We start from the raw sequence: 72,089 nt of genomic DNA on the forward strand, positions 1-72,089 counted from the left end.
ATAGGCATGTAGATCCACTACGGGGAATCACCTTCACTACACCCATACTGAGATGCCAACCGCATTGCCCATGGTTTAATTGGTCCACATCCCTATAACTTGAGGCACCACTAAAAGGTATAGATGATACTAATACACTAATAGTCCCAAGATACATCTTGTTAAGTAAGTTCCATACCTCAAGTTTGCTACATTTGGTAGTTGTGTTAGATCTCTATTTCTCTTTTTTGTTAGTCTTCGTTGTTTTTACTAATTGTTTATTTAGTCATGATTTTCTCTTTTCCACTTGAAAATATGATAGTTCCATGAATTTCAAATGTATCTATATTTGTCACATAGACTAATTTTGCTTTCAATAGATATGAGAGACACACTAACTTCTACATGGAAATAACTCTTGCAAAATGATTGAGCTTTGAAACACGAACACCTCCAAAAAGGCCATGCCAAGACAATGATGATTTTCACCGCAATTTTAATAAATTTTACATCTATAAGTTGATGCTCGAGTTATTAATGGGAACAAATTGTAAATTTGTTGGCAATGCCTACATTAGTTTGAATCTAGCTCAACCCAAGTCTAGATATTTAAGAGTGATAATTGGAACCCCTTTATAATCTTCTAGATCACATAATAGTTCATTCAACATGAAGAATTTAGCATCACAATAACATTGTTTGCTAGTAGTTGATGCACAAGATTCCATGCTACAGATCTATTTTGCATACAAAGGTGAGTTTATACTTTACAAGAAGGCCTAGCATTAGCTAAACCATGGGAAGTGACACCCTAAACAGCTAGCAAACATAGCTACTACATGCACACATGCATGCTAATGGGAGATTCAAAATCCAAGTACCACTTATATTAGCTAGAAGACAAGTGTTCACCATCAACACAAAGGATCAATAAAGTTATAGTTAGTTATCTCAGTTCAAAAATTTAGATTCTCCACAAGCAATTAAAAGCAATTTATGATGTAGGAAAAAGGAAATGTCCAAGAGTAGCACACAAAATTTCTAGATAGGTGGCAAATAGCTATATTTTTGTTAAGAAAGTTGCATTCAAGATGCTACATCAAATCTCCCATTTGTTGTTACCCACATAGAGAATAGAGCATTATGAAAACCGAAGGTGAACACACTACTTGTCCATGCTACTTCACAATTTTGTTGAAGTAGACTTGCACTCATTATCTATGAAAATTCTACACCAACGATAATGACCTTTTGATGGTCATTGGTATCCACGTATGCATAAAAGTTATGGCATGGAAAAACTTATCTTATGGATATACCTTACCAATCATGTTAAGCATGAAATATAGAACTAATGCAATCATAAAAATAAATGTGTCATATTGTAATCCATGATCTAATGCCAAAACAATGATATTATCACATCCTAAATATCCATTGCCCACACTTTCTCGTTTTTTGTGGCCTTGTTGACATCACCATAAGCATTTAATACATCCCAAATGACATGCTAAATGGCAACCACATTTGGTGGGTCTTCATTTATGATTACAAAAAGGAAACATGAGTTTATCCAAGGTCTTTGATCGCATCTCAATAGAGACCTCAAGATCATGTACTCTGTACATCAATTTGGCTCACGATACAATATTAAATCCTTTGTGAAATCACACAAACAACAAGAGGTCCACCTCCCATGTGCTCTACATGAGGATGTGGTCATAGCAAAGCACCCTCTCCTAGACCCAATTTTTCCATATCTCTAGTACTTGTGCATCTATACACCTATTTGCTCAACTCACACTGGCGCAAAGGGCCCGATTGAATAAGTGGACAAGAGGACTAGTGACAACATATCCCTTGCATGCAAGGGATGCTCTATTAGCAATCCGACCCTGCGTATGTGGGCCATCATGTAGTTTCTTAATGGTATCCAAGATCAAACTGCTGCTGGAAAAATTGGAGGGGATGGATCTAGGTACTTGGTAGAATGACATAGCACAGGTGCACCATGACTCTAGGTCACCTTCCACATCACCTTGATGTCATCTCTCAAGATTAGCTTGTAGTCATGTTCCAAATTGGCCATGTAGACCAACATCATCCTCAGTGTCAAATGATGGTGCATGCATGGCCATGTGAATAGATCCTTAATGCATGACAACCAAGGTATGGAGTGTCCAAGCCAATTGTGTCAATTAAGAATCCATGCCTTTAGTAAAATGGACCTAGGGTGCCCTTGAGTGCACAATGAGGCCAAGTTAGAATAGGGCAATGCTACAAGAAGCATAATCTACAACTAGCAATGATAATGAGAAGGTTGTATATCTCATGGGAGGTACAAACCCCAAAAAGTAGTCCACCATGTTGTCTCCAAGCCTAGGTGTAACAACCTAATTGATATTCATCATCTAGACGCATGCTTATTCAGAACACACATGAAAGCACACAACCCTTACTATCTAGCTAGGTCATTGAGATTGGCCAATCTATATGCACCTCCTAAAGCCCATGGAGTCTTAACTCCATCAAGACTTATTAGGAGCTTTGCTCGAAATGCATCAATTTCTAGGTTTGCTCTCAATAGTTGTAGACCTCCATCTTAAACTTTTGCATTGGTATGGAGTAATGTATCTATGCTTTCCAAATTTTCCTCAAATAAAGCTTCCTATGCATGAATCCCATGTCAGTTTGTAGTGCTTTGGTTCCATCCCATCAAAGGATAGAGAATCTCAATGTGGGTAGATGAAGAAGAAGAGGATCTTTATTATCATGTGGAAGGACCATGCTATGTACCGCCTGCTACTTATCTTCCTTTAGATCTTTTCAAGAATCCAAGTGATCTTGTTAGTCTCTAAAACCCAATGCCTATGGGTGTCCCAAATATCTATAGTGCTACCTCTATTTACAATCCTTCTCTTCCAATCCAACTCTTGTAGTGTTTTTTCCTTCATGACATTGATGAGATAAGGTTTGTGGTAGTTGAATTTTAGGCCAATTTCCTCCTTAAAGGTTTTGAGTATCTCCATTAGTTGTACCAAATTTTATTTTCCTAGAAATGGGATCCCCGCACTCCAAGAAGGAAACTTGTCTTTGTCCTATGTGTGCTAACATCCCCAACTAGTAGAATATCTCCTATGTTGGAGTAATGAATGATATCCTTGTATAATGGTAGGTAGGGTGACTCCCTTACCTGAGTAGCATATATGAGCCCACAAGCACAAGCTATTGTGTTGCAATATAAATGTTGAATCAACTGTGTATCCAAAGCCACATAAACTTTACCACCTCATGTCTCCTAATAATCTACACAATGTGTTGTAGCTTCTCCATGTATAGAATAGCCACTCCTAACCATTTGGCCCCTCCTCATGATTGTCAATTGCTAATTGTAGCATGTCGACTCTCATTTTAACCTCTCATCATTTGTACGTGGCTTCGAGGCTCCAATGTGCCTTAATATAATATGATGTCCCTATCTCTTAACTTCTCCTCAAACAACCACCCATCTTTCCTTGTCACTTGAATGTAGTTTCACAAGATTAGTCTCAAACATGTCTGGCAAGTTAAAACCCAACATGAACACCTATTTGTGATGATTACACCACCTTTGTAAACAAACCACTTGCCTCCTCAATTTGTGACAAGCACTCTGGTAAAAGGGCTACTTAGGTTATTGTAAGATACTCTTAGTGTAGATCTCTTAAGGGCTCTCTTTTGGAAAGAGGTCATGTCTAGGTTTCCAATTTATCTAACTTGAGGATAAAAGGGCGATCATTAATTTCCACATTTTATGGCATTGTCTAGTGGGTTGACCATTTATAGCTAGGATCTTCCTCTTCCTACCCTCCTTGATAGTTCCATTTTACAAGTCCTACATTATCCTAGGATGATTTCCCCTTCTTTGTCACTTCAATCTATTTGCAAATATTCTCTACTACCTCTTGGGCTTTCTTTGCAACCGACGAACGTGTTTTGATTTCTTGTTCCTCATGGGATTTGATGTCCCCTCTCAAGTATCTTTGCCTCCTTGATCTCCCACTCCTCGACTTTGCTGCACTCATCAAACTCCCCTCTCATGTCAATTTTGCGTAGAAAATATGTTTGTACTTCCTATGGAGGGGTTCGGCAATTTCCACATGCAATCCATCCCTTGCCTCACACATCATTTTTTATGATATATAATCAAATCCTGGGGAACCTCAATCACAAAACCATTTGACTTAACATTCCACATCATGGCAGAAGTTGAAGGCATTACCTTTTCCGGCTCTACAAGAGATACTGACAGGAATTATCACATACCAAGACCTAGGTTTATACACAACACAATATTTTGTTAAAATGTGAAATGGATACCCCATATTATTTGAACATATTTACATATACTCGACATTATTTTAGCATATTTTTAAATGGTCCTTGTCACATCTTAATATAGTAGGTAGAAAAAAGAATGAATCAAGGGAAAGAAAAGGCCTACTTGCCTCAACACTTAAATCACTTTCATACAGAGAGTCATTACTTCGAACCCAAATAGCACATAAAACTTAATAGGTACCATACTATGCTATGCTGACACCTAGGAATTTCCATTATTTGAGATAGGTTTTTAGGGGGTAATATAAAAAATGAATAAATGCTACTACTGATTCAAAATCATCACAAACAGAACTTGTGCTGCAATGCTACAGTTCTACAACGGACAAAGAATCACTTTGTACAAAAGAGTCTTTTATGTTACAATGTATGGTGGCAAAAAACATTGGCACCGTACCAGTAGGCCCTTAACTGCTAATATGTTGAGAACATAAATTTTGGCTTGGGTGCCATTCATCTTAGTTCACATGCTCCCAAAATGCTGAAATTTCTCACGTGTCAATCACCCCTCCAGTACTGTATGGACTCGCAGCAGATGATTTGAAAGTCAAAAACAAGAAGGTTACAATTTTGATCCTCCTCCCTTGCACAAAAACACTCAGACGCCTTTCAAATTCTTGGTAAAAAGGGGTTCATCTCCAGCCCTGCCAGCATAATTCTCTTGTAAGAGAGCAAGTATAATTTGTCAACATAGATCTTTAAATATCAGAGACAAAAAATTGGTCAGAAGCAGATACCTTTTTGCACTCTCGCACTCCAAGAGCACGTAATTTTCGATTGTGCTGCACGCAATGAAAATGTAGTTATTTCAGAACCCAAAAATATAAGTTATGTTGTTACACCAAAATCTCAATCAAACCTGAGCAACAAGGGCAGCCAGATCTTTTTCACTAGATTCAGACTTGCTGCATTCCATTGAGACTGATGTCCTACCAGAGCGCTGGTTCATTCCAGTTCCCCTCCTAAGGCTGACTCCACTCAGGTCTAGGTCTCCAGTCTTTTAAACATGCATGGGATTCAATATGGTCAATCTATGAGAAAGTCATTATGACCTCCTTCACCAATAAAGCTACAGTCATTTGCAAATATACAGAAGTTCACATACCGGATTTTCTGAAATTCTGCTATGAGAACCTTTTGAGGCACTTCCAGGGGCATCCTGCTCAGAATACATATCCCCTGCTAGAAATTGACAGCTCAAGCCACTATATTTTGTAGAGGACTGCTTAGATACTGTGGGCCTGGCAAGAACAAATTCAACTGCATTTTCTTTCCCACGACTTGATTGTACTTGCTTTAAATTTTCTCGCTTTGCTTGTTGCACATGACATTTTCCTGAGATGAACAATCTGTTTCCCCCAAGAGAACCTTTTATATTTGTGTTTCTCTCTCTCAATTTGACAGGAATAGAGGCAATGCTCTTTCGAACTGAAGCAGAAGTAGTCCCACCTTTGAGAACTCTTTGAGCCACTTGATCACACTTTGTGAAAAGCATATTTGCAGACATACCATCTTGAATCGACTGCTTGCTGGATGACAGATTAGATTCACATAATCTTTCTGATTCCTCATTCCATTCATTTGCTTCACCACTTCCAGATACAGATGGCCCTACTGAGCTTAAACCTGACACAGCAGTAGCTACAGATTCTGCAGGAGAGAGATGGTCTGAAGAGCCCATTTCAGAGGATTTTGGGAGGCTAAGTTCATAAGAGAACCTCAATTTCGGCCTTGGAGGGTAGAATGAAACCCCAGAAGAATTCCTATTTTGGACTGCAGCAAACTCAGAATTGCTGCAACTAATTTCAGAAGAGCGAATGTGCGACTCTGAAATGCCTTCAGTAGCAGTTTCATTAGAAGTTGAGCTTTCACAGTAAATACTACAAGATGATATGCTAGATTCCACTGAGCCATCTCGTACACCGCTTGTGACACTTGACCTTCCACTGCAAGAACTTTTTCTATTGTTCGACCCAGTATATTGAGCCTCAGAAATGCTGCTTGCACCAGACAAGGTGCATTGGGAATCAGGAAACCTGCTGGAACCAAAAAACCCACCATATGGTGTCATAAGAGAGGACCAATATAAATGTATACACAGATTACTCATGTATTTCATGAACATAAAGCACATAAATCAAAGTGACCTGCTTGGAATCTTATTGTCGTGAGATATGTGAGCATTCGGCATTGGACTCTGCTTAATCAGGCAAAAATGCCCTGGCTTTTTGGAACAGATTGCGTTTTCTACTCCATTATTCTTCAATGTACTTTTCGAACATTCCAAGTCTTTGAAGGCAACAGTTCTCTTGTTTCCATTCACCTGATTAGGCTTCCGCTGAGAAGTATGGTCAAGTCTCAGCCAGCTCATGCTTGTGTTTAAACCTGCTAATGAAACTTGATGATGCCTGTTGACCACAGACACATAAATCATGTTATGCTATACCTATGTATTTATTCCCAAGCAAAAGATCAACATTTATTAAACAACCAGCCATATACAACATACTTGTGGCAGTGGTGAAACCAAGGATCATCCCTGCACAAAACCAAAAAGATGCAGCAACTTCAGGGTTCAGGCAACATGATCACCAAATCACCGATGACCTGCTTGAGTGTATGATGCAAAAAGAAGCTGAAGTCCAAATTACCTTTCCACACCCATCAAGCTTCCCTCCAATGATAAATCTGCCCATTGCGGTGCATCAACCGTTTCCTTCTCACAAAGGAACGTGCAAAAAATATCAAGTAAGCAAACCTCTCAAATTAGATACATTCAATTTGTAACAGCATGCAGGTATGATAAATACATGAGGAAAATGCATACCAGAAACGACCATGGATCATCAATGGGCTTCTTCTGATTGTGGCCAGAGGATTTTTTGTCATTTCTAGTTCCCATGTGCTTCTGCTTTAGAGCCATGTCCAAGTTTCCCAAGCACCTAGTTCATCAGCCTACATGTATGTGTAGACCTGATGCTTCTATTGCTGCCAAAATGGCTAGCCACCTACATGTGTAATTGTAGCACCTTGAGGCTTGGTTATGGACTCTGACAAGTTAATAAGCAGTATATTTACAAGCTGAAAAGCTTACTAAGTGGCTCAGGCCTGGCTAGTGGCTAGTCACTGAAATGAAATTGTGCCTAATGAGAGTGAGTGAACTAAAAAAGTAAATTATTACTCTTGAGGAGTTGGGATATGTGGTTTGGCAAAGGTTAAGAAGTAACCAAAACAAGATTAAGCATAACTCATCATATCTAATGAGAGTGGGGATGACAATGGGCAGCATCTTCCAGCTTGTGTTAGGAATGAATATACATAGCTCCTTTTATAGGAGAGCCCTCCTTTACAGGTGTGCGCATGTGTTGCCACTACACATCACATGTCAAAGCGAGTGATGCCAAGTGTCCTTAAAGGTGTCACAATTGAAATCATCCATATTACAATGTCCATAAAGGTTGTTCCCACTTATAAAGGAAGTTAAACTAGCAGTTGCTCATACAAGAAACACTTCATTTCATGTTTGCATAAATGCATCTTTTAGCAGTAATTCTCAAGAATAAGACTTCCTTCCATTGATATTCCAAAGGATACTCCCTCCATTAAAAGGAGGCATGACCCATGCATTAAGCATTAGCCATATCTACTATACACCATCTCCTAGTTAGCACTATCACTAAGTCAATGGGGGACATCATGGAGCTAAGACATTTATTATCCGTTTGAACTTTGTGGTTAGTAAGGTCCTTTTAGTCCATTATGGCCAATCATGTTGTGGCTAGACACTTTTAGCCACCGGTTTTCAATTTATAAGACCCTAATATCATTCTCGTCTTTTGGCCCAAACCACATTGCAAGTCTATGCCTCTCTCTCAACAGTTCTCCCCTCATCTATGCATCTCGCACTCACTCTAGGCTGCCATCTTGTATCTTGTTAATTAGCAACCACCATAGATCTATCGAGAAGCTAGCGACAATATTTTTAAGACCTACAGGTACACGCTACAATTGGGAAAGAGCCCAAATAGCAGGCAATTGCTAAGGGCTGACAATAGCAGAAATTGACTCTCAAGTTGTAGGCAACAGCATTCAAGGCTTTCTAGGACAAGGCAATAGCTGTTATGCCCAAGTTTTTGCCATGCAACTCTAAAATTTCTCTCTCTATGTCTCTCTCACCCTCCAATCATTTCTCAAGTCTCCATAGCAAACTCTCGTCATTTGATCCATAAAAGGTGAAGATTTTCATTAATCTTTGCTGTAAACCCTAATTTACAGTAAAAATTAGGGTTTGACAGCTGCCTTGAGAAGCGTGCTCAAAATTGAGAGCCTAGCACTTGAATTTCAACAACTAAAATTGAAGAATTTCATGGAGATTCAAGAGGCCAATCAGTCAATATCGAATTTCAAGCTAAATATGTCTCTCAAGGGGCAAGTCGATTTGAAGGCTTCCCGGTCATTTATGACAATAAGAGGCACTTGAATTACCAAAGGAGATTAAATAATCTGAATTGTACTCCATCCATATGCAATTAAAGATAAAGAAATACCAAGAGGGACACTAGTTTTAGGGCCAACAAGTTGTCCATTGCGTAAGATTTAAGAGGTAAAGTATGCATTTTAATTTATGTGATTTATTTACTTGCTGTAATTATTAACAAATCAAGTTATTAACACCCACCACCCTCTCCGAGGAGAAAGGTTGGTTTCATGGTTCAATTGCCGAGATAGAGATACCATCAAATCCCTCGACTTGGTGGGCGCAATGCACCTGATTGGAGATCAAAAGTATTGCTCTAGTGCTGAAATTATGTTCCGCTAAGCAATTACAACCAATATGTCTTCTTATAATGAGATGGAATCAAGCAATGATGATGCATCTCCTTTTGAAATGCACATAATGAAGGGGAAAATGCAATGCCTAAAATACACGAGGTGAGGTAGCACTTCCACTCCTCTAGTGATTGACAACTCTTATATATATTGGATCTTGGATGTGTTTAGCATGCATCCAAGGTACTATGCTGACATGACAATATGTCTACCATGAGGTCACTATTCCACGTATTGGTAACTATAGTTTGATATGCAAATTGGTATGCTTTTTACTATAGCTTTGAAACTATATATTTGCATCATTATATAATCGTTAGAGATTGTGAAACCGGCCTGTTCATTGAAAAGGGCGGTAGTGTACAACCAAAATATATAAATGCTTTCACCCAATTCACAGTCGCCCACTTTACCTGAACTTAAAGACACGGAATCAAGAAGACATACAGGAAGCTAGAATGCTCCTATTGCAACACAGACACCCTGTTGGCCCCTAAGTTAGGCGCCCCTTGCGGTATTTCTTTATTTTAAATAAAAGAGAAAAAGTACAATGGGCTGCCTTTCACCTATTCTTGGTGAAATTTGGCAGCATAACAGTACAATTACTGACCCAAAACAAGTTGACCAGGAGGGGAAGCTCTGCCCAAGTCTTAAACTTCTGGTTGGAGTGCAGAATTGACCATTTCAGTCCGCTGTAATTACTGGTTCAGACCTGTTTTTAAACCTGTTTTTAAACCTGTTTTCAGCCCATATTGTTCCTTGTACTGTTCTACATCATCTGTGCCAAGTGCCCCTTGATTCTGACATCAACTGGGCTCTGAAATAACCTTTGAACAGTCCAGAATCAGTACTGATTTAGTGTTGTTTCAGACACTTGCTTGGTGAGGTTACCACGCTCACCTGTTCCTACTCGGGGGCAACAAACAACTGCTCCTGTTCCTGGAGAAAGGAGGCTCTTGCCTCATGCAAAAACAGCATATTCCCACACAACTGTACATGAATCAAAAGAAAGGCCCTCGACTGGGCCATATCCATAACTGTCAGGGGGAGAGAAAGAGAAGGTAGGGAGCAAGCTCAACCCTCTGTGCATCATAGATAAGATAGGCCAGCTCTCAATAGCTCTCCATCTGCAGCTATCCATCTTCCCTTTTTACAAATGAGCCCCCAATACCCAAAAAACTGCACGTCAGCCCCTCTTTAAAGAGGTAAGTGCACAAATTTGTGCCAAATGGCAGCACTTGAAGGTATTTCCCGTTCTAGCCTTCCGGTCTAAAATTCTCCATGATCGGTGCAAATTTTAACCTCGGCACAAACCAGAGGATTAATCCTCGTGCAAAAACGAAGATAATAACGCGAAGAGATTCTGGGGTCCAAAAATAGTAACTCCCTAAATTTTAGGAGTTGCTTCCATTGCATCCCCACTAGTCTTCTGACCATCCTTGCAGACTATGGCTACATCCAAATTTGCAATGTAGCTCAACTGAAAGTGAATTTCCACTGATGACCCCACATGGACTAATCTCTTGCAGATTTGTCCATCTTCATTTTGAACTAGTCTCTTCCAAGCTAGTTCTTCAGCACACTTGTCCATATACACTTTCACAAGTCTCTTCCAGGCTTGTCAATCTACAGTGCCATCAGTCTCTTCCAGACTTGTACTAGACCTTAACTGTCCAATGTTGACTCACTGGACATTCCTATCCGTTTCACATACTAGCCATGCAACTTAGACGTTTAGATTTCAAGAGGGATCCTTCCAAAAAGAAAAACCAAATAAAGTAGTAATAAAGAAATCAGTAAAAAGATAATAGTTGTCACAGTCTTGTGACAGATTGACTATCAATTGCTAGTTTTTTGTGGATCACCATCAATTCTCAATGGTATTCAGTTGGTTTTGGTAACAGCTATGTGTTTTATGAATGCGATTGGTAGTTCAACCATGGTTTACGCTCAGTTTATGGTTTGGTATGGTTGCTTGGCCACATAGTAGAGAGATGCTAATGAGAAATGCATTCTATGGGTTTCTAATGGCAATTTTGGATTCTTTATGAGTCTTATGTTTTATTATGCTAGTTAGAAATTTTCATGAAGTATTTGACATGAGGATGGTTAAGCAATAAATGGCCACTTTGTTTTGCTTTGGCACATTACAATGCAATCAAGGACAATTGCAAGGATTTCAAGGGGGGATGGTTTGTCACAAGCACGCGAAATTTTGATGCCTTGCTTAGCATTAGATTAAATTAGATTAAAAGTTAATCAAATGTGCAAATGTGCTTTGGGATTACGATGATGCTCATGCGTATTCCGCTCTTCTCCGATGTATCTCTAAAGAGGTTCTACCAGCGATCATCTCCTGCAGAACAACTTCAATAGTCTAGGAGAAGCTTCAGATGTTGTACAAGGCTCCATCGACTATGTGTGCAGTGATCCCCTACTAACAGCTCCAATAGATGGAGTTTGAGCCTAAAGATATTATTCAATCTTTTTTACTTTGTGTTACACAAGTACATGATCAACTTTGGCACATGTAGTCTATGCTTCCAAAGGCTTATCTAGTCTAGTTGGGATTGTGCTCTATAAACCTCATTTATACCAATCATATTTCCCACATATGTCTGTTGAGCTCAAACATGCAATATGTGCTGATTTAGCCCATTAAATAGGCCCAAAAATGCTTAATTAATGAAAACCCTAAAATGGGGAGTGCTTCGAGAGAGTTTAAAACGGAAAGAGGTTTGAGGTCCCGAAACTTTCTATAAATAGACAAGTTGCCCTCCATTCAATCGCATCTCGTTTTTTGCACATTTCAAACCTTCTAGCTTTATTGCCCACACCCCATTAGCGGAGGATATCTCACTCTAGGCTGCCCAACCTTGTCTACATCCATCGAGGGCCTCTTTCTAGCCTTCATCACATAGTCCACACCACTGACAGCAAATGTCCAGCCCTGAAAGCTACTGCTGCCCATCCATCTACAACTGCTAGTTGCCACATGGCACTCTACTGGTGCCTTGCTACCGAATAGCTCCCACCCAGCCCTAGACGACTACTAAAACCCTATGTTCATTGCAACACATTGTTGTACAAGTTGCCATGTCACCATCCTAATCTACGTTTACTGAGCAGGCTGCTATACAAGCCACCACATCATCAAATGAATCTATGTTTGTTGTTTTTCTCTCTTTGTACATCTGACACTCATCCAACACATCATTTGCTGAATCTACGTCTGTTGTTTTTCTCTCTCCTTTACACATCTAACGCCAATCCAACACATCATCTGTTGTGTTTGCTACTATCCGACATCTTGGAGGTTGCCTTGCTGCATTTCTGGATCCGTCAAGAGTACGACACACTCTCCTGCTCATTACCTCTACCTTAGTCCTTGAGACACGGGAGTTCGGGATACATTTTTCATTCCCTTGCACACTTTGTTTGCTACATGAAAATTATATATTCAATATTCATTCAGCCCTTCAAATCTTCACTACGTTAATTGTCTCTAAGTTACCCTAACCCTAACTATGTTTTGTAAAGTTTATGCTTTGCCGCTTTGCCGTACGCTTTCATTTATGTTTTCTACGTTGGCAAATTTCTTCACAATGTCCTCAATATTGCTCGAGCATGGACATCATTGAGATTACAGAGGAGCCTTTCATCTCAATATGGTGGCCATGATGAGGCATTTGCAACTTCAAAGAGGGGTGACAAGAAGAATTCAAAGGTTCAATCACCGTCAAACAATGCTATCGTCGTGATAAGAAGGGACATTTGTGATGATTGTAAGGAGGTAGCAGCTTCGCAAAAGAAGTATAATGTGGACTCTTTTGATGGTATTGGTGATGCAATCATCCCTCACAACTCTCCAATGCCAAAGAGAGAGTGAGGGGGTAGTGAGATGGGGCATATGAGGCTCATCTATACAAATATACATGTGCAAAGGATCTAGAGAGGGACTTTCCTTCCACATCAACTAAAGTCTCGTAGGTTTTGAAATCCTAGAGCTAGGATTGTCTTCTAGGTTTATGAGGGGTTGTCTCTTGACAGAGAATAGGGTTGGCTCCTAGTTCGAGCTCACATGAGGGGACACTTTGGCCATCTAGCCAAAGGCGGGGAATCCATGGTTATATATGCTCAGAGGCATTAGTGACGAACATAGAGAGCTGCTATGATTCTTCTATGTTTTCAAGAGCTGGCATAATCGACATTGACATCATGTTCTCTCCCGATCACCCACTACTTGGATATCCATGGTCCTATTTGAGTGTAACTCTTGTATGTACTAAGATGTGTCGTAATCATTGCATCATTCCATTGCATTAGATCACCCATGATCTGAGAGAGGGTGTTAACAAATTAGACAACTCATGAGTGAGTCTAGGACTAAGTGTGTGTGTATAGGTTGTGCATTTCTTTTTGTGCTAGTCAAAAGGTGCCAATTTATTACCCCCGAAATTTTGGCATCCATGTTTCCATCATGTAGCATTTATCTATGCATCTCATTGTACAAAGCACTTTTGAGCTGTCTCCATCAACAGTTCTCTTACCACCATGCTTCTTCACCACTTTGCTTCATGACCAAGACCCTGAATGGGTAGTTGGGATAGTCTTCTGTTTTGTGATGTTGAATCAACTATCCTTTTCTTTTTTCCCATGGACACAATTACTTATTTATTTTACTTTTTGAACAAAAAAAGTAAAGCTCAAAGTTGTTTCATCGCCTTTGCAAGTCCTGATAGGCCATTGGGCAGCCAATAAGCACCCTCTATGTGATGCCTTGGCCTCTCTAGGATCACCCTTTGGGCTCCTGAGGTAAGATAACAATCGTCTCTATAGTCTTGGTAGATACTTGGGCAGCCAATGGGCACCCTCTACCCCATCCTTGTTGAACTATGGCTCTTCCACGAGGCTCATTGAAATCCTTCTATATCTAGCAGAAAAAAAAAAACAAAAAGGAGATGTACTTGGTCCATAAGGGATGTATTTAAGATCCATGTGAGATGTGAGTTGGATCCCTATGTGACAATAAAGACATCAATGAGTAATCAAACCCAAGTGTATCAACCTATATAAGAGACTCTTTATCTTTGAAGCAATCACTCTCCATCAACAAGATATGATTCTCTTTTGTATCTAGCTTGTATCCATCTTGCTCTCTCTTTTCATTTACACACACATACATCATGGGCACCTTGAGGTACCATCCTCCATAGCCAAGCTCTCAAGCTCATGAACATGATTGGAAAAAAATCCAACATGGTATCAAAGCAAGAAACATCCTTGGAGCTAGATTTTGCACACTTAGTTCACTATTACATTGCTATTACTAATTAGACACTCACATTTCTCCCTAATCCTCTCCACCTACTCACCGACTCTTATTACCCAATCTCTCTCTTTTGTCTCCCATCATTATTAGCCAACTCCTTTTCTTTGACTACCCTAGTTAAACTCTTTAAATCCTTATTCTCTCCTATATTTTCTCCTACATTCTCTCCTTTCCACCTACCACACTGATTGCGAGAGAAAAATGTTGAAAAGGTTTTCTGATTTATTAAGGTTTTTTGAAAGCCTTAGAAAGTCAAACTAAGAAAATAAAGCTATAGCAACGTAGAAACTAATATCTTTATAAAAATGGATCTTTCCATTAGTCATTCTAAAAATGACTAACTTAAGCATATGCTTTGATTCTCTTTTTATATTGAGTTGCTTTGTATGTCTACCATTAAGTATAATCATCTATGCTTGGCTTGCCACTTGGAGGATCAGCCACTTTGAAGCTCAAGTTTCAAAGATCCGTGTCGACTTGAAGACCATTTCCATTACAATGTTTTTCTTGAAATCACAATACAAGAAGTAATCTTATGTAGTTCATACCATTGAGCACAGTTGATCTTAACTTTGCTTGGTCTTCTATGGTGAAAACTCAACCTCAATTAATGATAGAGTTATAGGAAAGAGAGTGACTTTAAAAAGTATTCGTAATGGGTAGGTTTATGATTTCAACATCTCCTCCACTTTGTATTCTTGGAATAAACTTCCAGATGTCTCAGTTTATGTTGGTTTTAGTTTTGGTTATTGAAACCGGCCTTCCTTCTCAGATAGGGTGGTAAATAACCTAATTCAACACTTAATTAGAGCAATTAAAAAATTCATAAAACTGGAATACACACTTTACTATACAATCTTCGACATTGAACAACCTATTGGCCCAAAATTGGCACCCCTTACAATATTTCTTTAACTTTTATTGCAAATGGATGGAGTACAACTAAGATCCTCTGACCTCCTTCGCTAATCCAAGTGCCTCTTGCTATCAAAACTAACTAACATGCCTCCAAACCAATTTGGCCCCTGGTTTGCTTGGGGATTGGCCTTCATCCTACTTGTTGAAAGATAAATTCAGCCCCAAATATGATATTGGTTAGCTCGCCTCTTAAATCTCCTTGAAATTTTGTAAATTTCAGCTGCTAGAGTTCAAGTTATAGGCCCTCAATTCTAAGCATACATCCCAAGGTAGCTGTCAAAACCCTAATTTTTACCATAAATTAGAGTTTATAGTAGAGATTGACTGAAATCTCTTCCTCTGATGGCTCAAACTGCTAGAAAATGTTGAGATACTTGAGAGATGGCGAGGGGATGAGAAAGAATGTTGTAGAGAGAGAAATTTCAGAGTTTCATTATAAGAAACGCTAAAAAGCTATTGCTGCCCTGCACAAACAGCCATGGAAGCTGTCACCTACAACTTAGAACCACCAGAAAGACTGCTACCCCCTCCTATATGCTATCATCTGCACCAAAAGGACCTTGGGCTGCTATCACTCCTCATGTAGAGTTCCAAATCGCTATTACATGCTGTAGGACTGAGCCCTGGTGGCTACAAATCACATCAACAGCCTCTCCTTGCTTTCAACAGCTTCTTCCTCTATTATAATGGCTAGAATAAACTTCCATCAGCCCCTAAAAACGTTTTTTTCACTTGCATGGACAAGTTTTACCAAATGGCAGCCTTCTAATCCCATTTTTTTACATTTTAATAATTATTCTAGTCCTCAAAAAATAAATTTCACTGACCAATAATTAAATTGGTTATGCCAATTTATCTTCCAAGTATCCATTAGCAATTATTTATCCTTAGACAGGCATTAATTAATTAATTAATGTCTAGTCTCTAATGTCACCACCGACGTTAATGGCCAATAAATTGGTCTAGACCAAAATCTGCCACCAGGTATTACCTAGTACCTATCAAGCATAACTTATTACAACTTTTGCCTTTGGCACCAATTGATATATTGGGATCACGAGTTCCACACTATGAAATAATTGACTTGCACCTCACATGTACAAGTCACATTACCACATTTGATGAATAGCTAATCAAATTCTAAGCAAAGCAATAAAATTTCATGTTCTTGTGGTGACAGACCGTCCCCTTAAAATCTTTGTAAAATCGTCCTCCATTGCACTACTTTGTGCCAAAGAAAAAGCATATTGCACTGGAATTTCCATAAGGCATCATAGGCACAACATTGGCCAGTATTGTCCAACCATGCCATATGCCCTAAACCTGCTGAAAATTTCCAACCAACATATACATAACATAAAACTGAAAATTAGTACGAGAGACCCATTGGATGCATTCATAACTCATGTTTCTCAATTGTTCTAACTTCAAAACCATAGTAAACATATTCTCAGCATAAACCATGGATGAAACATTGGCATTTCTTAACATTCTTATATCCATGGAACCAACTGTAAACCATTGAAAATTGAGCATAATCTTATCATAAACTAATCCTTTGCTGATCTGAGAATAGATCACAAACTACTGTCAATGTGACCTCAAACTGATCACAAACTAATCGCAAAAACTGATGCAAAACTAATCCCAAAAGTGACCATAAACGGTTCTCAAACTAATCAAAAACTCGGCTGAAACTGATCAAAATTTTTGTCTTGAAACTAGGCAAAAACTCATGCCAAACTGATCATAAACTGATGCAAAAGTATAGTTTCAATGCCCGAGTGAAACTCATACTCATTTGCGTACATCTCATAGTGACTAGTACACTGAATAGTGACCTCATGGCAAACATATTGTGAGCACAATACCTCGGATGCATGTTGAATACATCCGAGATCCACAACTTACAAGAGTTGTCCACAACTGGCAAAGTGAAAGTGCTACCTTCCCCTCGAGCATCACGTAATACTCCGGACCCCTACTCTGCTGAACCTAATTGAGCCTGAACCAAAGTTGGCTCTAACTGAAAGGCAACTTGGTAAATTTAAAACAACTAAGGATGCTCTGCCAAGTTATCCTCTTCGACCCACTTCATATCGATTGGTGAAACAAAGATAAAGCTTCACCAAGAAGCATATGGAAACTTTACCTCTAACTTTACTTGCCTAGAAACCTCCACAAGGTTATAGGCATTTCTTCCCCTTAAGCATTGCGATGCTTCATACTTTCACATTATTGCAATCCAACTTAACTAATATGCAACATTGCATCTAGTTGACTAGCCCCTCATGTGTACTTGACATGTTAGGAGCACCAAATGCATATGGAAATATTCATATTTGTATATACTTTGAACCATTGCAATGCGACTATTCCATCGGAATTTGCAAAATACCAACCATACCAAGATATATTTTTCCATACATTACATGCGTTACTAGTAGCATTTTTTCTCATGGCCAACACTATATGAAGCATTTACATCACCAGCATTAATACAATGAGTCCCAAACACCATGATATACATATATGCATTGCCAAACTTGCCACTTTGTGCCCCAACACCATGCCAACATTGCTCTATACGGGGTTATCCTAGCTGCCCCATCATAGCATTACATGCCCAACTGTCCAAAATCCATTGGATTGGCACTTCCATCATAGCCTTGCATTTACATTCATTGCCTTATATATACTAATTGTTTTGCTTCCATAGCATCTTTGGGATCTTCAAATGAAGACTTTGGCATTTCCTTCAATGCATCTTGCTGTCCCAAAGGTGTAGAAGATGACTTTTTCTTCTTCTTGCCCTTGCTACCCTCCTTTAAGGGGTTCAAAAGGCATATGAACTAAGAACATGCCTCTTGTCAAATTCTCAACTTGTTATCCATGCTTTGCACCTTGTCCAAGATCAAGTGTTGCATTCTTCTTAACACTTTGTGAATTTTAAGATTGAGAGGCATCATCCTTGCTTGATCCCATCTCACTATTTGAAGACATTCTTGTTGTAATACTCAGTTGAATACAACTTCAGCATTAGAGCAAAGCTTATGATCTTCAATCAAACACCTCAAGCCCACCAATTCAAGAGAATTAATGGTATCTCGGCAATGGAACCATGAAACCAGTCTTTTTTCTTGAATAGGGTGGTGAATAACCTAATTAAGCACTTAATTACAGCAATTAAAATTCTCATAAAACTGAAATGTACACTTAATTATACAATCTTAGACATTGGATAGCCACTTGGCCCCAAAACTGACAATGCTAAAATGAAGAGGGCAGATATACAAGGTCTACAGACATATCTCCTCAAGCCGTATCTCTCCCACTACCACCTTAAAAAAGCAAGTGAGGAGGACAGGCTGCCAAATGGGCCTAAATAGGAAGAAATAATGCAATAAATTAATGCAAGTGGCCAACAAAACTAGCTGACCTAATCAAAAAGTTGCCGACTACAATACAAATAAATAAAATAATCAGCGACCGATCCTCCAACTGCTTAGCCTACTTGACAAACTACGAATACACACTATATGCTGAAAATGCCCACTGACTAATAGGAATAATGAATAATGTAGTCCAAGAGTACCTCCAAGAAAACCGACTATACCAATTAAACCTAAGAAATACTAGTCCAAGGGATGACTAATCTCTAGCACCCCATCTCACATCCTGGACACCGCAGAAGGCTCAAGGATCTAGAGTACTGTCGAAGAAAAAGTTGAGTGCTTTTGTAAACAAATCTACGAGATTATCCTCCATCTTTTTACATCAATGGTCTTATCCAAGATCTTCTCTCGAATGAAATGGTACAGAATCTCAATGTGCTTCAACCTAGCATGAAACACTGGGTTCTGTGCCAAAGCAATACAACTCTCATCGTCACAATCAAGTATCGTAGGACCTGTCTGAGCACAGCTCTCCTAGTAACCTCTGAAGCCCGTCTCACGAATGATATGATACAGAGCGCCAGAAAACTAGGCGAAAACAGGGCGCCAGAAACAACCTATCGGCTGCATTAAATGCAGCCGACTGTCTGAACAGGTCGGACTACCACGTGGCAGTCCGACTGTGCAGTCCGACTGCACACTACTGCTCCTGTCCGACTGCACCTGCCGTGCTGCTCCTGATCAGGCTGTGATCTCTAACACCCCCTCTCAGAGCCTGGGCAGGGCAGAAGCCTGAGGGAGCTGGAATGTCTCCAAAGTAGAGCCTAGGGAAGTGCCTTCGTAAACAAATCCGCAAGATTGTCCTCCGTCTTGCAGTACTCCACATTGATGGTCTCATCCAGAAGCTTGTCTCTGATGAAGTGGTACTGGATCTCTATGTGCTTCGTCCGGGCATGAAAAACAGGGTTCCGTGCCAAGGCAATGCAACTCTCATTGTCACATTGCAGCAAAGTAGGACGAGTCTGAAGCACTCAAGCTCCTCCAATAATCTCCGAAGCCACACAGCCTCACATGTGGTGGAAGACACGGCCCGATACTCCGCCTCAGTAGGACGAAAGGGCTACCGTGGATTGCTTCTTGCTACTCCATGAGATAACACTTGCACCCAAGGTAAAACAGTAACCTGTAGTAGACCGCCTGTGGTCCACATCACCGACCCAATCCGAGTCGCTTCAACCTGCAAGTACAAGATCTGAACCATCTGTCCCTGCGGGATAATGAATCCCTAAATCAGACGTCCCCCTCAAATACCGAAGTATCCTCTGAGCAGCCTGCCAATGCACCGTCTTAGGTTCACTCATGAACCCTGCAAAGAGCCCAACAGCAAAACAAAGATCAACCCGAGTGTTGAGAAGCCAAATCAAGGATCCAATCAACTGACGATAGCATACACCATCTGCTGAAGTCTCTAGAACATCCATCAACTGTGGCTGAGTTAGGGAAGCTGATGAGAAAGTAGTATCCTCATCCGAAGATAAAGCATCTCCATGAGGTGCAGACTCCAAAGTCCTAGTCATTGGTGCTGAACTATCTTGTGGATCTCCAAGCACAGGATGCTCCTCACCCCCTCCAGAGACTAAAACCTCCACGAATTGAACATCGCCACTTGTATAGGCATCCCGCTCGACGGAATCATATAATCAGCAACCTTGAGACTTCAAGCTATAGCCCACAAACACCTGCCGTTGGGAAGCTACTTCAAATTTATCACACTATGTCTTTGGGATGTAAATATAGACGCTATACCCAAAAACCTTGAAATAAGAAACATCAAGCTTAGACTCAAAATAAGCCTCATAGGATGTTATACCAACAACGGCAGAAGTAGGAGATCTGTAACAAACCTTTTGTATATCAATTGTTACAAAGACATATTTGCTCAATAATTCCAAATTAATTTGATACTCATGTACTTTGAAAGGCGATTTCTATTATTTAAGTATTTCAAAATATGATTGAATGTTAATCTTTCTATTTAAGGATGGTCAACAGTCAAAATGTCTTATAATTATACTTGGGTCGTCATTGATGAGATACCCAAGAGAAATCTTCCGTGATGAGTATCTCATCATATACGCCTTGGACCTACAATACGAGTGAATACTTGATGGACCCGAGATGTAGATTCCATCTAGAAAACCCAATGTTTTAAAAGTTTAGTCAAGCAATCAAATTGACTAGAAAGCTCAAATGACTAAGACTTTTACACTCAGATAGTGACATTGACTAAAACCCAATATAATGAGTGGTTTTAAAAAGTCAAACCAAATACTCATGATCAAAAAAACAAACCATGAACCAGTGAATCTATATAATGAACCTCTCCAAAAGCTAAATTTAACACTCCTAAAATTTAGGAGGTTACTATCATTTTTGAAAGTTGCTCGAATGAAAATTTTATTCATATCAAAGGCTCCAAAATTTTGCAATGAACAATTTTGTCTTTAGCAACTATCACAAATTCTTAACCATTTGAAAGATTTTTAGAGTAAAGATTTTGGAAGCTTCTTTCTCTAGAAAAGTGACATGTGACATTTAAAATAGGACGTGCCATTTTGAAGAGACAAGTGTCTTTGCACTTATCATTTATAGCCTTTACTTTTCACTTTTGAATACCAAAGCCCCATACCTATATATTCAAAGTCTCTCTCTTCATTTGAAATAAGCTCTTATGTTGAAATTTCAGCCACATACTTTATCCTCTCTTATCCATCTCTCATCCAAGAAGCACTTGCTACTTAGTTTGATCTAATCCAAGCACTAAAGAAGAAAATCAGCTTGCTGCCAATAGTTTACAAAAATTTACAAAATTGTAGCAAATCAACTCTTTTGTATATGGTTCGAGCACACGATACCCTTGGTTTGTTTCAATAAATTCCTCTAAAGAAGAAGGAACCGGTTCCCCTCTCAACGTGGTATCCATCTCTTATACAAGAAGCACTTTCTACTTAGTTTGATCTAATCCAAGCAGTTTTTAAAAAAAAAAATCAGCTTGCTACCAAGAGTTTGCAAAAAAAATTAAAATTGTAGCAAATCAACCCTTTTGTATATGATTCAAGCACACGGTGCCCATGGTTTGTTTCAATAAATTCCTGTAAAGGGGAAGGGGCCAATTCCTCTCTCAAAGTGGTATCCTCTCTCTCTCTCTCTCTCTCTCTCTCTCTCTCTCTCTCTCTCTCTCTTTTCTAATTTTCATGGTGATAATTGATCGAGTTGGTTAAGTTCAAAGTATTGTCATTCTCACGTTCTTGCCCACATTTACATTGGTATGAGAGCAAGGACTTCTTCTTTGCAAAAACTTTTCTAGGTGAAGATATTGGGGCCCAACTTTCTCACGATATCAAAAGACGAAGAGGAGAATTTTGATGAATAACTGGAAGGCTCCTACCACTCTGTATCTGTATGCCTTTCTGCTTATGAGAAGATACAAAGATACAAGGAGCTGAAAGCCGATCCAAAAATTCAAGCTTTGATAGAGAGAAGGGCTAAAGCACGGGCTAAAGCGAAGGTCTTTGAAGATTCCTTACTCAAAAGGCTCTTAAGATAGATAGTATTATGACTGCAAATACCTATCTCAACATAAAAGGTAACAATGTTAAAGATGCAACTAAGTCTATGAAAGGTAACACATCACCTATCATTCGAGGATCCACCCAAGCGGTGACTTTAAAGTCTCATCACACACAAGTTACTTCCTCTTGTCCCAAGAATCCCTCCATGGAGAAGGGCAAGGATAAAGTCAAAGAACCGGTCATTTCCATGGTAGCTGAATCTCCAAAGATACTTTTAGCAAAGAAAAACAATGCTAAAAGAGACTTAAAGCCTGGAGAGAAGAGCGTCAAGTTTGACGTTTTCTATGGTAAGAGTGATTCTTAAAAAGTGATGTCTTTTACTAGACAATTTCATATTGCTTTTGGTAGAAAAGATTATACACAAAAATCAAAATTAAAATGGTTAAAATGCATCTGAAGAATGCTGCTTTAAATTGGTGGCTCAAAGTTATTCAAGAGGCAAATGAACCCAGGTCTTGAAAAGAGTTTAAGGAGATGTTCAACAAGAAGTTTCTACCTTCATCCTTCGAAGCTGATATGCAACAAGAAAGCAATGAGCTGAAGCAAAGTCATGGAGACAATGTTGAAATATATATCAACAGGTTTACAACGGTTTCTCTTAAATTTACATCTCTTAATAAAGTTCCTTCCAATATGGAGATGAGAAAGTTTATCTATGAATTACATGCGACAGTACTGTGAGTTGTCAGGATGACAAAGCCTGATACCTTAAAAGCAACCCAAGATACAACCTCAAAAGCTGAAAGATTATATATGCCATGGATGCTTGATAAAGCCTCAAAAGAAGAACCACAAAGAGAGAAGACCAAGATGTTTGACTAAAAGAAGCCAGATAAACAAGAACCAAAGCATAAGAATGGAGGTAGATCACCTATGCCATCCAAAAAGAAGTCAACATATCAGCAATTAGCAAAATATACAAGAGAAGGACAATGTTTTCTCTTGTGGAGAAAAAGGACACATGGTTGGTTAATGTCTTAATAAGACAAAGAATAAAAACCACCCCAAAAGACACCTCAAACAAATATTGTACCTAAGAAATCCTTACAACAGGATGAAACTCCGTCAAAGAAAAGAAAGCTTTTTATGGCTTGGGATAAGATTCCTAATCAACATATTCTCATTCATTTTGATACAAGGACTACATATAATTATATCCATCCTCGAATTGTTGAAGCTTGAAGCTTTACATCTACCAAAGAAGAGATTTGGAACACCAAAAATGTCAAGCGCTGCTTTTCAAGCAATGAATCTGAAGTTACTCCCATTCTAGGAAAACTACGAATTGAGATAGAAGATTATCTAGATCATGAGAGTTTTGTCATGGAAAATCTCGGTCATTGTGATGTTGTATTAGAAATACCTTGGCATAGAAAAATAGATCCAACCTGATTGGAATCAAAATAAGTTTAGATTCCCTTTCAAGGGTAAAAATGTATCTTTTGATGTAACAATGGAAGAAAACTCTATTCCCATATTATCCCATGTACAAATTTGTAAAGCAATTAAAAAGTCTATTTCCTTATACTTGATTTTTGTTAAAGATTCTAACAAAGAGTCTAGAATTAAAATGTTTATCTCAAATATGAACAAGTACCAAATGAGTTTCTTAAAGGAGTGTGAAGATTGTTTTACAGACACCTAATGAGTTACCACCAAAGAGGTCAAACGATCACCACATTAATCTCATTCTTGGAAGCTCATCTCCAAATAGGCCACCCTTTCGTGTGAGTCCAACACAACTAGAGAAGATTTTGAAGCAAGTGAATGCGCTCTTGGAGAAAGGTCTAATAAGACCCAGTTCCTCACTTTTTTTAATCTCTAGTCCTCTTAATGTAAAAGAAAGATGGATCTTGGCGCATGTATGTAGACTACATGGCCCTCAACAAAATTACAATTCGGAATAGGTTTTCCATTCAAAGAATTAATGATATCTTGGATAGATTGGATGGATCCAAAGTATTTAGCCGGATTGACTTGAGGAGCGGCTACCATTAAATAAGGATTGTTCCATAAAACAGCATTTAGAACAACTTTTAGCTTGTATGAGTTTCTTATGCTACCATTAGGTCTCACCGATGATCTTTGAAAGAATGATAGAAAGAATCTTTAGACCACATCGAAAGTTTACAGGTACTTTCTTTAATGATATTTCGGTTTATTCAAAAGATGAAAAAGAACATAAGCAACACTTGAAAATAGTGTTTCAAGAACTCCCTAAACACATAAAGTTTAACTTTTTTCAAGAAAAGATTCACACATTGACCATATTGTATTCAAAGATGGGATTCGGATGGATCCAAAAAAAGTCAAGGCTTCTATAGAATGATCACAATTGACTTGTGTTCATGAAATTCGAAGTTTCTTGGGATTATGCTCTTATTACAAGAATAAAATGGTTTGCAGTGGCTGCTGGACCATTGCATGATCTAACCAAGAAAGCAATGGCATTCCAATGGACCAAACTAGAGAATTAAGCTCTTGAAGCTCTAAGTTCTATATCAACAAAAGACCTATTTTGATTATTTCTAATTTGTCGAAACCCTTCTTTTTGGAATGAGATGCTTTAGCAAACTACATTAGTGCAATCTTAAACCAAGAAAAGCATGCAATTGCTTATACAAGTAGAAGGTTGTAAAATGTAAAAAAGAATGCTACTACCTATGAAAAGGAGTTAATGGCCATCATTCAAGCTTTAAAAGATTTGAGACACTATCTTTTAGATGGAGAATTTCTCATCAAGACAAACCATGACAACTTGAGACATTTTCTTAACCAACCACAAATTTCTAAAAAGCATATTTGATGGCCCAATTATTTATCTCGGTTTAACTTTTAAATATTGCATATTCTTGAAAAGCAAAACAAGGTAGTTGATACCTTGTCAAGAAGACCTCAGATTCATGTATTATCTATGATTCATCAGACAGATTTCACTAGTATGAGGGACATGTATACTTCTGATAAAGATTTTAAAATTATCTAAGAGAGTTTACAACTTGGTAAAAGGATTAATTGTTATGTTGTCAAAGATAGATTTCTTTTGATGGAAAATAAGTTACGTGTTACTAAACGTTTCAAGCCTAAAGTAATGTAATAATATCATACGGCTTCTTACGTGGCTCATCGTGATGTTCTGGCCTGTCCAAGGCACTTAAAATATATTTCTTTTAGCTAAGTCTTTGACGAGAGATAGAACAATTTATCAAAGAATGTCTTATGTGCCAAAAGATTTAAGTTTGATCGTCAAAAGCCTGGAAAGCTTTTGCAACCATTACCAATTCCATCCCAACCTTGGGAAAACATTGCTATGGATTTTATTTTTAGCTTGTCAAAATCAGTAAACAACAATGATAGCATATGAAAAATTATTGACACATTTAGCAAACAAGCTCATTTCATTTCAGTCAAAGAGACTATCAAGTCTCAATATATGACTAGAATATTTATTTATGAAATCTTTAAGTATCATAGGTTACCACAATCCATCCTGGGAATAGAGATTCACGAACCACTAGTCTCTTTTGGCGAGCTCTTTTTGAAAATTTGGGTACAAAGCTTATCTATTTTTTTTCTTATCAATCTTAAACAAATGGTCAAAGTGAGATAGCTAATTTCACAATATTAGATATGTTAAAGCAACAATTTAAAAAGTATTTACCTTTAGTAGAATATACCTACAACAACACCATTCATACTTCTACAAGTAAAGCACCATTTGAGATCATATCTGGAAAACCTTCTTATTATCTATTCTCAAAACAAAGGAGAATATATTTTATGTCAATGAGTTTGTGCATGATATAGATACAGCTTTCGCCCAAGTTAGATGAGCTATCCAAAAATCTCAAGAAAAACAAAAAAAAAGCAACAGATAAGCATCGAAGGCAATTGATTTTACAAGAAGAAAATTGGTGTGGCTACAATTTGACAAAGCTTATCTAAGAAGCTCTAACAAGCCTTCATTCCAAGTCACTAAGCTCAGAACAAGAAATTATGGGATATTTCAAGTCACTCAAAAGATTAATGATGTTTGTTATAAGTTACAACTTCCAAAGCATTGGAGAATTCACAATGCTTTTCATATCCATTTTCTAAAGCCTTATGAAGAGCCTCCCCATTGGAACCTATAGTAGAGAATCCACTTGAAGTAGATGAACAGGAGGAGATACTTCAACCAAAGCAACTAGTCTTTCATATAATCAAAAAACGAAAAAGAATTATTCTAAAATTTTCCTTTTAAAATTTAAAAATTACTCTCACTTATAAGTTACAACTTCCAAAGCATTGGAGAATTCACAATGCTTTTCATATCCATTTTCTAAAGCCTTATGAAGAGACTCTCCATTGGAACCTATAGTAGAGAATCCACTTGAAGTAGATGAACAGGAGGAGATACTTCAACCAGAGCAACTAGTCTTTCATATAATCAAAAAACGAAAAAGAAACATTCTAAAATTTTCCTTTTAAAATTTAAAAATTACTCTCACTTAGACTCTAAATGGATGCCAAAAGAGTTTTAAAAACTATCCAAAAATACTTATAGCTTATTAAGAAGCTATAGAATCAAAAATACTTCAAGCAACATCTTAAGGATAAGATGAATTTCAAGAGGAAGAGATGTAACAAATCTTTTGTATTTCAATTGTTACAAGGACATCTTGGTTTAATGATTTCCAATTTATTTGATACTCATATACTTTAAAAGGCAATTTGTATTATTTAAGTGTTTCAAAATATGATTAAATGTCTGGATAGTCTTTAAAATACTTCAAGCAACGTCTTGAGAACAAGATGGATTTCAAGATGAAGTGATGTAACAAACCTTTTGTATATCAATGGTTACGAGGATATATTGCCTCAATGATTTAAAATTCATTTGATAAGTACTTTCAAAGGCAAGTTATATTATTTAAGTATTTCAAAATATGATAAAATGTCAATCTTTCTATTTAAGGGTGATCAATGGCCAAAACACCCTATAATTATACTTAGGTCGTCATTGATGAAATGCCCAAGAGAAATTAAAAGTTTAGTTGTGCAATCAAATTGACCAGAAAGCTCAAATGACTAAGACTTCTACACTCAAATAGTAGCATTGACTAAAAACCCATATAATGAGTAGTTTCAAAAACTAAAACCAGATGCTCACGGTCGAAGAAACAAACCATGAACCCGTGAACCTATATAATGAAGCTCTCCAAAAGCTAAAGTTAGCACTCCTAAAATTTAAAAGGTTACAATTTTAGAAAGTTGCTCAAATGGAAATTTTGTTCGCATCAAAGGCTCTGGAATTTCATAAGGAACAATTTTGTCTTCAACAACTATCTCAAATTCTTAGCCATTTGAGAGATTTTTAGAGTAGAAAGTTTAGAAGCTTCTTTCTCTAGAAAAGTGGCATGTGGCATCTAGAATAGGACGTGTCATTTTTAATAGCTAAGTATCATTTTTTGTAAATACTTATTATTTATAGCCTCTACTTTTCACTTTTGAGCACCCAAGCTTCATACCGATATATTGAAGGTGTCTCTCTTCATTTGGAATAAACTCTCATGCTAAAATCTCAACCATATGCTTTATACTCTCTTATCTATCTCCTATCTAAGAAGCCTTTCTACTTAGTTTGATCTAGTCCCAGTACTAAAAAAGAAAATTAGATTGCTGCCCGAAGTTTGCAAAATTACAATAAATCAATCATTTTGTATATGGTTCAAGCACATGGCGCCCGTGGTTTGTTTCAATAAATTCCTATAAAGAGAAAAGGACCAATTCCCCTCTCAACATGGTATCGACTCTCTCTCTCTCTCTCACACATTTTCATAGTAATAATTGATTGAGTTCGTTAAGTTCAAAGTATTGTCATTTTCATGTTCTTACCTGCGCTTACAGAATCGATTAAGAATGTGGCAATCCTTCTTCCAATGACTTATCTTGCCACAAATGTGACTATCTTGCTATGTGTTGATTGCCAAATGGCCTAGTGGACCAAGCAGTCAAGTAAATGGATAAGTTGTGTATCTAAGGGGTGTATCTGTTTAGGTCTACCGAGTATGTCTATTGATAGCCAATTGTAACTACTTGGACATATTGAACAAATGGAATAATGATGATGATGATTTTGTTATACAATTTGTTCTCTATTTTATTTTGTTTCTATTCTCCTATTCTTACATTTATGTTCAAGATACATTAAGTCTCTATACATATATTAGGTTGATTTTAGATACAAACTTGTACTCTCTGAGAATTGCCACAACACTTTTTGTTTTAAAAACGGGACATCAATAAAAATTTTACAAAGAAACTCTAAAATTATCAAACTTTTGATATTTATAATCTACATTTTACGAGCTTTTGCATTAATATAGTATCATAAGGCTCATAAGTAATGAGTGAGAAGTTATTGAAAAAGTATTGTAATTGTGAGTTTTTTTAGCACCATATCTAGATTACTGTGGCTACGAAAGATGGCTAAAGCCTGATGCTTCTTTCGAAAGAATGTGGTCATCCTAGTAGCATCTGAAACTGTGGGCTGCACCCAAGGTAATTTGCCTATGTCCTCCATAAGCAAGTCTAGACAATGCGCTACACACGGAATCCACACAATGTGTGGCAACTCCGCCTTCACCATTTTTCCCATTGCCTTGCAATTGGATGCATTATCTGTAACAACTTGGACCACATTCTCTTTACCAATCTCCATGATGGCTGTACGAATATGCCCATAGATAAACTCACCTGTGATCTTCTCTCCTGCCTTCCCTGCATCTACAGCGCGCAAGAAGTAAGTACCAAGACGAGGAGACAAGTATATTTATGATGTGCCGCCTCCGTATATCACTCCATCCATCAAAGATGATGGTGCATCCAAACTGCTGCCAGCCAACTTTCACTGGGACCAATGCCTTATCTATTAAGGCCTTTTGCTCGTCAAGTGCAGCGGTGCGCATTTTTTTGTAATCCAGCCCACACCATGAATCTGTAGCACTAGCACCCACTTTGGCAATGGCCCTAACCATCCTCTTCCCCTGCTCAGTCCTTAAGACATTGAAACTGATGTTGCACTCAATGAGAGTGCAAGCAATCTCCATCTCAGCCACCTTCTGACGCTCTCTCACCCAAGACTAAGAATGCACACGTGAAGGCAAGGTGGTTTGCCTAGGCACATGCACATCATTAGAACCTTCCTCCTCCTCCTCCTCCTCCTGCATGACATGAGCCCTCTTCCTACTAGCAGATGGCTGCTCTGAGGCAACGGGCTGAGACACAAAACTCTCCTCTACCTGTGTAGGAGGATCACCAAACTCCCCAATAAGAGCATCGTGCAAGGCGTCTTGTGTTTTCTGGGATCCTTGGCCTTTTGCTGCTGCCCCCATTGCTGGGAAGTTCTCAGCAATCAACTTCTCTCGGACAGCTTTTGGCACCTTCTTGCACGTGCTACAATTGTTTGTGCAATTGATGCCTGTCAAATGCTTCACCACATGCATCATCAAGTTGATTCATCATAATAGTAAATGAATACTCAAATTAATGAAACGAGAAATGGAAAATAGCTAGAACCTCTACACAAACAAGGTATTATAAAAAATAAAATAGATGAGGTGATATAATTAATAACAATTGCTGAAAAGGGAAAATAAGGGTGAAAATAGAATGCATACAGATGAGCACATGGTGAAGTACATGTAGAGAGTTGATTTCAATTGTGCAAAAGCTAAGTGCAATCAAAGATGCCACCAACAACAACATAATATGTGTCATCATTCAAAGGCAGTCGACATTGTAAATAGAATGACCTACGCAAAAAGAAGGGCAGCCCCCTTTGACTCCACACACGACACGAGGACTTCCTCCGCTAGTCCTCAAAGAGTTTCACCTGCCAGAGGCGATGAAAATTCAAAATCTGTAGCAAAAGGCTGAAAACGCAACCTTTCCTCCATGAACAGCAAGGACTTGCAAAAAACAGCAACTTTGCTCCTCTGCGCACAACTTGTTCACCGCAGCCTCCAAAGGCTGAAAACTCAAACTTTTGTCGTGAAGAATCCTCCCAATCAGGTTTACCCACAATTAATTAGCCCTTCTACATTGCTCCGATACCATGTTAGAGTGCAGCGAATGTGGAAGCATATGGACAAGACTAAAAGAAAAGTGAAAACAAGAGAAAGGGAGAGAGAAAAGAGACAAAAGAACACAGAAATCTGCAGTCAATGAATGCTAAAATGAAGGGAGCATATATACACGGGCTGTAGACGTATCTCCAAGAGCCATCTCTCTCCCACCAACACCTAAAAAAGTAAGTGAGGAGGGTAGGCTACCAACTAGGCCTAAATATGAGGAAATAATGCAATAAAATAATGTAGGCGACCAACAAAACTAACATAATCAAAAAGATGTCGACTACAACATAAATGAATAAAATAATCAGTGATAGCATCATCACCTGCGTGACAAATCCGTACATTGTCTGCTACAAATGCCCACTGACTGACAGGACTAATCAATAATACCCTCCAAGAGTACCTTCGAGAAGACTGACTACACCAATGGTAACTTGAGAAATGCTAGTCCACGGGATGACTAACCTCTAACACATACATCATGGAGCCCCTTGAGGTACCATCCTCCATAGCCAAGCTCTCAAGCTCATGAACATGATTGGGAAAAAATCCAACGATGCCTTGGCTGCTTTGGGATGGGACACTTCGAGGTATACTCGTTGAGTTATGCTTGCAGTGCCTTTCTAGTTCTAGCTTTTGGGCTTGAGAGGGGGTGTTAAACTAAAAAAACAGGCATCAACATTAAATCTTCATTAGCTCATTAAAACTGCCCCAAAACTCAAAGATTATTTGTCCCATAAGCCAAAACCCTAATTTTGGGAGGATCCACATCTATAAATAGGAGGCTTCCCACTCCAATCAATTCATCCCTTTTTGCAAGTCGTCACTCTTCTAGAGGTTGTCCAACCATCCATGACTACTATCACTCTCCCTGCATCCGCACGCCCCTGTTCTCGTATGTCACCCTGCAGTCTAGAGTCCATACTCAATTGCATTTACAGCTTGATTGCCATCACCAGTTGTTGTTTCACTTTTCTCACCTAATTGGCTTGTGTTTACAGAATTTGCATGCTGCCTTGCATCATATCAGCCTTCTCCTCTATTGTCGCCCAGGTCTTGACTCTTGCTTGTTATTGGTGATCAACTCCCTTCACATCTAGGTGGTTACACGACTATATTTACTAGATTCAATCTCCAAACTGCTGCATTTTGGTTTCCAGCCTACTGCCCTTCCACCTTTAGCATCTCAACTCCAACTAGTCGTTATAGACTTTGGGATCTGTCTCCAATGGACATTACTCTCTGACTACTCCCATTGCTCTACCTTTGAGCATATTGTACATTATCTCATTCATTTATAGTATTCATTCATTCAATTCAAAGTTCTCTTTCTTCTCTATTTGTATTTTGTGTTTTTGTGTTTATCACATTCTTGTGTTTTGGTCATGTCTATACATTCTATGTTTTCTCAATGCAAACCCTAACATCACTTCACACCCCATTGTCTTTTGTTTGTGAGCAACTATGGTGACATTGGCAACATTTGAGGATTTTCTCGCATCTAGATACAAGGCAACAACAAGACATACTACGATTTCATGCTGCCATGGCAGGCCAGCATATGTTTTCTACTTTTGGAAGCAATCATGGAGCCCTAGTGGACCTTTCAAACAATCTGGACATCAAAGTAGGTCCATTGACAAGCTAGACATCCAACATTTCTAGACCTGAAATCATTGGTTTCGCATATCAAATAGACATATCTCCTATTTTCATGATGAATATTTCCTACTTTGTAAGGTCTCTACATCAAACTCATAGGTTGTATGCTACACCTAGGAGCCACTTTGCCCTTCATTGAGCAACAAGATGACCAGCCCCTGTTCGCAGAGTATTTGTCAGCTCATGTGTGAGTCCGAGCTTGATCTGGGCTGGGCATTTTTATTAGGTATTTTAGGTATTTTTCTGGTGTGGCATTTTATGCCAGTGGAGCATTTTATGCACTAGTCGGCCAGCATTAATGCTGGCCGACCAGCATTTATTGCTCCCCACTTTTCAGCCTATTTATACTCAGTGGCTCCTCCTCAGTCAGTAACTTCACCATCTGCAGACTCTGTGGAGAGAGGAGCCAGTGCCAGTGCCAGTGCCAGTGCCCACGCAGCCAGTGATTCACTGTTGTATGCGACTGTCTCGTATTCAAATATATGGATTCCATTTCCCGTGCATACATCTGAGTTCTCATCTGTATCGTGTTCTTTCTTTCTTTTCTTTTTGTCTCGTGTTTCAGCAGTTTATTTCAGCACATGTTTATGCTTCCACCGTTGCTCCACTTCTGGCAGCCCCATCACACCTAGAGTTGGCTCCCACATCTTGCACTTTTAAGGTATGGGAAGCTGGTTGCATCACAGTCTACATTTTCTAGCTAGAGCTACCACATCAATTCATATCAGCTACCATTGACTAGAGACTTCATGGGTCCATCCTTCTATCTTGTAGCACATTCACACGTGATGTGCTCAAATGGTTAGCACATAGGTTGGATTCTTACTTTCAATGTTAGCTCCTTTGGAGGTTTAAGCTTTAGCTTGGAGACTCTATTTGGACTTTGTCCATGGCCAAACAGCTTTCAAGGTCTCATCTTGATTTGAGTTTAGACTCCTATGTTTGGGGGGATAGGTTTTCTTTGTCTCAAATACTCTCAACTTGTGTGAAGGTTACACAAGTTGCTTGGAGTTGGACATAGAAAGTCAAAATATGCTACTTGGTTAGTAGATATTAGCTTGGTGACTTCATGCATTGACATGGAGACAAATTCATTAGAATCCTACTTCACTGGAGTCTTTAGTGCCTCTTCAAGGTGATGGTGATGAATCATCTTCTACTTTGCTTATGGATCACGGTGCATCCGAGAATTTGATCAAAGATGAATTAGTCAAGAGGTACCATCTCCAAATTATATTGACCACTATCATGTGAAGATACACTAAGTTTTGTAGAGAAAATGCGGAGAATATACACAATTAACTAGCAAGTCGAGCAGCAGAGATACAACTATGTGCTCAATGAGTGGAGCCTAAAACGCAAATGAAGAAGAAGAAATGAAAGAGCTGAACATGAGTTGGACAGAAACACAACTATGTGCTTAAGAAGTGGAGGCTGCCCAACAGCCACTCATGGGAATAGGCTGAGAGAGTGCGTCAGAATGTGTCAGAGATCATAGCCTGTTTTCAGGCAGGCAGCAGCAGGCAGCAGCTGCACAGTCCAGCTGCACAGTCGGACTGTGCAGTCGGACTGCCACGTGGCAGTCCGACTGCCTGAAGCTGATTTTTATCAGGCTGCGCCCTATTTTGGCGCCCCATCCTAGGCAGATTTTCGCCTATTTATTGCTGACGTTTTCAGCAGTCTGGCATTCATTCTCTGTCGCAGATTACAGACCGGTGCCATGCAGATCTCTGTCTCTGTTCGCAGATTTCTGACAGCAGACAGTGCAGACTGCAGCAGACTTCGAGGTGGACAGCAGGTCGCATCGTCGAGGTGGAGACACGCAGTCCAGCACACTGCGCCCGTGTATATCTTTGTATTCAGCATTCTTTATACAGCAGATCTTCAGTGTACACTGTCTCTTTCTCTCCCTTCTCTCTCTGCGTTCTCTCACTCTCAGTCCTACGCTTCCGCACCGCTGCACTCTGACATGGTATCAAAGCAGTGTTTGAGGGCTGACTGAGCGCAGAATCAACCTGAAGAGGAGTTTCCATCGCGACACAAATTTGCGTTTTTTGCGTTTTAAGGGCAGACAGGAGGGCTGCGCCTTGGAACAAGGCTGAAACGAGTGTGGGCGCACAGGAAAGGAGTACAGGTGGTGGATTTGCTGCTGTTTACTGCTGTTTGTCGCGGAGAAAGTTTGAGTTTTCAACCTAAAAGTGCAGGTTTTGCTTTTTCATCGCCTCCGGCGGGTGAAGAAGCTTCGGGACGCTGAAGAGCCTTAGCAGGCTGAGCCTACTCAGTCAGAGGGGGCTGCTTTTGCGTTTGAGAAGGCATTGCAGGTGAAGATGTCTACAGAGATGGACTTGGAGTTCCAGGCGATTATGGACCGGAAGGTGCCTGTCCTACCGGCTCTTCCTACAGATCAGAAGCTCGACGGCGACAACTACCGCATTTGGCGCGTTATGATGTTGGCCATTCTGGAGTCCTATGATTTGGCGGAGTTGGTACAGGAAGATATTGACCGGCCCTCGGTAAGAGATGAGTCCAAACTCTCTTCTGATGCTCGTGCGGAGTTGGCCAGGGCCCAGTCTCATTGGGACAAACTGAATGCCAGGATTCGATCCTTTCTCTTTCTATCATGCACTACAGCTGTGATCGCTCACATCGAGCACTTGACGGTGGCTCGTGAGATATGGCTGGAGCTTGATCAAATGTACAATCGGATGACCCTGATGAAGAGGGTTTCTTTGGAGGTACAGATGCGGACCTTGTCCGTCAATAAGTCTTCTTCGCTAAGGGAACACATTAACAAGCTAAGGCAGCTATAGATGCAGGTTCAGAATGCGGGGAAGCCGATCTCCTCCGAAGACATGGCGATCACACTATTGTCCCAGTTGCCGCCACGATTCGGTACATTTTACTCTGCCCTTATTGCTTCGGGGCGAGAGTCTACTCTTCGGTGGGAGGAGTTGGTTCCTATGGTCTTGGACCAAGAGGAACAGTTAAAGGGACAGAATGCTTCCAAGACGGAGGCGTTGACAGGTCAAGCCTCTCAGAAGAAGGGGAAGGACCAAAAGAAGAAGAAGGGGGATAACAAGTCCAAGAAGGACAAGGAGAAGGACAAGGACAAAGACTCCACATGCCATACTTGTGGAAAGACTGGCCATTGGAAGAAGGATTGCCCTGACAAAGACTCGAAGGACACCAAGAAGAAGGAAACCAAGGATTCTGGAGCGGTGGCTGCACCCTCATCAGCTGCATTTCTACATCTAGTTGTCATTGAGGACGCTTCACCGAATGCTTCTGATGCTGCGATGGCGGCTTCCCACTCTCGAGAGTGGATTATTGATAGTGGTGCCTCACGGCACATGACTCCTTCATCGGATGGTGTTGCCCAGCTGCGACCTTCGCGTGGGCAGGTTCTCATTGGAGACAGCTCTTCTGTTTCTATTGCAGGTCGGGGTAAGATGCAGCTTATTCCAGATGGACGAGGTGGCACCCATACCTCAGAGGTTTTGCATGTACCAGGATTGGGGTACCATCTCCTTTCAGTCCATAAGATTTGCTCCCTTGGTCTTCTGGTGGAGTTTGACAGTTCTACAGTGCGAGTCCTTGATCGTGAATCGAGGAAGGTTCTATCATCTGGATATGAGGAGAACGGCATTTACAAACTGAAGTCTTCCACTGCCCTCTCTACTCTTCTTCTTACCTCTCAGTCACAGTCTGAATTATGGCATGCTAGGTTTGGTCACCTAAACTATGACTATCTTCGGAAGGCGTCACGGGGACAGCTTGTTCGAGGGTTGCCGGATATAGTGGTGAGCCAGCAGCCATGTGTCTCCTGCATACGGGGGAAGCAGCATAGAGATGCCATTCCCCATACCGCTTCGCGGCGGTCTACTTCACCGATGGAGTTAGTATCTACGGATCTATGTGGCCCTATGAGGAATGAGTCCCTGCGTGGGAGCTCTTACTTCATGCTGATCGTGGATGACTATAGCAGGATGACATGGGCCTACTTTTTGGCACTAAAATCAGAAGCTTTCTCGCACTTCAAGGATTGGCTTCTCTTTGAGGAGAACCGATCAAGCCGGAAGTTGAAGACCTTGCGATCCGACAAGGGAGGTGAATTTGTCTCTAATGAATTTGCTCGGTTTTGTGCAGATAGAGGAATTCACCAGGAGTTTGCCAATACGAATACTCCACAAGAAAATGGTATTCTCGAACGGAAGAACCGCAGTGTGATCGAGATGGCACGCACCATGATGGAGCACCGACAGACCCCTCAGGTTCTGTGGGCCAAGGCTGTGGCTACTGCAGTCCACATCCTTAACCGATCTCCTACTTCGGCCGTGGAAGGGATGACTCCATTTGAGGCGTATTTTGGATCGAAGCCAGATGTTTCTTACTTTCGGGTCTTTGGGTGTGATGCCTATGTTCACATTCCCAAAGCTCACCGTGACAAATTCGAAGCGGCTTCCCGCAAACAGGTATTTGTTGGCTACAGCTCCCAGTCCCAAGGCTACCGACTCTATGATCCCGTCAAGCGGGATGTATATACTAGCCGTGATGTGCGGTTTGTGGAGGTTCCGGCTTCTTCAACGGGTGAGGAGCATCCCGTTCTTGGAGATCCAGGGGAGAGTTTGGCTCCTTCTACAGTTCCACTGGAGCCTGTGCCGTTTGATTATGATTCTGTTTCTGACACAGAGTCTATTGTTCCACCGGATCCTTCTGAGGAGTTACCACTGGTGGACATTCCAGAGTCTTCTACTGATGGAGAACGACGAGGGGAGGTTCGGCCTCCTCCTCGCTGGGCCCGTGACACACTCCGTGATTCAGGGATCGAGGGGGTTCCTGAGGAGTAGGGACCGCAGGATGGTCCGCGGCGGTCACGGAGGCACCAGACGCATTCTTCGGAGCTTGTGTGCTCCAATTATTGTTTGATGTCCCGAGTTATGCAGGATCGAGAGCCCACCTCCGTGAAGGAGGCTTTACAGTCCGCCCCATGGAAGAAAGCTATGGAAGCTGAGTTGGAGGCTATTGAGAGGAATGGCACTTGGTCACTTGTGCCACGCCCCCCGAAGAAGAAGGTGATTGGAGTCAAGTGGGTCTTCAAGACCAAATATCTCAGTGATGGTACTTTGGATAAGCACAAGGCTCGCCTTGTTGCTAAGGGTTTTGCCCAGCGCCCCGGTATTGACTGTCATGACACCTTTGCCCCTACAGCTCGTATGGCAACCATTAGAGCTGTTCTTGCTTTGGCTGGCCATAGGAGATGGCCTGTTTATCAGCTGGATGTGAAGTCGGCCTTCCTAAATGGTGATTTGAAGGAGGAGATCTACGTTGAGCAGCCTCCTGGCTTTGGTTCTTCAGATGGGAAAGTCTACAGGTTGAAGAAGGCCCTGTATGGTCTCAAGCAGGCCCCGCGAGCTTGGAACGAGAAGATTGATTCGTTCCTCCAGACTCAGTTGGGATATCGGCGGTCCAAGGCCGATCCGCAGCTGTATGTTCACACTTCCGAGGATGGTTGTGTGCTGTTTGTATTATATGTTGATGATTTGATTGTCACAGGTGATGATGCACAGCAGGTCCAGGAGACAAAGTCAACTTTACATCGGACGTTCGAGATGACGGATTTGGGGCTACTCCATTTCTTTTTAGGACATGAGATTTTTCAGTCTCAGAGGGGGATCTTTCTCTCCCAACAGAGATATGTTCAGGAGCTCTTGGTGTCTTTTGAGATGGAAGATTGTCGGGCCCTCTCTACTCCTATGGATCCGAACTGGAAGGCCACTTCCCACTCAGCTTCTCCCTTGGCGGATGCTTCCCGCTATCGACAGTTGATAGGGTCTTTGATTTGGCTTCTCAACACCAGGGTTGATCTATGTTTTGCTGTTGGGCTCTTGGCAGGGTTCATGAGTGAACCTAAGACGGTGCATTGGCAGGCTGCTCAGAGGATACTTCGGTATCTGAGGGGGACGTCTGATTTGGGGATTCATTACCCCGCAGGGACAGATGGGTCAGATCTTGTACTTGCAGGTTAGAGCGACTCGGATTGGGCCGGTGACATGGACCACAGGCGGTCTACAACAGGTTACTGCTTTACTTTGGGTGCAAGTGTTATTTCTTGGAGTAGCAAGAAGCAGCCCACGGTAGCCCTTTCGTCTACTGAGGCGGAGTATCGGGCCGCGTCTTCCACCACATGCGAGGTTGTGTGGCTTCGGAGACTGTTGGAGGAGCTTGGGTGCCCCCAAACTCGTCCTACATTGCTGCGATGTGACAATGAGAGTTGCATTGCCTTGGCGAGGAATCCTGTTTTTCATGCCCGGACGAAGCACATTGAGATCCAGTACCACTTCATCCGAGAAAAGCTTTTGGATGAGACCATCACTGTGGAGTATTGCAAGACGGAGGATAATCTTGCGGATTTGTTTACGAAGGCGCTTCCTCAGGCTCTACTTCGGCAACATTCCAGATCCCTCAGGCTTCTGCCCTGTCCAGGCTCTGAGAGGGGGTGTCAGAGATCATAGCCTGTTTTCAGGCAGGCAGGCAGCAGGCAGCAGCTGCACAGTCCAGCTGCACAGTCGGACTGTGCAGTCGGACTGCCACGTGGCAGTCCGACTGCCTGCAGCTGATTTTTATCAGGCTGCGCCCTATTTTGGCGCCCCATCCTAGGCAGATTTTCGCCTATTTATTGCTGACGTTTTCAGCAGTCTGGCATTCATTCTCTGTCGCAGATTACAGACCGGTGCCGTGCAGATCTCTGTCTCTGTTCGCAGATTTCTGACAGCAGACAGTGCAGACTGCAGCAGACTTCGAGGTGGACAGCAGGTCGCATCGTCGAGGTGGAGACACGCAGTCCAGCGCACTGCGCCCGTGTATATCTTTGTATTCAGCATTCTTTATACAGCAGATCTTCAGTGTACACTGTCTCTTTCTCTCCCTTCTCTCTCTGCGTTCTCTCACTCTCAGTCCTACGCTTCCGCACCGCTGCACTCTGACAGAATGTCATCCTCCATTAATGGAGCTTGAGTGCAGCAAACCACCAAGTTTGATGCTGAAATGACGAAGAATGATGTCAGCCAGCTAGATCAGGCTGTGGAGACCCAATACACAGCTGTCAATGTGAGGCAAAAAGGATGCAAGCAATCATCAAACACAGCAGCAAACTCTAATGACCTGCTGCCTACACCAGCATGCAGCCTGTAGGAATATCCCCCAGCTCCCACATCAGCAACAACAGTGCAAAACAGAGCAATCTGGGGTGATGATGATGTGAAGGGCTGGATGGACAGTAAACCCAGCACATGACTGCAGCATTTTGGGCCAAATGCAAGTGATAGAAAGGCAGGGCAGCAGCTCCTGGAAATGGGAAGAGATGACGACAGCACCAAGGTGATGGTGATTGGCTGATCAACTCAAAAAGGGTGTGAGAGGACAGGCAAAAGGGATGTGGAGGTGGTCATACATTGACTCCCATTTTTAGAACTGAAAGAGCCTTTTGTCCTACCAAAAAATCTCATGTCCTGTCTTTTCTGAATAATTGATTTTAAATATGTTTTGGGCCTGTAAAAGAGCTGAGAACCTAGCCAATAATAAGAGATTAATTTTAGGGCTAATGCTCAGCATGTCGTACAGCCGGTGGAGCAAGCCTTCTATCCTGAGAGAAAGACCAAGTGGAGATGCACCAGTTCAAGAAGAATGTGGGACAGATTTGGAATCAAACACTCACAAAAGAACCATGCACCTCTTCTAAAGGTGTCCAATGATCTTGCTGCTTTTAAATAACAGAAAGGGCCTTCAAGACTTGCATCAATGTGATCAGTTCGACTGAAAGCAAGCCCTCTTGAGGCTAAAAGGGAGCTTGGCAGGTCATCGAAGTAGCTATGTTTGCTTTTATTCACAAGATAAGAAACATAATTTTGAAACCCAATCCTCATGGTCTGTTAGCCTCAACAGAAGATTCAGCCTAGCAATAGGGGTTACATTATCAAGTTTATTTCAAGTTCCAAGAACTCGAGCTCTAATGCATTATGTGACAGACTGCTGTACTTCACTAAAAGGCAGTATACATATTTACCATCATAATGAAACAGTCATATTTCACTGTTTTTACTATAAAGAGTCTGACGACCAATTAAATCCGGATGGATCGAGTCCCCTGTCAGCTGCTGCAAGACTAAGCCTTCAAACAGCAATTGAAATCTAAAAGGAGCGTTGAAAATGTTGCAATGTAGTTCACAATCTGTATCCTAAATGTTGTGACCGGTCTCCATCTTTGTGATGTCGAGCTTGGACAAGTGATTCAACATAGGCAACGATTCGCAGATATACTGGTCATCTTCATAGGGTGCAAAAAAAAAAAAAAAGGAAAAGACAACCCCGTGGCGTCACGCGTGGATACCTGATGAATCGTGATCAGCTGTAAAATGGTGCATCGGACTTCTTCAGCCTTTTGCATGGCGCTCTAAAGGATGGTCGAGAGCTTGGATGCTGGTGCAAGTCATGCAGGAAGAACTCTCGTAAGGTTTAAGAAGAAGAAGAAGACGAAGAGGCGCTAAGCGCTTTTAAAGATAGACAGCAAAGACAGACAGACCCGGGGGGCTTGGGGGCGCTTGATGTGTGTGTTTGTGTTGTCTGTGTCAAATTTCAATACGTCCTGCTAAAGGGAACGTTTCGTTTAAAACATTGGTAGCCTTTGCTTTTAAAACCTTGGTAGCATTTCGGGCTTCCGTTTTCAAACCTGTGTTAAACCTAGGGGGTTTCACACATTGTCACTTTAGAGCCTTTGCATATTGTCTCTTCCTTTTCTTATCCACCTTATGGTAGCTATTTTGGGCACCAATCTCGAGAGCGGATAGGTTCCCCAATTCTAGAATTTCATGCCTTTTGCATCAGGTTATAAGGCTTCTGCTCTAGGTCAAGGTGCACCGTGCATTCAATGAGAAGGTGGAAATCTTGATAAAAGCGGCATGAATGACATGGCGATGATATAATGGAATCCACTTTTGCAGGTGGACAAAAGTTTATGTTAGCTTCACCCTCAAAAAGAAGGGCGGAAGTTCAAAAAGTTCTTTGTCTTTATTCAAAAGGGTAGCATTGTCACCTTTTTCAACTCATCTATCACTATCCTTTAGTAACATAACAAACTTGTATTAAAAGCGTAAAGTATTTACCCTCGACACTAGATAATCTCATTCAAGTGGCTAGGGATTTTTATCAAAAACCAAAAACCACTCCATGTGACATAGAGGGATTTCTAGTTTTTGGCGAAAACCATTGGAAACAGTTTCCAAGCAATCCCCTCGTGAGAAGAAGTCCATGGTATTTTTCAACAAATTATAGGTAATCATGTAGCAAGGTCTTTTTAGCTTAAGGTATGTGAACCAAAACATCCTCCATCATTATCAAGGGATCAAGTGGTGAGAACTTATTTGCCTCCTTTCAATCTCCCCACTCTAATAGTATTCCTAATCCCCCAAATGTGCTTCAACACAATGGCCCTCATAAGATCCTAGTGTTTCCTAGATTTTTCACTTGTTTTCCCTTTGTCTCCTAGAAGAGCTTGCTTGACAAATAATATGTTCTATAGATCCTCCATTTCCAAAGATTTGCTAATCTTATTTACAATGGATGCACTTGAATGCAACCTTGCACGAGATGAGCCACGTCCCCTTCCTTTATCAAACAAGAATAACATCAAGGGCATCAATGGACTTGGTCAATCTTTCTTTGGTTGGCAATTTTCTAGCCACTATACACCACATGAATAGACTAAGCCTTGGGCCTTATGTTGACTTTCAAACCCTTTCAAGCTAATTGCTATAGGCCTTAAAGGAATTTTTTCCAATCTTCCACCACCTTCATGTTCCAATTGAATTTCTACAAGTCCTTGCACTTCCTTGTATCTTAGATGTCACCTATTCTCTACAAGGATTGACATCCTTGAAAGTAAAGGTCGTTGGCCAAGCTAATTTAATCATTTCAACTGAGTCCATCAACCATTATGCCTCATCTTGATCGAGCCTAAAGGCTTCAATAGAAGCCTTAGCCTTCTAAAGCTCCTGTTCCTTAGGTCCCAAACATCATTCCATCTTTGATCCCCCTCCTATCCAAATCCAAAGAAATGCTCTAGTTAACGTAAGTAAAGAAACCTCATCCAAATAGGCCACCTCATTGGTCCAAATTAGCTTGCTCAAGGAGAGTCTCCCATATGGTTTCTTTGGCACTTCGTTTTACCTCAGTTAGGATGGATTGCTAAGTCCATACAGCCTAAGCAAGGGGCAAATACTTGGTTAGGTCTTCCTCACCAAAGAGCCTCTCATCCCATCTCATGGGCTTAAAAATTAGTGGATTGATTGCCATTGTCTCAAGCCAATGCCTTCGAGTGATCACTGAAAGGTGGAGAAGAAGGTGAAAGCACAAGTGAAAGCAAGAGGAGCGCAAGAGCTATGGAGGTTCAAGCAATAATAGAGAGACCCATATGTGGAAACTCCAATAGTCACACTATGTGACCTGCCTTCCCTTATTCTATTTATTACTCAAAGAATAAATAATAAAGCGACATTGATGAGTGCTTGCCACCTATAATTTACAAGTCTATAGGTCTATATATAAGTAAATATAGGTGATTAGGCATCGGCAACCTTTAACCTCCGATAACCTCCCACTTAAATGTGAATGTGCCTTAGTGAGGAGTGAAGGAAAATGAGAGAAATACAACATGTACATAGAGTACAATAGGATGATAAAGACATCATCTTGATAAATATCCAAATCTAATTGAGCAACCAAGGCCAAGATTAAGTGTAAGGTAGTCATCTTGACCACATGAGAGAATAACTCATCAAAATCAACTCTATTTTCCTTCTTGAAGCCCTTAGCAACTAATCTTGCCTTATATGTTGGCTTAGGATAGCCAAGGAGGGTGCTCTTCAACTTGTACACCCACTTGCATGGCAATGCACACTTTCCATTAGGCAAGGAAACTAGATCCCATGCATGGTTCTTCTGTAACAAATCAAACTTTGATTACAAATCCCTCTCCCAAGAATGAGAAACTTTGATGCATGGTAAGTGGCTCAATAGAGTTTGTCACTATGACATAATCCATACAGGGCTCATAATGATTAAGAGGGCGTGAATCTCTAGCAAAGAATGTCACAAGTTTTCGTGGGTCCTGTATGGCATGTCCTCTCTATCCAACATCATAATCTTGCACAATAGGTGGATCTTGGGATATTACAACATGAACAATCATAGCATGTTGTCTCACTAGGACTGATTGTACTATAGTAGGAGACTTCTCCTGAAAGATCACCCTATGTACCTCAATCACCTGCTCTAGTCTCATATGCATCTTCTCCTCATAGAAGATAACATCATGGCTATGGATAACCTTCCGAGAGCCTGTAAATCCCAAAGACAATAGCCCAACTCACTTGCATCTCCACATCTAGAAAAGATGCATTTGATAGACTTCTAATCCAACTTATTGTGCTTGTCATTGGGAATATGACAAAAGGCCTCACATCCAAGGACTTGCAAGTGTGCATACAAGGGAGGTTTGCCAAACTCTACCACTAAGAGCAATGCATGGGGATGTATTAATGTATTGCACGATAGTAGTAATTGTCTCAACCCAAACGTGCTGCAATATGCCTACCAGACTAAGCATAATACGTACTCTTTCGTAAATTGTCCTATTCATGTGCCTTGTAATACCATTTTGGGGTGGGGTGTATGGAGTAGTCAACTAATGCTTAATACCCCTCTCATCACTTAGCCACTTAAAAGCTTTAGATATATATTCACTCCCATTATCAAACCATAGGTATTTCTACATATACCTAAAATGGTTCTCAACCATGGCAAGAAAGTGTTGAAATGAGGCAAAACATCTTAGTTTTGCTTAATAGGATAAGCCCAAATCTTATGCAAATAATCATCTATGAATGTAATAAAATATTGCGCTACCCAAAGATTGACAAGCCTAAAGATTGACGAGGCATGGGGCCACAAGCATCTAAATGCACAAGAGCTAAAGGCTCACCCACATGTATAGACTTCTTATGCGAGTTATGAGTCTACTTGCTAGACAAACAATGATCACATGAATCAAAATAAGAATAATCCAAGAGCAGGAGATACTACAAATAGATCAATACTTTCATTCCTTTCAAAGACATGTGCCCAAGGTGGCAATGCTATAAAGATACTCATGGAAGATTGGTCTCAACCAAAACATGATCAATAGATCCATAACCATGCAAAGGATAGAGGCAATCAACCTTGAAACCTCTAGCAAAAACAAGACTATTGTGAGTGATCTTCCATGAAGAACTACCAAAAGATACATGGTACTTATCACCCTTTAATTGTCCCAATTGAAATAAGGCTTTTCATCAAAGCCAGGACATGGCATGTATCATGAAGTACAAAAGGAGCACCATTACCAAAATGCAATCTAGCATCACCTATGCTAGTGATATCTGATGCAATATGATTCCCCGATCTAATAGAACCTGTAATAGTACAATAGCTATAAAACCAAGAGCAATGGGGAATAACATGGAATGAACCCCCTAAATCAGAGGCCAACACTAAGAAGAGTAAGTGGATGGTGCATCAGTTAAATGAGTAGTACCAAGAGATGAAGTTGCAAGAATGCAATAATTAGACTTGTGCTCCGATGCATTTATCTCCTCTATCTTCACATTGGACTTAGGTACAATCTCTATGGACTTTGCATTTTCTTATACTTTCCTCTTACCTTTCTCATTGTGTTTATCATTACGCATTTTATGGCACTATGGCCCATTATGACCTTACTGCCCACAATAATGACATATCAAAGAGAACTTATGCTTGTGGCAACATATTATAAGATCTCATGCAAGCTAATTTAAGTTAGATCCACAATGCTCGAGAGGTTCCTATTAAAATATGTTGTGTTAGCTTCCTAAAGGAGGTCTTTGCTACCATGTAATAGAAAGTATACACTACTCTTAATGCTTGAGTGGGTCCTTAATTCAACACATCACTGCTTTCTATGTGTACTCCACCTTGGCTTTAGACCTTGAATTGCCAAGGTAGGAGCAATTGACCTTAAAAGGGAGTAGGTCCCAATTTACCCCCTTGGAAATCACTAGCTTGCATGCTAAGATTGTTTGTGAGTAATCAAAAGTCTAGATGTGATGGAGCACTTCAAGAGATGGCATGAGGGCTATTGAGTAGCCACCATATGATGTGAAGAACATATCCAAGCATGTTGTTGATCCTCAGTAAAAAGGAAATCTCCACAATAGTCTCTAAGTCTCCATCTCTAATTTTCTTCTAGTTGAGCAAAATCAACATCTATAGAAAAATCATTGATTTGCTAATACGCTTAATTTTATGAGAGATGTTGGGCTCACTGTTGTGCAAGTTGTAAGATCTCTTAGTAGGAGCTACGTGTTCATTCATGATAAAATTCAAAAGGGTTCCTACAACCAAGTATGATATGTAAAAGGGCCAACTAAAGAGCCTCAAAAGAGGATAGGGTGCTGAAATTTATGAAGGAACCCTAAAATTTTGGCCTACTCTTGTGCAAGTTGTAAGATCTCTTAGTAGAAGCTATGTGTTCATTCATGATAAAATTCAAAAGGGTTCCTACAACCAAGGATGATATGTAAAAGGGCCAACTAAAGAGCCTCAAAAGAGGATAGGGTGTTGAAATCTATGAAGGAACCCTAAAATTTTGGCCTACGTATAGAAGAAAAAAGCCAATGGAAGCTCATTCTAATTTGTGCCAACTTGTGTTTGAGCTTTCTCTTGATCTTGCTTCTTGCTTGTTTCCATGCTATTTTGTGTGTGTGTGTGCGCGCACATGTGCATGCTGGACACATGTTGGTTTGAGAGTGTGAGGGACAAGAAGCAAAGTAATCCAATGGGTTCACTATCATCATCATCTTCTCCATGCATTTGCAAGAGCAACTCAAACTTAGAGGAGGTTTGAGGGTGTATATTGAAGGCTTGGAGTAAAGGAGACATGATAACAATCGCGAGGCCACCTCCCAACTTTGGATCAAGAATATAAGGAAAAGAAGGACCCACGTGCATCTACTACAATAAAGTCATTGATTTGATTTTACATGCACATGAGAGTGAGCTTGATGGTTTGGAGAGAGAAAGTGAATGACCAGGTCTAGCATGGATGTTTGAGCTTTTGAAATGATAGGTGTTCCGCTCATGCCTCATTGTTGAGTGCATAAAAGCCTTTACATTTTTGGTTTCATTGTTGGGAAAATAGAAAAATCAATAGCCAAGGTGCTCACTTCTTCATTGTGCATAGCATTAGAAAACTTATAGAAGTAAGCAAGTAGGAGATCAATAAGGATTTGATTTTCATGTGCTTGCTTCTTGTTTTTGAAACATGCATGGTTAGATTAAGAAAATTTTTTATTGTTGTTAAAATTTTGCTTGTCGAAAGTATGATTGAAGCAATATTATTCTAATCATGAATCCATAAGTGTAGAAGATTTCATGGTGTAGCATTAGTATTCGGGGTTTGAATAGGAGACTCATTAGTTCTGTGAGGAAAGAGTAGAGTTTGGAACTTTGGATACCCCCTTATGGATGGTACCTGAGTGTAATGTTGCACTCAAGTGTGCAAACAAAGAATAGAGGAGAGTAGGAACCCTTCGAGTAGCACTCGAATAGAATGGGGGGGGGGGAGATAGATATTTGAAAAAGAATGTATGAATAAATACATGCATTGAAACAATATAATATTTTTATTGCATACCTAGCAAGGAGTAACCACCTTGTCATGGTGTATTTACCCTATTAAGTCATTTCAATTTCATTAGAGGGGATTAACAAATAGAATAAAATACAATGACAGTGCTATTAAGATGGGCCCACTCGAGTAAGGGAGACAAGGACACTTTCTCAAATCATTTTAAGTTGAGCTTGAGTGCTTTTCTTGAAAGATGCTTGAGAGCACTTGTTGAAAAACACTCGACCACTTAACCACAAGGAGCACTTGAAGACACTCATTAGAGACCACTTGATTGCAAATGTAAATCGAAGCACTTAAGGACATGTGTTAAGTAGCACTTGAGAGCAAGGCCATAAGATACTTGATAGTTATAAGCACTCGAGTGCGAACCCCTAAAAGTAAACTTAGGGCTTGTTAATCATCACTAAAGAAGAGAAGGGAAACACAAAGGGAGAGAGAGAGAGAGAGAGAGAGAGAGAGAGAGAGAGAGAGAGAGAGAGAGAGAGAGAGAGAGAGAGAGAGAGAGAGAGAGAGAGAGAGAGAGAGAGAGAGAGAGAGAGCACATCAAGTGAAAGGAGGGAGAGTGCTTAGGGGCACACATGGAGAAATGGGAGAGCAGTAGACCTATGGTGCACAAGGAGACATTGCCATCATACAATTGACAACCATTGCCACTATGGTAGCCATTGCCTCAAAGGACAACCAATGCCATCACAACCCACATAGGTAACTCTATTCGTCACTCTTAAGAATCCTTTATAATCTTTGATCTTTCACCTTTTCTTTATGAAGTGATATCAACCTTGAAGGACTAATTTGGACTAATTTGGGAATGCTAAGAATAGGGAATTACAAGTTGAATTACAACAATGCATTGCTATCATATTTCTTACTATTGTTATTTATGTTTTATTGCCTTGAAACAAGGGATGTAGTGGTTTGTTTTGTAGCTTTCTTAAACCACTGCTATCGTGTGTTGAAAGGTTGATGTTTCAAGACAACAATAAGAGTTCCTTAGTGCTGTAAGACATAGACAAATAGAGCAACTTTATTGTCATACACGTTCATCTCAAATATGTGTATTTGTTTGGTTTTGAACCAAGTGATCTAAAGGGCTAAACTGATGATTTCATGGGTCTCTACTATGTCACAAACATAAAGCTTGATGTATGAAGGCAAAATAAGGCTTCTAAAGCAATTCAATATAGGTTTTTTTCTATTTATATGGGATGTTTATGCATCGAGCTATTATCATGAATGAGCATACTTGTTTTTGAACCATATGTGTTATCTATGTTGTCCAAATCTATGCACAATGGGTTAGATGCATAAAGGGTTGAATATAACCAAATTTTCATTGGGCATCAAACTTAGGAATGGTCCTTTTTATAGTTATATGATCTATATTTGATTTAGAAGTAGAAACTTATGCATTATAAGGCATCTATGATGATCTGATTTGAGTATACCAAGTCTTCACGTGTTTGAATCTTGAAACCCTTCTTCTTTCTCTTCATCTCTTGTCTCTAAAAGCTTCACTCCCTATCTTGAACTCTTCTTACATAAGTCTCAGTGACTTTTGGTCATAGATGAAAAATCCCATGACATCCTGTCCATTGCTTAAATCATCGTCTTTTTCTCCTCTTTATTCGGGTCCTATACTTGCCTCTTACAAGAACACACACTCTCTTTTTCTTCTCTACATAGTCCCCAAGTCTTGAAGTGTTGTGTGTGTGTGTGTGTTGTGTGTAAATCTATGATACCACAATCATTAGGGTGAGAGATGGAGAGAGAAGCTTAAAAATAGCCTAAGCTCTCCACTAACCACCTTAAGTATAGTGATGATCTCAAGCTCTTGCTTTAGGCTTCTTGTTGCCTCGAGATTTTTGGTGCATGCTATTATTCTAGTATCCCAAAAAATGGGCTAATTCCAAACCTACATCACCCTTCAAAAATCATGGTGCCCATGTTGGTTGCTTATCATTGAAGGAGAGGAAAGGATAGTGTAATAAGCCCCTTAGTTATTGTACTGCTAAATTGAAGGGGGGAGGGTTATTATAAGATTCCTCTTTTTTTGCACATAGAGATCAGATTTAAGCAACCTTCAAAGGCTCATAACCTTTATCATGCATTATAAGGCTTATTTTATGCTATCCTCAAGCCTTTACACCCTAACTTTTGGCCATCCTCTAAGGCCATGATTTCCCTTCCTTATTGCTCCATACACTTATCAAATAATTGATTTCATGTGGCACATCATTGTTCGAGTGTAAGAAAATAGCTTAAATGTATAGTGATCTTTTCCTTCAACAATGCAAGCTTTTATCGGAATATCACACTATTGTGGCACTACTTCTGTAAGTTGTGATAAGAAAAGTACCTCAACAAGAATTCATCAACACAACATCAAGCAATGAATCCCAATGCCACTAAAGATGATTCTCCTTTGCCCAAAATTACTCAACAACAACAAGTGGACCTACTATAATACAATTTAACTAAGGTTACATGTGTTTTACAAGAATGTGAACAATAATAGACCCAAACATCCCAAGATGAAGATGATTGTATCACATGCATCCTTTACAATGTTTTTGATGCACAACAAGCTCAAAAGGAGAAAAGAATTAGTCGTAAGTCCTTTCAATTTGCAAAATTTGATGGCCACAAAAATGGGAAAATTATTTTATATTGGCTCAATTAGTTAGATGATTATATGCTGAAGAATCCTACACTAAAAAGGATAAAATTAAATAGGTTGCTAACTATCTCTTTGGTGGAATGTTCTCCACCATAGTGCCAATAAACCTACTATATGGGATGACTTCTAGTCCAAGGTAAAATAATCATTCCTGCCTCCACAATTCCACCTACAAGCAATACATGACTTGCTCAATCTCTTGTGGCAAGAGGAATATACGATAGCCACATATACTGAGAGATTCTAGTAGTGCCTTTCTTGCAAGAATTCAAGCAAAGTTAAACACACTTCAATCTTCTTTGCTTTATAAGGCTATCTTCAATGCACACGATGTAGAGAGAGAATTCCAAACCATAGCTCATCTTGTCTACAATAACCAAGGAAAGAACCAACAATTCGTAAGTAATAATCATTCCTTCAAAATGTCATTCAGTTCTTTCCATAATAGCACAAGCATAGTTCCATGTACACCCAATGTACCATTTAAAAATGGACCCAACACTAAACCATTTTTAGAGTCAATATATAAGCCCCAAAGTACTAATCTAAATGCTCAATGTAAACAATCTTGCATTTCTACTACTAATACAGAAGCCTAGCCATGTACATGCTACCAATGTGGGAAGCTTGGCCATGTATATACTATTTTTCATGACAACTACTACTTCAAAGCTTCACAACATAGAAGACATACTAGACTACACACCCAATTTGATGACATATATACTTGAACAAGAGAAAGCCAATGAAGGAAACCTATCATCACATAATTCTATATCCATACATGTATTGCTATATACAAAAGGTTTATCAATGATTCTGATATTAGTATTTTACATGATGATGGTAGCTCACATAGTTTTATATTCCAAAAATTGGTTAAAAGACTATATTTAGTTAACTACGCCATTTTTGTTAAAGGTTACATTTTCTTTTCAATGAATTTGAATATAATGGTACATGAAAAATAAAAGGATTGGAAATAACTATGGGTTTTTATAAAGAAAAAAGTGATTTATTGGTAGCTCCTTTATAATCTTATGACATTACCTTGGGAATTATTGTACCTTCAATTTCATAGTTGAACTATAACTTTACAAGGTGATTAAGACTCACAAAAAGAAAATCTAGAGACAAATCGTTGAACTTTTGGGAAAATGCCTTATTAGACCTAACTCTTTACCCATTTGATTACCTATAGTCTTAGTTGAGAAGAAAAATGAGACATATCATATGTGCATGCTATTAAGTACTCAATCAAGTCATAGTAAAATATAGATATCACAACCCTTTTATCTCCTTGCGACCAACACTAATGGATCTAGCATAGGTATAATTTTAGTGTAAAATGAATACCCTATTGCCTATGGAAGCCAAAAACTAAAATCTTATAAGTAAAATTATAGGACATATGATAGTTCCTTACTAGTTGTTATGCATGCTCTAAATATAACATAATCTTATCCGGTCCAAAGTTCTTATTATAAAGTACTCAATAGGCTACTAAACACTTGCTTAATTAGTCCTTCATCTTAGACAAACATATTTAAATGGCTTGCTTTATAGAAAATTTTCATCTTATGATCCAATATCAACTTGGACACATTGATGTTGTTGTTGATGCACTTAGTTGTAGATCTCATGTTAACCTACTTTGTACGCTTGTCTTTGATAAGATTAAGAATGTTTACTTAAATCATATTTTTATTGTTGAAATTCAAACTTTTGATTGAATGGTTCCTATACATGCATCTGATAATGGTTTTGGTCATGTGTAGCAACAATTTCAGAATACAAATATTAGTATTCTTAACGATTACAAATATATAAATGGATTTTTGTATTATTAAAATAATTTGTGTGTAATTGCACCTTATAGAGCCATTGCTATGAAAGAAATGCATGCATTGGTGCAATTATTTTATTCACGGTGGTTCATCTGGCATGTAAAAGCAATAATTTCTTGTGCAACACCCTTTTTTTGACTTGTTGCTCTCCCTGTATTCCTGACACCATCAACTTATTTCTACCCTCCATAGTCTTTACAACCTTTTGTCTTTCACCATGGATTCTAAGCTCATAGAGCCAACTTTGAACCAATCTTTCCTTTGATACTAGAGGCACAACAAGAGGAATGGATTGACTCCTTTAGATTATCCCCTATGTTAAGTTACATTGGGCTATCAGTCACCTTAATATTGCTATTCAATCTATTTGCTAGGAGTTGGTAGAAGGAACAATGGTGACACTTGACACTACGCAGTTTGAGCTTACACCTTCCTTGGTTGTAGACCATCTCTTTCTTCCCACAAAAGGTGTGGGTAAGGTGTCACTACAATTGCCTATGATCTAAATTAGAGCTATCTTTGGTGAGCCAATGGGATGAGAGTATCACCTTGATAACATGGATAATCATCCTCATGTTCTTGATGAAATCCCTCGTGTACAAGCCAAGGCTTTAATATTTTGAGTAGGATGGCCTCCTTTCCATGAGGATGGTGGTCGTCACAATTGGAACACCATCTTCTTTGTGCACTTCCAGTCAAATATCTCTTGCGTGGCTACCTAAATGACTTCATTGAATACAAAGCTTGGCTAACACTTCTCTTTTCTCTTCCTAGACCATGCAAAGGTGGATTTTTTGAAGGCATTTATGATGGCAAGGTCTACAATAGCAAAGTAGGCCACAACAATGGTGACGAAGGTAGTGGCTACTAAAGACAAAGTCGAGAAGCAAACCTTGAGGGGTGATGTTCCTCCCTCTTGATAGTAGGCAACTAACCTTGATCCACCCTCTCCCATTGTGGATAGCAAGGAGGTTGCTTTGCTTGCTATTTCCAGGTCATTGAGGTAGGTCAACTTTAACACTAAGCTTACCCAATTTAGGAGTGGAAATAGGACCACAAAGTGCCAAAAAATCTCCCCACCCTTTTTGTTGGATGCACAATTCAGGACCACATCTAGCACTATTTTGGCTTCTACTAACACCTTTCTCCAACTCTCTCTCTCTCTCCTCTAATCATTTTATTATTTCACTTGAGGAGTTTTATGTCAAGTTTGCCTAGCAATGCTTTATGAATGTCATCAAAAGAAGCTCATGTGCTAGGTGGCTAACTAAAGGGAACTAGTGAAGGCACAATGCTAGTTGGCTATGATCCGCAAGGAGAACGAGGAGGCTAGGGAGCAAGCTTATTTGCACCATGGATATCTCCAGGAGTGGCAACAACACTTATTAGGAATGGAACAAGCCCACCTACATTCCATTGACTCAACATTCAATTTGCATAGGTCAAGGTAGCCATGCTATAGGTCTAGGTTGATTCTTAGCAGTTGACCTTGACGAGATCAGTCTGTCTCGTTAGAATTGTAGTTGGATGACCTTTGGGCTGCCTTGATCAAGGAGCTTCGAGAGGAATGGAGAAAGCTACTTGTCAAATCCATGTAGCATTGTCTAAACCTGGTGCGCAGATCGGTCGCACTATGCTCACGTAGGGAATCCCGGAAGGTCCCCAAGAACAATGAACTCTACCTTTTTGCACAAAAAACAATGTAAAAGCATGAATGACAAGAAGCAAGAGACCAATTGGGTTCAATCTCCCCCCATGCCTTGTGTGAGTGCTTCACAAAGCATGTATTTTATGTATATTTCCATCTTCATGCTCAATAATAGCCCAATTTACAAAAATATGACAAGCTTTTAGCTTTTGAGTTTGCTTTTTACAAAAATAGGAAATAAAGCTAATGGACGGTGGCCATGGAGTCTGGGACACCCAATCTCAATGTCCAAATGGAAATAACATATCCGTGCGCATAGGCGCATACAAAATAATAATAAATAATCGATGCCTCAATAGACATAACAAAATATAGGCGTGGTGCCTATCAAAATATAATCCATAGGTCGAATACTCGCTAGACTCCAATGCTTTCCTCCGCCACTGCTGCTATCTCTACACATCAACTGAAATATTCACAATCATTAGTAAAATAATACAATTAAACCGACAAAAGTGAATACCTAGCAGTCTTCAGCTACATAAATAAATCAACTGGTTAGAAATAAATCCTAACCTTAATTTATTACGAGTGCGCACTCTAAACTCATAAACGTTTATTAATTTAATATGTATTTTGCGGAATCACCCGCTATGGAATCACCCATGTACACACTAAATTAATGAAACGCCCGAAAAGGACAGGCATCCCAATCAACTTCTCGCACAAAGAATCCTCTTTGTGTATGAGCCTAGGTCATCTAAGTTTACGGAATCCACCGTAAAACCTCACGGAATCCACCGTGGCACGGAATCCACCGTGGAATATGCCTCCTGGCATCATACCCCCGGGGTGGGATAGCAATTGACCTCAATTGCTATTAGCTCAATGTGGAGTTAACAGAGTGGGGAAAGCATTTAAGTCTCTAGCGTGCATCCATTGTGCTTCCTCTAGAGGATGGTTCTTAAATTTTACCAGATATCTAGAATACCTTCGGCCAGTTCTAGTGGTCATATAGTCAGTGTCTATGATAGCTTCTGGTTCAAGTATTTCAGTCTCTTCCTTTAATAAAGGTGGGTTTTCATAAACAGGGTGGATAGGTAATTGGCCTCTAAAAGGTCTCAATGAGCTAATGTGAAATGTATTGTGAATTTTCCAATGAGATGGTAATTCTAACTTGAATGCATTATCATTAATTTTATGAATGATTCTAAATGGTCCATAGAATCTAGGAGCTAGTTTGACAACTGGATGTCTATCTACACTTTGTAGTCTATGTTTTTCTATTCTCAGCCAAACATAATCATCAACTTTGAAATTCATGGCTTGTCTTTTCTTGTTAGCTTGTTTGGTATATGATTGTTGGGCTTTAGCAATCATATCCTTAACCTCATCAAAAATACTATTATGCATACTAGCAATATCATCAGCACTCTGAATTCTATTAGACAAAGATGCAACAGGTGTAGATAATCTATATCCATAAATGACTTCAAAAGGTGCTTTCTTTGTAGATGTGTGCGGGGTATTGTTATATGCAAACTGTAATAAATGCAAATGAGTGTCCCATGTCTGAGGTTTAGAGATAGTATATGCACGTAAAAGATCTAGAATGGTGCTGTTTGTGGCTTCTGTTTGTCCATTAGTTTCTAGATGAAATGCAGATGAAAAATCAATCTTTGTGCTTAGATTAGCAAACAGGGTAATCCAAAAATTGTTACAAAATCTAGAATCACGATCTGAAATAATAACTTTGGGCAATTCATGGTTAGTAAAAACAGTTTTAAAAAATAACTGTGCTGCTTGTGATGCTGCTAAAGTTTTCTTACATGGAATGAAATATGCTTGCTTACTAAATCTATCTACAATTGTCCAAATCATGTCATGGTTAGATTTAGTATTTGGTAAACCAGTAATGAAATCCATAGAAATTTGTTCCCAAGGTTTAGATGGAATAGACAAAGGCATTAGTAATCCATACTGTTTACCATGATGTCTTTTTACTCTTTGACAAATCAAACATTCAGAAACAAAATTAGATACATCTGCATCCATATGCGGCCAATAAAAATCTTCAGTTAACATACATAATGTAGATATGATACCTCTATGACCTTGATATGGGGGACAATGAAATTCATTTAAAACAAAAGATCGGAATGGAATAGTAACACACAGTCTCTTTTCATAAAACATAAATCCATCATTATATGACAATGAATCAACAGGAATGAAATTATTTTGAACTAATTTATTCCAATCAGAATGAAAAGTAATATCCTGGTGATATGTATCTTTCATAGCGATCAAAGAATCAAAAGATATGACAGAAATATTATGAATTGTAGGTCTTCTACTCAATGCATCAGCAACTATATTCTCTTTTCCAGGTTGGTATTGAATGATAGGATGAAAACTTTGAATGAAGGAAGCCCATTTGATATGACGGTCAGAAATTTGGGGTTGGCTAAGTAAATGTCTAATGCTTTGCTGGTCGGTCTTTATCATAAATTCTGAACCCATTAAATAGTGTTTCCACTGTTTTAATGCTTGTACAACTGCTAATAGTTCCTTTGCCATAAGTGGAATATTTCAGCTCAGAGGGTTTCAGCTTACAACTAGAATATGCTATTGGATGATTGTCTTGCATTAGTACGGCTCCTATTCCTGATCCGCTAGCATCGGTCACAACTAGAAAAAATGGTCTATTAAAGTCAGGCAACTGTAGAACAGGGGCATTGGTTAATGCATGTTTCAGTAAGTCAAAGGATTTCTGCTGATTTTCGGTCCATTGATAAACAATTCCTTTCTTAAGAAGTTTTGTTAATGGTAAAGCAAGTAATGAAAAATTACGTACAAACTTCCTATAGAAACTAGCAAGACCAAGGAATGAGCATAACTCATGCACGTTTTTAGGAACAGGCCAATGCAATATTGCATCAATTTTCTTAGGATCAACTTTAATTCCTTCAGATGATACAATATGGCCTAAATACTCAATTTCTGTCTTAAAGAATTCACTCTTTTCAGGATTTGCAAACAATTGATTTTCTTTCAGTAATTGAAAAATTAATGACAAATGCTCATAATGCTCTTTCTCATTTTGACTAAATACCAAAATATCATCAAAGAAAACAATCACACAGTACTGATATTTGAGAAAGATACGGTTCATCATTCTACTAAAGGTAGCAGGTGCATTAGTCAATCCGAATGGCATGACTAAGAATTCGTAATGGCCAAACTGTGTTCTGAATGCAGTCTTAAATATGTCAGATTTATCTAGCCTCACCTGATGATATCCAGACTTAAGGTCAATTTTACTAAATATAGAAGATCCTTGCAGTTTGTCCATAAGGTCATCAACTCAAGGAATAGGATACCTATTCTTTACAGTGATCTTATTTAAAGCTCGGTAGTCAATACACATACGATAGGTATTATTCTTTTTCTTGACTAAGAGTACAGGTGCACCGAATGGAGAACTGCTAGGTCGAATTAAACCTCTATTTAGTAATTCTTCAACTTGACTCTGGATTTCTTTTTGCTCTATCTGATTGTGCCTATATGGTGCTTTGCAAGGTGGTTGTGTGCCAGGGATTAAATCAATCTTATGGTCTTCTAGACAGGAAGATGGTAAACCTGGTGGTAGGTCTTCTGCAAAACAGTCCTTAAAATATGCAAGAAATTTCTTATGCCTAGGGTGCATATGATTTTCCTTTGCTTGCAATTCATTCACCCAAATGAGATATGATTTACTACTCTTGTGTAATGCACGTTTTGCTTGAGTATGCGAAAGCAGTGGAAAAACATTAGATGCATGCATACCATATAATGTAATAGATTTTCCTTGAAAATTAATATTCATTGTGTGTGTGGAATAATCTATATCTGGATTATGCTGGTGTTGCCAAGGCATTCCTAAAATAATGTCACTCGACTGTAATGGAACAACTAAGAAATTTCTTCTTTCAGTGTATGAACCAATTTGAATCTCTAAATCTTGGACTTCCTGTGTACCATTATACCTAGTACTTAAAAATGCAGCTTTTATGCGATAATGCGTAGGTACAGTCTGTAATTTCAATTCCTTTACCAATTTTGCTGAAATAAAGTCATGAGTACTACCGTCATCATGCAAGATAGTCTTTTCCTTTCCATGCACCAAACATTTCATAGTCAATAATGAATGTGGAGTAGGCATACCTGGTAAAGTGTCGGAAGTAGTAGTAGTGTCATCCTCATCTTCAGTGAAATCAGGCATATCCTCATGTTCGTCTTCGTCCATGGCTCCAAGATAGTTGATATGTGCCGGTGGCTTCTTTGAATGACAATTTACTGTGAGATGTTCCGACTGGTGGCATTTATAGCATACTATTGGCTTGGCTTTGGTTACATTATTTGCAATGGCTGGAAGTCTAGGTACATTTGGATTTGGCTGTGGAATAGGCTTAGGATTTGGATTGACATTGGATGGTAATGCAGGTGGTTTAGCCCAATTCTTGCGGAAAGATGGTGAAGAAAAAGGACCTGGATTAAACCTTCTAAAATTGGAATTGAATTGTTTAGATCCATAATTACCATTGGCTTGGAATTGCTGTGGTCGTCTGTCTCTACCACGTAACTTATCTTCAGTGTCATGAGCTAGTGAAACGGCGTCTTCAAGGGTAGCAGGCTTGAACATGTTCACTTCAGCGTATTAATGTCCAAGAAGTCCAGACATATACTTCCGCTTATGTGTCGTCTCTGGTACGTCTTCAAGCATGCGTAGCTGTAGGAGTGCATTCCAAAAATGCTCTGTATACTGAGGAATAGGCTCACGATCCTGTTGTTGAAGTAGATCCCATTGCTTGATAGCCTTCTCATGAAATTGCGGTGGAAGGAAATTCTGCATGAACTTCTTCTTGAAATCTTCCCAAGTAGTAGGACATTCTATTCTCTTGCGTACTACAGTCCACCAAAGTGATGCTCTGCCTACCAAATGATTAGTAACACACTTGATTTTATCTTTTTCTGGATAGGTTTCCTCATGGAAATAGTCATCAAACTGACTAATAAAGGATAAAATAGTCTTTCCTTCTTGTATGCCATTGAAAGTACGAAATTTGAAACTTCGTTTACTTATCTTTGATTCCTTGCGAATGGTTTGAGCTTCAAGAGTGGCGTCGATGGTACGTCGAATCAAATCTTCAGCTTGAGGTTCTTCTTTGTCGGTGGACGCTCTTTGTAAATTTGTCAATTGCGCTTGCAATGCTTGTCTAGCCCTTCGTTCTTCTTCCAATTGCAGCATGATTAAGTCTAGCTTTTGCTCCATCGTAGGCTCAGGTAGGTCGTCTTCAGCCATAGGATCATCCATATGTGGTTCCGTCATCCTGTAAAACTCAAAAGACCTTTCTCACTCAAAATCAGGTTAGCGGGATGAGCGTAGCTCAAATTCGGGGTTACAAGGCTATGTGTTTTTGGGTATTTCTTTCTCAATTTTCAGAAAATCTGCGATATTTCCTTCTTCGTATGCTGAAAATACTTCAGTGAACTTGCATATTGGTAGAATACCTTGCCATGAATAACTTTGCAGTTCGGAATTTCTGCGCAGGAACAACCCTTCTAGGAGTTTTGAGCACTAGTCAGTTCTGACTCCAGGTGACTAGTTTGACTTGCAGAGTTACAGACTTACAGAACTTAGTGAACTTGCAGAACTTGATTACAGTCGACTTGCAGGACTTGACTTCGAAAGTGCAGGACCCGGAGTTTGTGATTTGCTTGCCTTGTCTGACTTGAGTAGCTTGGCTTGACTTAAGGGAATAAAAAGCTTTAGTGCTTCTGGGCAACGAGATTGACTGTAGAGCCCGATCGTTCCAGGAGCTCCGCCTTCGCACGAGATGGGTAGCGATTGGAAGCTCTTGATCTCAGCTCCGCTTTGATACCACTGGTATCAGATGATGCCAGGAGGCATATTCCACGGTGGATTCCGTAAACTTAGATGACCGGGGCTCATACACAAAGAGGATTCTTTGTGGGAGAAGTTGATGGGGACGCCTGTTTTTTTCGGGCATTCATTAATTTAGTGTGTACATGGGTGATTCCATAGCGGGTGATTCCGCAAAATACATATTAAATTAATAAAGGTTTATGAGTTTAGAGTGCGCACTCGTAATAAATTAAGGTTAGGATTTATTTCTAACCAGTTGATTTATTTATGTAGCTGAAGACTGCTAGGTATTCACTTTTGTCGGTTTAATTGTATTATTTTACTAACGATTGTGAATGCTTCAGTTGATGTGTAGAGATAGCAGCAGTGGCGGAGGAAAGCATTGGAGTCTAGCGAGTATTCGACCTATGGATTATATTTTGATAGGCGCCACGCCTATATTTTGTTATGTCTATTGAGGCATCGATTATTTATTATTATTTTGTATGCGCCTATGCGCACGGATATGTTATTTCCATTTGGACATTGAGATTGGGTGTGCCAGACTCCATGGGCACCGTCCATTAGCTTTATTTCCTATTTTTGTAAAAAGCAAACTCAAAAGCTAAAAGCTTGCCATATTTTTATAAATTGGGCTATTATTGAGCATGAAGATGGAAATATACATAAAATACATGCTTTGTGAAGCGCTCACACAAGGCATGGGGGGAGATTGAACCCAATTGGTCTCTTGCTTCTTGTCGTTCATGCTTTTACATTGTTTTTTGTGCAAAAAGGTAGAGTTCATTGTTCTTGGGGACCTTCCGGGATTCACTACGTGACCATATTGTGACCGATCTGCGCACCAAAACCTTGCTCCCAAATCTTGGTGCTACCCTAGGATGACTAGAATCTGGATGTGGATACTCAGAGCACCAACTAGTTTTGCTTGCTACTCCTCTTTTTCCCTCCCTTCATTTGACTATTGATAGTAGCAATGGGCTGGCCTCTAGCCCCAGTAAGGCAGGTTTTGTACGTATGGCAGCTTTGTCTAAGGTAGCACACCCTTTGATAAGGTTTCATATTAAACAAATCACTCCGACTCTAACCACCCATAAAAGACCTTCGTGTCCAGTGCGATGATAGGTTGGAGAGGAAGAAACTAGTTAAAGAGGAAGTGGCCATCCTTAGCAACAAAGATACCAATCTAGCAACGTCAAATTCAGTTGTGGATTTTAATCTCCATTCAAGCCATAATTCTTATGATGTCACATGAGTTGTTGTGAGAGCATTGCCAAGTGCTAGAGCAACATAATGTGTACCTAAAGGAGTGGGTTGCAATACTACATGATGATGCTATTAGAGACCATGCCAACTTTGAAACTGAGGTCTAATCCTTGTAGGAGCACATTTCAAAGTCTGTGCAAGACTCTTTTCTCACTACTATGCAAATTGCTTCCTTGGCCCATTCTTTGCTTTATTCATTTGACCTAGTCCCACTAGTTGCTCCCGGGTCCAAGTGCTAGCCAAGGGTTCGAAGACTTGTTCCCTCCAAGCTGCCAAAAGGGATCACAGATGCTTAGTGGTGATAGCATGAACAAGTAAAGCTCGAGGAGGCCAAAGGGTAGGACCTTGAGCTAAAGTAGTTGGTTTGATAGTTGGGAGTACCCATAGATTCAAATGAATGGGAGTTGAAGTAAGAGTAAGAGTCCAATGATGTGCTAGGGCCAGAAAATGAGGCCGGGGTGGAATGGTCGAAAACTGGTCATATTTATAATGATGATGCTCCATAACATTGTCAATCCACACCTAAAGTAGAGGCTCATATTTATTGTAGAAAACATTATTGTATCAAGACAAAGCCTCAACAAACCTTATTGCTTCTTGCAACACCCCTTGGAGTTGCTAAACTAGCCTTGGATAATTTTGGCAAATTGGATGACAATTGACAGTTGTGGGTTTACATTCATTGTGCATGCCATGTGTTGGTTGCCAAATGACCTAATGGACCAAGTGGCCAAACAAATGGATAAGTTGTGTATCTAAGGAGTCGACCATCCAATCGAACGGCCTCCTGCAATCGGACCATTTGATTGGTCCAATTGGACCACCAATTGCAAATCGAACCACGTCCCTTTGGTCCGAGCGGACCAATAGTTTGATCGAACACCCACACCCAACCGTCCAATCAGACAACCTTCCCCAATCAGACCACTCGTCTAGTCGGACACCCCATTTGTCCAATCGGATGTGTGTTCAATCAAACCACTTTTGGGAGTTGAACCACCACAGTTGCAGACCATTTGACTTTGAAAGTCGAACCACCAAAATCGGACCATCTGATTCTGGGAATCGAACTAGTTGGGTAGAAGACAGAAGAACTAGGAATAGGACCACCCCCCAGGTTAGGACCAATTGGAACACATTCCCAAACACCCATAAAGACCTGACCAGCTCGTCGAAGCCAAGAACCGGAGAGAACCACAATTGTATAGTCTAGAAGCAGCCCTAACAGCCTGGCCGACGGCCCAACTTGACTTAGAGCCAGAAATCGGCCTTTATGTGGTAATCGAGCCTTGATATAGCATAGAGGGAGCTATATAGACCCCAGACAATCCTTAGGAGTGACCAGAGACCACACTTAGAGCCATACTAGGTCATAGACAAGCCAAAGGGGTAGCCATACCTGTAAGATTGTTTTGTTTTGTTTGCACACCTCATAGTGATTTCTTTTACATAAGTGCACCAAAAAGATGGAAAGCCTAAATTTGCACCATGCACAATAGAGCACCCAGCACTGAGTGTACACAAGTTGAGGACTGTTTTCAATAACAAGGAACACACTCAAACGTAATAACTCGAAAGAACCAGAGCCCTATTAATAGAACCCATGAAGATGGCAGGGGGACTGAAAGGATAGCAATATTGAGGGCAAAGTGCTACTAGAGTTGATCGGATTGATCGACAACCTCGTGGAGCAGGAGAAGCAAGAATGATGTCAGGAGTAAATGTAGACCAGGGAGATGATTAGCTAGACTTGGGTGAATTCCCAATCACGGTCCAAGACAGGGTCAGTGAATATGACTTGCTGATCAAAACATTGATCCACAGAAGGCTAGTAGAGGAGATAGTGGCAAGCCTAAAGGAATAAAGGAAAGTAGTTAGGAAAGTGTTGTAGGGCATAGCGACCTACACCCACGAGAGAGAGCTAGGAAGCTGTAGCATGATGTAGATGTGCACAAAGCTCGATGCGTGCTAGCCTTAGCCGATAAAAGCAAGGTAGGACCAAGTGCGGAGAGAGAGCATGCTAAAGGCAAACCTCACGCTGAGCGAGCTTGTGACCAAGCGGCTCATGGACAACATTGTTGCCGAACAGAGTGCATCAGCACTAGAAACCTCTCTACTCTCAGATCTAGGAATTACTCAAGGGGCGAAGAGACAATAAAAAATCCCTATAGTAGCTAAGCAGCTTAGCCTAGTAGTGACCCGTACAACTTCATAGAGCAGTTTGAGCAAGTTTGAGAGGCCAATGGTCTCACAGACCTTGCACAATGCTCCCAAGCATTTGGGCTCTGCTTAGGCAGTAAAGGTAGGATGTGGTACAGCAGCTTAGACGCGACAGAGCGAGAGGACTTTTGACTCAAAGATCTATTCATTAAGAGATTCTCGGAAGCAGGATACTCTGATAACCTCATAGTCTGACTAATGAACATTAGTCAAAAGGACATAAAAGACTACGTCACTCATGTGTGCAGCCTCTTCAAGAAAATCCCCATGAATGAGCGACCCAATGAAAGAGCTGTCTCCCCACTGTGTTCATAAACGGAATCTGCAGTGAGAAGTTGTACAAAGCTTTAGCAAGTAAATCTAGCTTGCGGCGAGATGTGTTAGTTAGGGTCTTTAACGAAGCAATCAGGGTGGATGACCACCTGAGAGAGAGAATCTCTTGAAGCTCGAACCATGACAACTCTAGTCATAGGACCTCAAAGAGGACCCCAACCTCTAGCAAGGGGTCAACCCCTAGCACACAGGACAAGGGGAAGAGTGTAGATCAAGGCCAACAACTAGCCAAGGTGAGAATGGAGTTAGCACGACTGTAGGAATTGTTGAGGAAACCAAAGCGACTGCACATCCAATGCGTGCATTGTGGCGGCAGCCACCTCCCAGTCGAGTGCCATGATCCTAGATCTAGGCCTTGTGTGAATTGTGGTAGATTTGGTCACAATGCCATGCACTGTAGGTTGCCTAAGAGATTCCTCTATGTCCAGCAGTACAACCTGCCATACTTGGGGAACATGCTGCCAAATTTCTTTGGAAGAGGATCCTAGCTAGCACTCCCGGCACCTAACGATGCCAAGTCATCCATCCCTAGGATGGAAATAAATCCTACAGGTATACCCAGGCCACCAGGACTCTACGTGACCCATCCATTGAGTGATGCTCTAGTCCAATACATGGAGGAGCCTAACGAAGATGAATCCTACGTAAACCCTTACGTCTCGTACGACGAAGAGGGAATCTAGTTCTAATGGACTATCGACTAGTACAGGTGATGGTGTTAGGTGGAGGTAGGGGGAAGAGGATTCTCAAGGCCGAACCAAGATCCAATCTCGTGTTGGACTTGCGATCACCCATGCCATATCTCATCGTGCTGTCCAAAGAGAGAACAAGTGAATAAGGAAAAAAACCAACCTCAGATGTGTCGAGTGCGGCATCACTCATCTCTTTGCAGATTGCCCTAGACAAAAGCCATTCCCTAGCTCAGCAGTTGTGCCATCAGTGCCCTTGGGGCTATTTGGAGTCGAGACATTCAACAACGAGGATACACCCATCCCTCTACATGTCATGACTAGAGCATAGACGAAGTAGGCAGGCATATCCCTGCCAGGTGTCCGGGCAATTTATATGCAATCTCAATAGGAAAGAAGAGTCGACGGAAAAGGAAGAAAAAGACCGACGCAAAGGTTACACTTAAGACTAAGGGCACGATAATGTTAGTGCCTGGTAAGAAGGTCATGGATGCAGAGGCAGAGACTACCACTCCAAAGTTGGCAAGGAAAGGAAGTGCCAAGGTAGGGGAATATCCTCATCCTAGGCACCAACTCAAAGCAATAGCCAAAGTAAAAGAGTAGGTAAAGGAACCCCAGGAGCACCTCAAGGACATTGAGTGTATCCTAGAGGATGAGATCGAGGATCTCTCTAGTGTGAGCATGCCAGTCTCACCTGCACAACCAAGGTCAAAAGACTCACCCATGCCATAGGCGGTGCCACCTAGGCCAAGTTTAGATTCCACAGGCCAGCCAATCAATCAAGACGACCAATGGCCAAGAAGCACAAACCTAGGAGAGAGGCAAGAAACCAATAATCTCCTCGCAACGTTAGTGACCACCCTAGTGACTCTGAGTTTAGGAGACCTACTTAGACAACACTCCACACTATGGCAGGAGCTGAAACATTGGGTAGAAGAACTGATGGAGCATGCTGCCACTAACTTGTAGGATCATGATGCACTCAGTGCCAAAGTCACTACGTGTCAATGCCTTTTGGGAAGGCACTGAGATGCACACAGTTTTGTCTATCCTAGCCCTAGGAGACGTAATGTAGAAGGGAATCTTAGATACTAGGACAGGAGTGAGTGTGTTGAGCCATGCTGTGCTCCAGGCTTTGGGAAATCTACCTGAAACAGCTAGATTCAATGTCACTCTAGCTAAAGGGACGAAAGTAAGGCCATTTGGAGTCGTGAATAGTTGGCCAATGAAGATCGCGAGTGTCCAATTCTCTTTGAACTTCATCATCATGAAGGGAGTGGACTATGACATTCTATTAGGCCGACCCTCGATGAGGAACGCTCTAGTCATTGAAGATTGGAGCAACTGTCTAATCTTCCTAAGAAACCAAATGAAAGCAGTGAAGGTTGAGATGGACACTTGGAAGATGACCCTTGTCGACCTAGAGGCCATCTTTGCCATGCTCAAGGGTGATTGCCAATAAAGAAATCGTACGGACCATTAACCAAGTACATCTCTTGCTCTGAGGATGAGCAAGATTGGATGCATGTCCTACCGACCATCGATCTCCCATTCTCAGACCAAGAGAAGACATACAAACAGGCTGCAAAAACTATGAGTATGTAAAAGGAGCCCACAATGCCACTCTGCATGATGCCTAGAAGCTTAAGCATCCAACCAAGGCCTATCTCTTTCTATATCCCTAGCAACATGCTAGAACTTCACAATATCCTTGAGTATCTGACAGGCAATTTGATTGGCAACCTCACTACTAATCTCAAGCCCCTCAAAGATTTCTTGGATGAGCCTAAATGGAAATGGACTAAGATGCATGATCTAAACTTACTGTACAATTGGGCCTTAGCCATCGACGAAGGACAGGCTGGAGACAAGAGTCTAGGGGATGACGAGCAGTCAAGAGGAGCTGATTCTGATGATGAGTACAAGGACTGCCACACCCAAATTTGTGAGAAAGTACTACAAAAGATGTGGTTTGATAAGCACGTCAAAGAATGTGACCTTGAGCAGGGAGACCTTGGTTTGCTCTACTAGATAAAGGGCCACGGAGTGGAACCTTTTAGAGTGCGCACCATTAGGAGGATGGGCATCATAGAACTTGAAACCCTTGAAGGTGAGGGCATAGGTTCCTTCAAAGGTAGTCACATGAAGAAGTACTACCCTCCCACACATCCACTACATGAGCCCCCTTTGCTGGAAGGCCCTGTCAATGCCTGTGTAGCCACCATTACCGAATTAGAGGACAAGGATGAGCAGGTAGTAGCACTAGCATACCTATGCATCATAGCCATCACCTAGGGTACACACACATTTGATGCCTTGATTGACAAGGGAGCTGACTTCAATGTCTTGACTTACGCTCATTGGACCCTCATTGGTTTGCCACAATTATAGCCCACCAATGCTAAACTTAACCCATTTGAGGGCAAGTCATATGTACTCCTAGGGAAGTGCAAGATCGCAGTCTCTATCAAGTCTAAGAGCATATCAATCATCTTCTATGTATTGCCAAATGCAAAGGATGCACGTTAAGAATCGTTATTAGGACACGCTTTCAAGAAGCAAGCACAATGCATCATAGATTAAGATCTGCAACATATTCACCTTGCCATTGGCAACGTTCAAATCGTGACAACTTTCAGCAAGGGTAGCGAGGCTCCACCCAAGCCTACCATGCCACCGATAGAGCTACCTAGGACTAAGTCTAGGGAGGGGGGTCGTGAGTCACCACAACCCACCCAAACTACAAGATCACCACCAACTAAGGCTATCCCCAAAGCCATAGAGCCCACACTTAAATGGGTGCCAAAGCACCAAAAATGAATTACTCGTAGCCAACAAACACAGCCCCTCAAGGCTCAGAACTACCATTCAAACCCTAAGCGACTGATTTGACGCTATCGACATAGGTGCACAATCAAGCTACGATGGATCCCCAAAGATCTGTTGCAAGCCCAAGGATGCTACGAAGGCAACACCTTGATATGGATGCCCAAGAAGAGAGATCCTAGAAGCATAGTCCAACCCCACGACCATTGCTTGCCACCCCATCTCCAAGAAGCCCCACTCCTGCTAAGGGAATGAATACCCAGAAAACCCGAGCGGTAAAGACTACAAAACCCGTGATGGTTGTGGTAAAAAAACCCCAACCAATCTATCAACCCAAACAGCCATGTGATACCCCAGAATCATTTAAGTCTGAAGAGTTTGGCACCCTAATGGTTGCATAAGAAGAGGGCAACGCACCATCTATGCCACTAGAGTCACCCTTAATACCCCAAAGCAGCACTGGACACACATATCAGACTTCAGAGCTACCCTTAGACACACCACAGTCAAGTTCGCTGCCACTAGAACCATCACTGTCCACCAGCCCAATTCCATCGCAACTATCGGCAGCAGGTCTTGGGCCTTCCTACGAGCAACATTCCTTTCTATTAGTCACCAAGGACCTTGCTGAGAATACAAGGGATGACTTGGTGACTTGCATCAAGATCTTGGATAACACCTTTACCGCTTGACCTCGGCTTGCTTGATGAACCCCTTGCCGCTTAGGTTCATTCCTTGTCCTGCACTTGGGAAGAATACAAGTTTATGACCGTAACATCCCCCAAAGTCTCAAAGGAGTTGATCGAGAATGGTGAAATCTCAAAAGATCACATGCTCATCAGTCGACTATTACATCATACCATAAGCCCCAAAGACTTGCGTTAACCATTGAGCTCGAGGAACTCACTTGCCTCATTGACTCTGACTCCTCATTCTTATAAAAATTGTATAGCCTATGTCTCCAATGGGAGAAACGAGGTTGGCTAATAATGACTAATGCTAAGCAGTGACGTGCCATCAAAACAACCGAGTACTTACATAGCACCAACCTCTTTCAGGGTCTTAGCCATCACTCGAAATAGACACCTAGACGACCACGTCTTGGCCCGTCCTTACATTGATTGCATCCTTATGGAAGAGGAGCTACATGTGGCTAGCCGCATCAACTCGAGTGATTTTCTAACCGATGTCCTAACTTACATTACCCAAGTATGCATTAGTCCTCGTAGTCTCAATCGTCATGCCCACTTGCAATACAGCCCTGATCTCTATGATTCAATTATCCCCAAGTAAATAGCACCCTACCATGCTCAACTATCTTGCCTCTCCCATGTCTAATCGTAGGAAGGATTCTTCTCATTCCCAAGGGGGAAAGGGGTAAGGTGAAATCAAGGAAAAGTGTCATAACATCCTAGAAATGAATAGAATTGCTCGAAGGAAAATTCTATTTTTATGCTTAAAGCATGTTCTTCTTTCCATAAAAGCACGATCAATTCCTATTTATCTTCCAACAAGAAAATATCTTAAGAATGCTAATGGTGAACCATAATATATGATAGGAACTTAAAATGGCAGGGCAAGATAAAGGTAGCAAGTTTCCATTCACGATGGAAGAGCAAGCTAAGTAAGGCTTGACGGTAGCAACGAGGAGCTATAGTCAATTCACATTCAAGCACGCCATATACCTAGAAGTTGCCAGCATGGAAGAGCTACCCATAAAACAACTCATGGACTAGTGCAGCCTACAGAAGTACATAGAGAACAACTACAAAATGTGCGCAGAATTTTTGAGGAGCTTATGCCGAATGGAACTGTGGCATGGTGACAATCAGGAAAGGGGAAGAAGCCCACCAAGTAGAGGTGGAATTGAGCCTTGCGGTGGTGGAGAAGGCCCTAGGTTTGTCTAGCAGGACAGAGTGACGCTCAAAGAGGGACGTGTATAGCATGTTAGGGATGAACAAGGTTGCCATACGCATAGTGGATGCGATAAGCTTAGCGGACATCCCAAATCCTGAGATCAAGTTGTAGGCAAAGATGGTCGATGCTCTCTTTTCCAATCAAATGTACAATGTCCTTATGAATAGAATCGGGGCGCCATACTTGGAGAGCATCGTAGCTGGATCCCCAAATGAAATAGATTGGAATGGCTTTGTGTAAAAAACTATTGAAGCTCAGCAAAAGCTTTAACCACCGATAGAGCAGTGCAGGAGGGGAATCCTTGGCCTCCACAGCAAGATTAGCTCGAAAGAAGTCCTCCTCCAAGGCATCCACCATCAGGTTTGGTGGAATCCTAACAACAATCATCCACAAGGCCTTGATGGACACAAAGGGAGGTGAAGAGGGAGTAGGGGAAACCCCTGACCGATTGCCCAACCACGAACATGCGCAGTCTAGTGAAAGGACTATAAGTGACAAGGAAGAGCAGGAGACACAGTCCGGCCAAGGAGAGCTGAAGGCGTTGAAGAAGGGAACCCCATCAAAGCTACATAATGAGATGAAAGAAACAATGACAAGGGAGCAATGGGCCGAGCTGAGGAGGGCCCAAAAAGATTTCAAGAGGGCCGAAGATAAGAGAAAGAGAAATGCAGAGCAAGAGGTAGAAGAGCTAAGGCGAAAGGAGGATGAAGACATGACGGAGGCCATGCACAAGTTTGTAGAGGAGACCCACAGCCCTAGGGAAATGGCCACCTTGATCCCACGACACGAAGGCAAACCAAGCGGCAATGCTGAAGCAGCCCTAGTTATTGCAAGAAAGGGCAAGGCCCCATTGCATCCCCTCCCTTTGACTCTCACACCTCCAATCACCACCACCACCTCCACAACACAGGAGCCAGTGCCTGCCATGGACACCACTTAGCTCATGTCCATGATGCGATTCCTGGTCACGAAAGTACAAGCGATAGCATGAGGGGCAGGAGCCAAAAGGTTGGCTACAAAGCAGATGCTGAGTCAAGGCAAGACCCAAAGCGGCAAAGGTTGGAAGCATCCACTACCACAGCACCTCCAACGATGCCCCTGGCTATAGACTATGATGCCTATGTAGCTGAACTCTTAACCCAGCTAAAGAAGGCTAAGGAAGAGAAGAAGGCTGTGGCTGTGGAACTAGAGGCCGAAAGAGAAGTTGTCGCAACTCTATGGCTAGAGATGGCATGGCAAGTTGCAAAGCATTAGAAATAAATTCGAAACCTAAAAGAGCAACTCACTGCCAAAGAAAAGGAGGCACAAGAGAATGAAGATCGCCTAAGGCAAATGCTAGAGGATGAAGCCCAAGACCTAGTGACGGAGCAGCAGGAATACAAGTTGCTCATCCAACAATACATTGAACTCTAGTAACAAATTGCATGGGTGAAGCAGAACTACGGGAGAGCTCGCAAGAAGGAGACCAAGCATCAGAAGAACGATGCCAAGAATAGGAGGATGCCCTGGTGTTCTAGCTATGGTTGGCAATGGAGGAGAAAGGAAAGTTGGAGAGAGAAATAAGAGTCATGTCAAAGGAGAAGGAAGAGGCTATAGACAGAGCCACAAGAAGCTTGCAAGATGACTTGGAAAATGCCCGATAGGAGGTGGAGACACTAATATCCATGGCCATGACCAAAAGAAAGCTGCACCTGGTAGAGTTAGAAAGCTGTGCAAACTATTGAAGATCTATAAAAAAAGATCGCAAAAGCCTATCAGCAACGCTCCATGGCTGAGCAAGGTAGGAGGATAGCAGAAGAGCAGCTAAGCCATTGGGATAAAGAGAAGACCCAAATGCTGGAAGTGTAGAATGGGCAGCAACAGGTGGTAATGATGTTGTCTCAGGAGATGGAGAGGGGTAAAAAAGATCTAGAAGAGAAGGCATAGTAGTGGCAGAGGCGCAACTTTGAAAGAGTGCAAGAATTGATAGAGTACATGGCAGTATCGGAGTGTGAGAGGGTGCTTGCAGAATCCAGAGTTGAGGCCGTTGAAGCGTGCTTCAACTTGTAGAGGCAAGCCTTTTTTTAGCACTATGCTTCATGTCACACAAGTTGAAGGTGAGGATTCGGTGGAGAGAATGAAAAGGAAGTTGGAATTGACAACCAAAGCTTTAAGATATGGCCTGCAAGAGCACACTCCCCCAACCAACACAGGCATAACCAAGGAGCAACAACGTAGTTACTTGCGACAAGCCGACCTCTCCACCAATGAGCTCAGGGAACTTGGATTCAAGGACCAAGAGTAGCCCCATCCACCCCCAATCCAACTCACTATGGAACAAGACACTGAGGAAGGGCCGGACTTCGAGTAGGCATTCGAAGAAGAATCGCAAATTAAAGAGCCCGGTCTGCCCTTGCCTGATCTACCCCCAGAAGAGCCAAAGGGTGCCCAGGTTTCCAAGCCCGTTATTGCTGCAAGAAGAAGAAGAGGAGAAATTGTGGAGCAAGCCCAGCAAAGAGCATGAGCACGGCCACAACAACTGCCTAATAAGCCCATGTCACTATGCGAGAATTAGCATCCTGTCAACTGGTGACAGGAGCTGACTATCTGGCAACAACAGGAGATCCAATCCTGACCTTCCATTTCTCCTTCCTCTACCCATGAGCTTTGGACCGAGTCTTACCCCCGGAGGTAGTGGAAAGAATCATTCATTTGGGCAATACTCTAGTGAACTGATGGGTTGAGGAGCGAGCATTGTAATCACACAATGGAGGCGGGAACCCACTGACTACTAACAAGATAAGGTCTATCATGTTTCCAAAGCCGTTCGAGGTTACGAGGTGCAGCCAAAGTGGTGGAGGAGGATTTGTGATACCAATTTTGATGCATGGATGGCCTTATGTGGCACGCTACAAGAAAAACGGAATGATCCTATCTACATGCCCTACCGTCACAAACACGGAGTAGATTATGATAGGGGGGTGCATGGCAGGTACGACTTCCCAAAGATCTACAATGTCAATGTAGCAACTCCTGAGGAATGCATGACCTTTAGAGCAGACGACTTATGCCCATCCATCAATCGCTTCCTCGAGGATTTCTCTTCTTGCCCAAAACCAACCTCCATAACTACTTGCAATTACCTTAGGACCATTAGGTTATTGCTTAAACAAAAGCCAACAGTTGAGGAAGCCCACCTTCCCCCACTCTTTTTTTACATTAACCTAGGAATAGATAGATGTGCTATGGCTAGGCTCATGATGAGGGCAATCTTGCTTCCCTCGTTTTGTATGAGGATCCTTGAAGACATGAGCGATAGCCACTTTACGAGGTGTAACCATTTTTTCTTGTCAACCACACCTCTTAATGCACATCAAGGAATACCTGCAGAGTTGTGCCTTTTGACTAAATCCCTAGGACCACCTTGCGAATCGTCCGAGGAAGATCAGGGAAGAGCCTAAGAGCACCCCTTGCATCCAAATGTTGGCTATAATCATCCAAGCCAAAAAAAAAAAGTGGAAACACTAAACCCCCCAAAAGCACCTTCAGCACCATAATCACTAAACCTAGGGTTTCCATACCTAGCCCCTAGACCCACCTCCCAGTCCCATAAACATGGGCACCACACACTCTACAATGCAAAAACACCCCCAGGTAGTGCACCTTCTTTTCTTTCTAGGTACAAACAACATCCCCGACCACCAGCTTCAAAGGCCCCATCATCCATGCAATGCACTCCCCATATT

The 72,089-nt window shown here is 40.8% G+C and overlaps 1 protein-coding gene and 1 pseudogene across 6 annotated transcripts; both read right to left on the reverse strand.

Annotated features, from left to right (window-relative positions):
- Positions 1–4,598: 4,598 nt before the first annotated feature.
- On the reverse strand, positions 4,599–40,913 carry LOC148014176 (uncharacterized). Of its 6 annotated transcripts, none has more exons than XM_087667183.1 (10): positions 40,824–40,913; positions 40,632–40,720; positions 7,187–7,314; positions 7,011–7,075; positions 6,869–6,898; positions 6,507–6,767; positions 5,465–6,398; positions 5,219–5,356; positions 5,097–5,141; positions 4,599–5,003 (listed from the first exon to the last, which is right to left on the reverse strand). In XM_087667183.1, exons 3-10 carry the CDS (start codon positions 7,280–7,282, stop codon positions 4,992–4,994), a joined length of 1,581 nt encoding a protein of 526 aa, XP_087523309.1. In that variant the 5' UTR covers positions 7,283–7,314; positions 40,632–40,720; positions 40,824–40,913; the 3' UTR covers positions 4,599–4,991. The 6 variants fall into 6 exon arrangements, with proteins under 6 accessions (XP_087523309.1, XP_087523307.1, XP_087523306.1 ...); XM_087667181.1 differs by having other exon boundaries at positions 7,187–7,367; XM_087667180.1 differs by having other exon boundaries at positions 7,187–7,409.
- Positions 28,867–29,927, reverse strand: LOC148014177 (uncharacterized; annotated as a pseudogene).
- Positions 40,914–72,089: the final 31,176 nt, after the last annotated feature.

The sequence above is a fragment of the Lygodium microphyllum genome, chromosome 25, assembly GCF_053477565.2.
Source record: "Lygodium microphyllum isolate KBCC chromosome 25, Lygodium_microphyllum_v1.1.10, whole genome shotgun sequence".
In the NCBI taxonomy this organism is placed as follows: domain Eukaryota; kingdom Viridiplantae; phylum Streptophyta; class Polypodiopsida; order Schizaeales; family Lygodiaceae; genus Lygodium; species Lygodium microphyllum.

Excerpts from the sequence above, each read along its gene's own strand:
- LOC148014176 (XM_087667183.1), bottom strand. The coding sequence starts at position 7,282 with ATGGCTCTAAAGCAGAAGCACATGGGAACTAGAAATGACAAAAAATCC. Across the intron at positions 6,899-7,010 it reads AGCTTGATGGGTGTGGAAAG|GGATGATCCTTGGTTTCACC; the intron begins GTAATTTGGACT and ends GGTTTTGTGCAG. Across the intron at positions 5,357-5,464 it reads GCAGAATTTCAGAAAATCCG|ACTGGAGACCTAGACCTGAG; the intron begins GTATGTGAACTT and ends CATGTTTAAAAG.